Source organism: Scardinius erythrophthalmus (assembly GCF_964197995.2).
Source record: "Scardinius erythrophthalmus genome assembly, chromosome: 6".
NCBI classification, from domain to species: domain Eukaryota; kingdom Metazoa; phylum Chordata; class Actinopteri; order Cypriniformes; family Leuciscidae; genus Scardinius; species Scardinius erythrophthalmus.
Window position 1 is genome coordinate 41,479,153 of NC_138226.1, and position 72,089 is coordinate 41,551,241.

The 72,089-nt window shown below is 39.8% G+C and overlaps 1 protein-coding gene across 1 annotated transcript; it reads right to left on the reverse strand.

Annotated features, from left to right (window-relative positions):
- Nucleotides 1-7,601: 7,601 nt before the first annotated feature.
- LOC308692817 (NACHT, LRR and PYD domains-containing protein 1 homolog) lies at nt 7,602-34,559 on the reverse strand. Its single transcript, XM_081369222.1, has 12 exons — nt 34,488-34,559; nt 30,660-30,836; nt 26,042-26,113; nt 25,619-25,867; nt 14,869-14,913; nt 13,033-14,722; nt 12,829-12,912; nt 12,608-12,706; nt 10,816-11,076; nt 10,016-10,102; nt 9,528-9,656; nt 7,602-9,326 (listed from the first exon to the last, which is right to left on the reverse strand). Exons 3-12 carry the CDS (start codon nt 26,058-26,060, stop codon nt 9,278-9,280), a joined length of 2,712 nt encoding a protein of 903 aa, XP_081225348.1. The 5' UTR covers nt 26,061-26,113; nt 30,660-30,836; nt 34,488-34,559; the 3' UTR covers nt 7,602-9,277.
- Between the last annotated feature and the right edge of the window lie 37,530 nt (nt 34,560-72,089).

Below are 72,089 nucleotides of genomic sequence, written 5' to 3' on the forward strand. Positions count from 1 at the left end.
GAGTGTTGGCTTTCATTTTATACCATTTTTATGAATATGGTCCTTGTGGTTGTGGAGATATTCAACATTTACTGTTGGCATGTCGTGTTGAGCAGGAAACCAAAAAATTGGCCTGAAATTGACCTATGGCTAAGCCACGCCCCCTCCACTCACTCGGACAAAAAGTCAACATTAGGTAACAGCCGCTGTGGCAGCTGTCACAGTAGGAGACATTTCACAGGAGGCAATTGATGATTTTTGGAGACAGAAATATTAGATTTCATCTCAAAGTCACCAAAAGGGCCTTAACTATGCATTGGAGGGTTATATTAATCATTTTATTTTGAGAAGGTCGATGAAAAGCTTCAGCTCCAGGCAAAGATTTAACATTACAGGTCAGTGTGTAAACGTTATAGTTTGGTGCTATTTCGCTTCAAACGCTTGCTTTATACACGCGAATTTGACGCTCTATTCGCGTTTGGTGTGAACACAGCATAATGAACAGGCTGCGATGTCAAGATTGCGCAATGCTGGAATGTGTGTGTGTGTGTGTGTGTGTGTGTGTGTGTGTGTGTGTGTGTGTGTGTGTGTGTGTGTGTGTCAGAGAGAGAGGCGCGGGCGCGATCGCACAGTGGAACATAAAAACATACTCCATTTTGTTCATACAGGACATCATTAAAACTGCAAAGTGTTTAGCCTAAGTTAACTTATATTTGTGTAAAACACAATATTGTGCTTTTGTCAAACTGTACTCTTGTCAAACTGCAATGCAGCTAGAAGCTAGGCTAACGTTACATTAGAGATGTTAAAGATAACGTTCAAATATGTTGTTGACTTACTTTAGAACAGATGTAGACATCCTTGTTTAATTTATCCACGTTTAGTTGGCGTTGTGGTCTAAGTTACCGTATAAATTAATCCAGAGCAGACACTTATCTCAGTTGAGATGTGGCTTGGGAAAGGGTAAAAAATACACACCGTCGCCCAGCCTCTCAGGATACCTAGTGTTGGAGTTGAATGTACCCCATGCACAGAGTTTGACCATTTTAAACTTAAAATGACAAGAAAAAACAGATAAAAGCGAATGAAAACTGACTAAACTGCAATGCATTTCAATGGACGTGGAAGCAGAGAATGTCCGAGTGTATTGGGTAAGCTATGCGCACTGTGATTGGCTCATCGCTTTTGGGGGCGTGGATTAGCCATAGGTCAATTGCTTGTACAAGTCACACAAAAAAAATTCAGCTTGACAACCACCCTAATATCTTACCTATGGGTGTCTTCTAACTAAAAAAATAGGGTGACAGCTTGTACCAAAACATGTCCGCAAAAGTCTTAACGGAAGCCCTTTTCAGAATTGGCCCCCTGACTATTAGCTTCTTATTTCAAGTGTAGAAATGTTTTCTTTGATTCGTTCTTCACAGAGCACAGGGCAAGGAAATGTACAGGACAGCGTCATGCAAAGTCAGCAGCGCGGGAAGGGGGGCTGTGGACTAACATAATATTGTACTTTTAAATGGACAGCATTAACTAACTCTCTTATGCCTAATGTAGTGAGTGTTCAAGCTACGGAGAAAATGAAATAAAGTTTGAATTTGTCATGCTTTGTTCTGATAGTGGACAAATCGCCCCTTTATATTAATTTTATTACTTAAAATAGGCTATGAGCGTGTACATATAGCCGCACTCAAGCGCACGACCGCACGCATAAAGCTTGCCACAAAGAACCGGCAAAAGTATGAATGTGTCAAAAATAGCAAGGAGACATTTAATTGTTTATTAATAAACTGGTGTTTTCTGTGTCGCTGCAAAGATGAAGTTAGTTGACGATCGTGTAAGTGACTCATCTCGTGACTGCAAGGCTTCATGTCAGAAAGGTGATCAATAAGTTACGATCCAGTCTTGTTCTTACCTTCAGTGAAGTCCACATAGTATTCACGGTGAAGATATTTGTAACACATTAATTCACGAATATTTGTAACACATTATTTTCTACACTACAGATCGAAAGTAGTTTGTGGACACGCCTCTTCTGAACTTCCTTGTTTTGTTTTCGATATTCCTCCTCAAAGACAGACGGCAAGTATCATCTCTCCAAAATAGTACTGGTGTAAAACCTAAGGCTGATAATATTCCACAAGCTTTTTTCAGCAGACCAGGGTACTTTTAATATGAAACAAAGTCTCAACTTTCAAATTTGGTCATTTTTTAACGAAATTTAAAAAATAAATACCGTTTTGTGGCTCTTTAATGTGTCTGACAGATCAATGTAGACTCTAAATGATAAAACAAAGAAAAAGGTGGCATCAGAGGGCTTCACCTCAGACATATCTCTGGCCCAAGAATGAAATAAATTGTATTCAATATTCGATAAACATGATTTTAGCAACGAAATCTTTGGCCAAAAACAGTCTTTACTGTCCCTGTCCCAATCAGCTGTCTGTTTCTCTGTACAAAGTGTTGTGAACACCTTTAAATACTGCAAAGCCAAAACAAGTCCGGGTCCAGACAACATTGGCAGTTGTGTTCTTTCTTGTTGTGCAGAACAGCTATGCCCCATTTTTAATTATATTTTTAATCAATCATTGTCCCAACAGAAGGTCCCTGTCTTATGGAAACAGTCAACTATAGTCCCTGTTGCAAAAAATAGCCACCCAAAGAATTTAAATGATTACAGACCCATAGCCCTTACGTCACTTGTGATGAAGTCCTTTGAAAAGCTGATCAAAAGAGAACTGACATTTAGGACGAACTGCCTTCTCGACCCACTACAGTTTGCATATAGACTCAATAGAGGGGTCCAGGATGCAACTGTAACAGTACTCAACCTCCTCCTTAAACATCTTGAGGGAAGCAAAAACCATGCCAGACTACTGTTTGTGGACTTCTCGTCAGCCTTTAACACCATTCAGCCCCACCTGTTGGTTGAAAGCTCTTGCATCAGTTCCAACTGGAGGCCAACCTTGTGGGCTGCATATTAGACTTCCTCACAAATAGATCCCAGCGAGTGAGAGTAAATAGCCATCTCTCTGGCCCACACATTAACTGGCTCACCTCAGGGGTGTGTTCTTTCCCCCCTCCTCTACATTCTGTACACCAGTGACTGTTGCTCTGTGACTGAGAACCGACACTTCGTGAAATTTGCTGATGATACAGTTATTGTCAGCTTACTGAACAACAAGGAAACGTCACACGGTCCGATTATTGACCATTTTGTAACATGGTGTCAGGAAGCCTTTCTTGAACTGAATGCATTAAAGACTAAGGACATGTGTATTGATTTTAGGCATAATGTCACAAACACTGTAAAAACTAGTATAAATGATCAGGAAATAGAGGTTGTTAGAGATTATAAGTATTTAGGATATATTATTGATGATAAGTTGTGTTTCGAGCCAAATACTAGTTTGCTTTGCAAGAAAGGCCAGCAGCTGGCCAAGTTTAATGTGGGCAAGACTCTGATGACTCTTTTATATAGGTTCTTTGTTGAGTCAGTTGTCACCTTTTCCTTAATCTGTTGGTATGGTCCATTACTGTAAAACAAAAAAACTCCCTTTCCAGGTTAATTAAGGTGAGCAGCTGCATTACAGGTTCTAAGCAGAAAGGGTTGGAGGAACTTTATCAGCAGCAGATGCAAAGAAGGATTGAAACTATCCTGTCAGATAGTTCTCATCCCTTACAGGCTGAATTTCAGATGTTGCCTTCTGGATCACGCTTTAAACTCCCAAAATTCAGAACCAACATTCTTTTGTACCTGCAGCCATTCTGCTTCTTAACTCTACAAAGTACCATAGATAACTTATCGACATACTATTTATTGATTATTTACTGTTTTTTATTGTTTTTAACTATGCCTACAAGATAGGCAATCTCTGTATTGTGTGTGTGACTGTGTGTGATTTGTATTATGCTATCTGCTGCACAACAAATTTCCCCATTGGGGGACAATAAAGTAACTTAACTTAAATGTCACATCAATAATGCTGGAATTGTCCAATTTTAATCCTCAACTAGTTTTGTGGTGTAGGTCTACATATATACTAATGGTAATTTAAAGATGTGGTAGCATTGGATCTGGACAGGAAGGATAACAGGAGTTGGAAGGGGTGTGTTGCAATTCTGCCTTCTCTCACCCCGACAGAAGTTCGTGGATCTGGGTGTTGCGATTTTGGTTTCATATCACATATCGTTACAGCCCTAATATATATATATATACAGGGCCTGAAGTTAACTTTTTTGACCACCAGCCACTGTGGCAGGTGAATTTTTATATCCACCCGCCACAGTGACTTTTTACCAGCCAGTTTTTTTTGGCCTCATAAAAGGTGGGGAAAAAAAGGAATAGCACAAACATTTGTTATTTAACTTGTAAGAATACACATTTAAGTGCTGTCAAGTTATTAACGATCCATACAAGTAATAATAACTCTTAGAATACAGATATAGACCAGCTTGTAAACAAGTCACACGCGGCTGTGTTGATGGCTGGGCAGCTGTTAGTTACAGCGTTCAGGAACCGTTGCAGAACTAAATTAATATTGTTATTACTGGTAAAGTTACCGGGTAGGCTACCGGACATTTTCTCACCGGTTCCCAACTCCCAACATCTGTGCAACTGTCATTGTACTGTAGCCTATGTCAGCGTTGCATTATCTCATCTCATCAACAGTTTAATACTTAACTCACACATTCAAACGTAGTCAGAGAAGGGCCTCATCTTTCTCTCCGATCACGTTCCGAAACACTGAAATTGCGCTGCTTTCACAGATGCTTTCTTTACTCCAGTAATGTGCCGCCACATTTTTAGCTAAAATCCAACGAAATGGCTGGCTTCGTTTAAATGTCAAAGAACAAAAGTTGCAAAAAAAAAACAAAAAAAAAAAAAAACGCAAAGACCCGGCCCCTTAAGTTACTGTTGCTATGTCCGACAAGCTACACCGCGCTCACGCCAAACTCTGGCCAAACCATGATCTCACACAATGAAAAACACATCGCGCAGCAGAGACAGACAAGACAGTCCAGGTTACTTTTGATATTAAACAAAGTCTCAACGTTAAAATTTGGTCATTTTTAAAGAAATTTAGAAAATACCGTTTTGTGGCTCTGTATGTGTCTTGACAGATCGCTGTTGTGCCTCAGTTAAAACTGCTCGTGAACCGATCATCTCTTCCTTCTAGTTAATTTATAGCATCAAATAAACATGAATGAACATAAGAAGGAATGTAGTTTTAACTGCGGAAAGATGTCAGTAAGTTAGGCTTACTCAGTACACTCCGTTTTTTCAAGTTCAAATCCTCCAACGTTGAACTCTCCTGACTGCTTTGTCGGACAAAAAAAAGGCGGATTCGGCGGATTATGATTGGCCAGATCGCCTGTCAATCAAACTCCCCGCGAAGGGTTCTCATTGGCTGCCTGCCAATGTGGCAGGTAGATTGACAGTGTTACCCGCCAATTGCAGAATTCACCCGCATTTGGCGTGTGGTCGGGTGTTAATTTCAGGCCCTGTATATATATATATACAGTGCAATGCATAAGTGAATACACCCATGCTAAAGTTGACTAAAAAGAGGAATAAAAAATCATATTTTGGAAATTGAACTTTATGCCTTAATTTAAAAAATTAGGAAAAATCCAACCTTTAAAGGTGCATTAAGCCACTTTCTGAGTTTTTGCAGAACTATGCCACCTCTGGCGGCAAGCGAAACTGCAGCCAGAGATGTGCACGCGTTGCTCATAGACCACACGCACACGCACGCTTGCACGAGCACGAGCTATTCATAACCAAAGGAGCATCAGCCGCAAATCTTTTGTTTACTATCATAATGTCTTCAGAGGTAAGAAAGTTATAAATCTGCAAGTCATTTTAAATATGTGAAAGGAAAGGCAATTGAGTAAATTACACACTTATGCGTGAGGGAAAAACGGGGGTAGTAGAAAACTTCGTTTTTTTATTTCCATCTATCTCCATGTTGAACTGTGATATGTGTTTACTGTATCCACTTATGATTGTATTATTATGGAAACACGTTCATGAACAATATAAGTTGTTACTTTGTAAAAGCTCAAAGCTACACAGTCGGTCAAAAAAGTACACTCAATTGTCTCAAGGTAATAAACAATTAAATGGCACTATGAAGTTACCATAAAAGCCAAACAGGCTAATCCGCCGAAGATTTGCGGGGGTTTAGCCTGTTTTATTGATCTGCTAAGTAGCATATTCCAATAGCAATACATCCTAATTAAGCAGTAATTTGCTCAAATTTGTGTCTAATTATCTAACTTATATATCAGCCTTCCCTATGTTTACTCTCGTCTGATTCTCGTTCTCAATTTGGCCCTTTTGGTTGCACTAGACAAAAGTTTTCTTTTTTTTATCTTACATGGAGTTTGCGTTGGTGTTTGAAATGAACAATAAGCAGGTCTCTTACAATCCATCTTCTACGGAGAATGCCGGCGAATACACAAACCTGCCAGACATAGCTATGTGAGCATGCCGTGAACGCGCATGACGTCACGCCCAGTCTAAAATTCCGGCCCGAATCCCTCTTATTTATTTTACTTTACAGGATTATAGAGACAATCTCAGTGATCAGAGAAGGGCTCATTCAGCCCATCAGGCAATTGTTTAAGCATGTATGGGTTAGAAAACGGGTATTTTTTAACATGAAAAGTTGCTTAATGCACCTTTAAGGACACCAATTTTCTTTGTGAATGAATAATGTATTGTAAATAAATAAATGTTCTTCCTTAAAATACATGGTGCATAAGTGTGTACACCCCTATGTTAAATTCCCATAGAGGCAGGCAGATTTTTATTTTTAAGATTTTTTTTATTTATTTTTTAGGATACTATGCATCCTGATAAAGTTCCCTTGGCCTTTGGAATTAAAATAGCCCCACATCATCACATAGCCTTCACCATACCTAGAGATTGGCATGGGGTACTTTCCATAAGATCATCTCTCAATGCAAATCAAACTAGCTTTTAGGCTAACTGAAATAAAATCATGCCAATCTCTAGGTATGGTGAAGGCTATGTGATGATGTGGGGCTATTTTAATTCCAAAGGCCAAGGGAACTTTATCAGGATGCATAGTATCCTAAAAAAATAATAAAAAAAAAAATACTTAAAAATAAAAATCTGCCTGCCTCTATGGGAATTTAACATAGGGGTGTACTCACTTATGCACCATGTATTTTAAGGAAGAACATTTATTTATTTACGATACATTATTCATTCACAAAGAAAATTGGTGTCCTTAAAGGTTGGATTTTTCCTATTTTTTTAAATTAAGGCATTAAGTTCAATTTCCAAAATATGATTTTTTTTATTCCTCTTTTTAGTATTTTTTATTCCTCTTTTTAGTACTTTTTGTTAATGGATAACAGAGAAATTAGCTTCAATTAGCTTAAAGGAACACACCGACTTTTTGGGACTCTAGCTTATTCACCGTATCCCCCAGAGTTAGATAAGTCCATACATACTTTTTTCATGTCCGTGCGTGCTGTAACTCTGTCTGACGCAGGGTTGCCAACTTTGGGACTTTGGCTGGAGTGAAACTCTGTAAAACTTCAATGCGCGCGGAGAATTTTTTTGCCAAAAAAAACAAATAGAATGTAAACGTGTTTTCAAAATGTAAAATTAGTTTATTGATTGCACTATAAAAAAAAATTAAGATAGATGTGATTAAATAACAAACATGTAAAACAACAACATCATAATAAGAAATCTCAAAACAAAAGGGACACATAATATCCACCTTAATCCACCTCCCCAGAAAACCACAACACAAGCTTCACACATTAGGCCTGTTGTAGCCTACAGTGCCACAGTGGCAGTGTTGGCCTGCTTCACCACCTCTGCAGGAGCTCGTATCTGAAGCAGGGTTCAATCCGTTCATGAACCGTAACGCGTCTGTCACGTGACAAATGAACGAAAGACTCGGAAGGTAAAGTAATTATGTTCCCTGTAAATTATTTTTGACTGCATTATAACGATTTCTTAATTCAGAATATTATAAAGACTGCGTAGGTGGATGTGTTCGTGGAATTTGGCTGTTAAAAGTATAACATTTAAAGCCCCTTAAATGAACGAAATGACTCGAAAAAAGATTTGTTCATTTTAATGAACGAGGTAGAACAAGCGAGTCAGTAAAATGATCCGAACTTCCCATCACTCACAGGGTGCCATCAAGTGCCAGTCTGTTCCTGGTGTCAGTCTTGTTTAGGCCAATAACTGAAAAGGTTCGCTCAGCATCTGCATTTGACTGTGGCAGACTCAACACAATCTGGGCAACCTTTGATAATTTGGGGAATTTTAAAATGCCAATTGCCCGATTTGCCAAAACGTAATTTGTACCATGAGCCTATTTTTATTGAGCAAATAGCTAGCCCACATAACGCACGTCAGACAACGTTTGCAACTATAGTTGAAGTCTGCAGAGAATCGGATCTGTTGGATTGTTACAGCACGTGAATTCATCCACTTCTTCCAAAATACATGAAAGTAAGTGGCCGGTGAACTGGGAGAAGAATAGAGTTAACTTTAAAGTTACTAACACAATGTGTAATGAATAAAATCTGATATGAATAAAATGTGTCGTCTAATTATAATGGAAATTATTATTATTTCCGCTTCCGTAGACATCAGTGTGTATTTTACAAATTCTAAATGTATTTTTTTTAGTACTTGGGTGAATTTAAATGTCTGAAACCTAAAATAAACATTATGTGGTTAAAAACACTGAATAATTGTGATATTTGACAGCGCCAACTGCGAAAGCACATTTGAATTTAGCAGTTGATCGCGTGATGCACTGGCCGTTCTACACCGGTGTCAAAGAGTATAGAAGCCTCTTTGCCAGTGTAATCGTATTGTATGCTCCAGGGACCAGCCAAGACTGAGCACACAATAATAGACAGTAAAAGATCACACCGGTTTGATCTTACGTGCGAAATTCAGTGATTCCTCTGCATACCACTAGACGGAGCCTGCGTACCACACTTTGAGAACCACTGATCTATATGAAGCAAATGTCAAATGCTTGATAAGTTTATATTTTGTTCACACAAACCATACGCTCTAAAAAATCATTCTGCTCTAAAGTATTACATTTAGTCAAAGCATCAAAAAACTCTGTAAAGCTGCTTAGAAAAACACTGTACAAACAAACTGACACACAACTATTTTACAATGCATGTAAATGACTTCAGAGTTGTTTGGTGTCTTTATTCACTTCCACAGCTCCAGGTAAAGATGCTACTTTTGCAGTTTTCTCCGAGCTGTAATGCTGTACCATTAGTCCATACGTTTACTCGTTAGTTCCATTAGTTCCCTACACGAGAGCCTTAGAAATGGAGAAACAAGAGATAAATCATGACAGAGAAATATGAACAAGCTGACCTGTAGGATAGGATCAACATTTAGATGCAATGTTCAAATGAAATTGTATAAATCATAAGAAAACGTTTGTGTTACTGGCTCGTGTCATATTATAGTTCTCATTTTTATTGGTGCTTTCTTAGTGTTAATCTCAGTCTTAACTTACGGTCGAAAAGTCTCCATGGAAAAGCCCTGGTCATTCAGAAGAATCTTCACATATTGTTTGCAGTCTTCTGGATGCTGCCTTTTGTTTGTGCCTGCCTGGCATTTTTGAGACGGTTCATTCCGAATGGACCTTCATAATCAGAAAGCACAAAGCACAGCATCAGTACAGAGTCTTTAACAAACCTGATATTTGATTTTAATTATTGTTATAACAATAATTTGTGTGAGAAACAGACCACCATTTAAGTTATTAAATTGTTAATGAACTATGAGATCTAGGGTGGATGTAAAGAAAACTTAATTTATGAATAGCAATTCTCAAGCTTTTGATTTGTTCCTTACAAAAAGGTATTATGTGACTTCAGAAAACATGGAATATGCCTCAAAAGTCGTTCTTTTATGGTGTTTTTGTCTCCTTTTTAAAGCTTGTAAGCCGTACTCTCCATGAAAATGCATAGAAAATCTATATAATGATAAACCAATACAAACCCTTTAAATGTCATCACACAACTTGGTCTTGTGTTTGACCTCTGCAAGATCTCGATTCCTTCCTCCAGTATTAAGTAAGCATTTACCCTAAATGTGGAAACACATTATACAGATAAAATGATTAAGATTGATAATGGCATTCTTCACATCTGCTTATTACACATTCATTTAAACAATTCCATAACAGTTTAAATGGATGAAGGCCATGAACTACAGATGGGCGGTTTCAAGGTAATGTTATCTGATATAGCAAGAGCTAAACTGCCAAAATAAATAAACAAAATTAATAAAATAAATGAATAAAATAATAATAATAAATGAATATAATATAATAATAAAAAATACAATAGATCTTGTTTACTAAACAATTTTGTGTTTCTAAGGTTTCTAAGACAATTCCTCAAAGGTGAGTGACTGTGTGATCAGTGTCATTAATTCATAGCCTTTTAATGTTTTAGTTCACTGAAAAATTAAACTCTGCCATGTCATTCATAAACTGTCTTGTGTCTTTCTTTCTTCTGCTGAACACAGAAGTTATTTTGAATAATGCTGGTAATAAAACAGTTTTGGTTCATTGCATTTCTTGTCCAAACAATGGAAGTCCATGGGATCTGAAACTGTGTTACACAAGCATTCTTTAAAATAACTTCTGTTGTGTTCCTCAGAGGAAAACAGGTTTGGAACAACATGAGGGCGAGTAAATGATGACAGAATTTCCCTTTGAATATTAGATACTCAGTTCTCATCAACAGACAAATTCACATAGAAACAGGACAGAGGAGATTCCAGATGTTTCTCACTTGAGTTCGGTTAGACTGGGGCAGTTCTGGGTCATCTGGAGGGTCCAGTCAGACAACCTCTTAGTTAGACACTTCACACTCATTTCCATCTTTTCCAGTTTAAAGAAAGAACAGAGAAATGACAGTAATGCTTCTGAATCCCTTTGGTGAATTATCTGAAAAAGTCTGGTCCAGTCGATGTTGATTATCTCTGAGTGTGGAAAGGTGAGACTGAATGATCGCAAATCCGGATGGCGATACAGGCCAATCTCTATGCAGATACTATAAAAAAAAATAATTAAAAAAAGATTTAAGTTGTTGTTGTGTCTATGAGACAATAATTTCTTGCTTAGAATATCTTTTTGTTATACATTTTTAAAATGATGATTAATTGGTGGTTTGTTGGGCACCAGCCAATATTTGCATCATTAGCAATAGTCAAAAAAGATAAAAGTGTGTACCTTATTTTTTTAACCATTTTGGGTGACCAATTTAGTTGCATTATTACTATTAGAATTATAATCTATTAGATTGCGGAGACCAAGTATGCCAGATAAACAGAACAAGATGATGATATAATTGGTTAAACAAAACATATTATTCATATTAGGGCTGTCACGATGTTAGATTTTTCACACCACGGTTATTGTGGCCAAAAGAATTCACGATATCGATATATCGCGATATCTATAGAATCTATGGGGGGGGGGGGGGGGGGGTTATATAGTTTTTCTTTTTTACCCAACAAACATAAGGATACTGATAAACACAAGGCACATGCATTTTTACTTCTTGCGTACTCAATCTATGGCAAATTTTTGTGAAGGAAGACAAGCATGTGAAGTTTATCTGGTTTCAAACTGAAGCGAAACACTGTCTGAAGGTTTCCTGAAGAACTGAAAAGCTCTTAAACCTATTGTTGCACCAGCGCCAATAAAGTCATGCAGATAGCAGATTTGAATAAAAAAAATCAAGTGCAAATACAAATACAAAAATAAGATGAGTAAAGAAAACGGGGTTCTTAATTTTAATAATCACCCTTTATTAAATATATGAACACAGAAACCCCCTGTTAACAGTTAATGTCACGTTTCCCATTCCATGATGACTAGTAAAATAATAGCCGCGTCGCGTCTATGACAACTCGAGGTATTGCACACCGGACACGCACTTTCTGAGTTTATGGCCAGCAATATAATTATGTTTAAGGACATTATGGAATTGAGATAATGTCTGTACTATGTTATGATTATACTGTACAATTAAATACAATAGTTGCTGAGTCTGTGATCTGAACACTTTTTTCTGCGCTCTGTGTCGCGGCAGGATTTTGAACACGGTCCTGAGCCGTTGCTGGGCGCCGCGGACAGACGCCGAATAGAACCGCGCTGTGCTTTTCGTCCGGTGTGTGTACACTCGAATACAGAATGTGTTCGAATTTTAAAGACGTGGCGCTGCGCTTTTCGTCCGGTGTGCGACCACCTCTAAGGTGCTGTTTTCTTTGAAGCCGAAGAATTCTGTTGTTAATACTGGCGAGCTCAGCTTACTTTTTTCGGTTGTAGACAGAGTGTTTCACTCTAGCTGCGCGGGCGCGGACGAGCGCTGCGTCTAGAAAACGCCAATATCGCCAATACCGCCAATACCGGTATATTGTATTGCTCTAAATTAACACGATGTCGATATTTCATGCTTTGAATATCACGGTTATCGTCAATACCGGTATATTGCGACACCCCTAATTCATATAATTATTTATGGTTATCATGAGAAAAAAACTATTTGATGAAAAGAAAAAGAATCACTTGTTCTTCACCTGGACGGCTCTTTGATGATTGACAGATCAAGTGAGCGGTAGACAGGATAATTCCCATCTATTTCATCATACTTCATTTTGTAGATGCTTACACGAACACTGCAAACCAAAGCACAGAAAAAATATACATGAACCTTAAAGTTAAACAAAAGCACATTAAAGGATTATGCACGTGTGCATAAAACACATTAAATGTTATACAATATATTTTAAAACATTACCTCTGTGAGCTCAGGGTCTGTCCTCTCACGAGAGTGTAGATCAGTTCAACGAGATCAGAGTCTGATGGATCATCTATATCCAAGCTTCAAAATTAAATACAGAACATTACTGTACAGACTAATTAAGTTTAACTTGCAACAGCAAATTAGAGATTAGATATTAATTACATCCACCAAATATCTGTTTTAGACCAACGCATTTACCTTGCTTTTTTAAACTTGTGAAGTTCAGGCAAAATCATAGACAAATCTTCTGATGTTAAAAACAAACCAGAGATTTCTTCAAAGCTCTTGCAGAACTGAGAGCAGTACAGCAGGGCACAGCAGTCTGTTCTTCTGAGGGAATTACCATCTAGATGAATCATTTCCCAGGATTCCATTGCTTCTTTCACAAAGTCTTCTTCATGAAGTTCATAGAGACAGTGAAGAACAACACATGCTGCTTCCGAATATAAGAAACCACCTTTAACCTTTTTCAAAACCCATTTTTTCAGATGAGCCTGTGTTTTTGGACGAATGAACAGACGATGTTTTTTAAGTGTGAGTCTCACATCCTTATTCAACAAACCAAATGCAAATTGCACCACAGCTGCTAAATGTGGTTTTGAGAAACTGTCCATTAAAAGTGACCTTGTAAGTTTCCTCAGGGGCTCTTCTTCATCCAGAAGGACATAGTACAGAGCAGTGAAGAACTCCTGAAAGCTGAGATGCATGAAACTGAACATCATCTCCAGGTCGATTCGCTTCTTAAACAGGAACTTGCACAAGAATGGATTTCCAGCAGGGTCTGAAATGGTTTCATTCACACTTTTCTCATCCAGCAGGACTTGCTGTTCCTGCATCCCTCTCTCTGCCAGCTGACCCAGACTCCTCAGCAGTGTCGGGACGGACTGACTCAAACCCTGGCAGTGATGCTTCAGAAGAGTGCACACAAAGTCCACGTAGATGGAGGTGGTGGTTTCCAGTCCGCTTGTCGCACCTGCACCATATTTGAATCTCTCCTGGATAGTTGTGCAGATGATCCAGCAGACGACAGGGATTGAGCAGGCAGTTATGAGGGTTTCATTTGCCTTCACAGATGTATAAGCCTCCCTGAAATGGTCCTCATTTTGAAAAAACTTCTGGAAGTACTCCTCCACCCCCTTTTCTGAAAATCCCACAATCTCAGAGAAACGCTGAGGTCCTTTGAGCAGTTTACTGAGTGTGTCCGTAGCTGTAGATCTGGAGGATACCAGCAGGAGAGACTCTGGCAGGATTCGACCCCTCAGCAGGGCACAAAGAGTGTCCACAGGTGGGGCTTTCTGAAGCAGATCAGTGTGTGCTGGCGTGTCATTAATGTCCTGTGTGAGTTTCAGCTCATCAAATCCATCAATGACCACAAGCACCTTCTCTGGCGACTGCTGTAAAATCTGTGAGATCTCATGTGATGATAAACCACAACTGCGGTTCAAGATCTCCACCAAACTCTTCTCGCCAGGAATGTGATTTATTTCTTTACACTTTAAGTGGAACACAATATCAAATCGCCCTTTGTAGAGGTGACCAGATGCCCAGTCCATCATGATCTTCTGCACAGTGAAAGATTTCCCGTTTCCAGAATTTCCCTGCAGTATCACAGATCTAGGACTGATCCCGTGGTCATCTGGGTCGAACAGAGAGTTGAGATGGACAGAGTCTCCACTGCTCCTGGAGCTGAGGACCTGCTGGAAGCGCTTTCCACTGGAGCTGATCTCTTCTTCTCGCTCTTTTTCATCTCTATGTTTCCGAAGGATCAGAGGTTGTGTGAAGCGCTCAGACAGCAGCACATGTTCACCAGGCAGTGAGTTATACTCAGTCACATACTGATTCTTGCTGTAGATCAGCTTCATATATTTGTGAATAACTGGGCTGATTTCTGTAGAAGAGGTAAATGTTCAAAGAGTTCGTTTTTTTCCTAATTATAATACAGTAAGAAATTCCAGAGCAGAGAAATACCAACTAAATTACGAGGTCGATGAAGTGCAATATTTAAAACATATTACTATAAAATTCATTAGTCACCTGAGGAATGTGTTTTTTCAGAGTGTGTGTGATGTCCTGTGGAGCCTGTAGAACATAAGACACACTTGATACATTCACTGGTTTATTAATTGATATATTGATCAAGGCATTTCACATATATTTTCAAACATTTTACATCAATCTATCTCGCTGTCTGTCTATTGCTGAAGAAATGTATTAGACCACCACCCAATGTAAGGTTTGTGCCACAACTGCCCTAAACTAACAGTATTGGTGATTCACATTTTTTGAGAAGGGAACAAATATGTTCAGACTGCACATCATTGAAAAGAGTAAACATACTCTTAAAGTCTATCCATAAGTGGAAGTTACTTATTTTTGCATTTTTTAGAGCAATTTTCTACTTCTGTTTTGAAAAGCAAAGACTCTCAGCTGATCCACGTCTACCTATAGGAATACGACACCTATCACTGTATTCATATATCAGCTCCTCCAGTATTATCAACAGCTATCACGTTTATCAGGAGCAAATTACCCCCCTCCATCCCCAGCTCCACCTCTCGTCAGTCAGGATTTGGCCTTCTGATTCCCCTTTGAATCAGACTAATTTCTCGAATTATGTTGTACATTAAAATATTGACATTAATGATATCTGCAATACATTCATGTTGGTTCTGTTCTGTTTACCCTAAAGGGGGTTATTGCTGCTCTCCCTGCTCTTATCCATGCAGGGTTCTTGCAGGTTTCAGTAAGTCAAATTTAAGACCTTTTTTAAGACATTTTAAAACCATAAAGATTGAAATTTAAGTCCTACACAACACATTAACCAGCAAATAACAAATAAAATTACCATCAATGTGCACTTTTTGTTTCCATAAACATTAAAATGATGGCCAGATTTTAAAAGAGTGTTTTGCAACATGTTATCTACTAACATGTACAAGTTTTGACAAAAAAGGTTTCATAAAAAGATAAACCTCAAATATTTCAGCCTTTAAATAATTCTTTATAAAAAGAATGAGTCAAAAAAAGATAAATTACTGACATTTAAAATGCACATTAGCTTATCTTTTATTATTAATAGTAAAATTCGGAACAATGTTCCCATGGCGTCTGTCGTTGCTATGCAACCATGCATGCGCTCTCCACAACGACAAAGGCCCTGTCCCAAATGGCGCACTTCATGAGGACTTTCGGTCTAGTGGACTTAAATTGCGCGTTCGCTGAATCTACGAATCCGTAGGCCGTCCCATTCAGCATTTTAACTCTCTGAAGTGTGCTCAGCAGCGCCCCCTTTGTACCCTTGAAGTGGTCTTCCGCGAAGCCCACATGGATGCAGGCTCCACACACTTAAACTACCCAGGAATCCTTGCGAAAGTCCAATCAGACAACAGATGGGAGGAAATTTCGCTCATGGACAATTGTTGACATGGCTGAGAAGAAAGTATTACGTTTTTTATGACCTAGATGTACATTTGACCAGTGGTTGATGTCTCAAACATAATAGCGCGTTGAATAATACGATCATATTATGATTCATTAAATAAATAGAACCGAATGTCAGGGCTTTACTGAGTCATATGTAAACGTACAGTAGTATGAATAGTGAAACCTGTAAATTCATCTGAAACTCATGCACATTTTCATTGTGTTCAAATTGTAATCTTAGTTCAAATGGAACATTATGTATTTATTATGTACAACTGTATAAATCATTTAAATAAGCATGATGTATCTATTGTCTAATGCCCAGGTGGCATGCACAATATCAAAATACAGAACTGTAATATTAGACTGTGTAGTTGACATGGAGATAAGACGTCGGAGCGCAAAAATGTGATTTCTCCTGTCCAACAACAACAGACCGTTATTTCCGGCGTGCCGATCGAGTCTGTCCCAAAAATACCTCTCAATGCGCCCTCGTGGACTCGCACCAAGGGCCCTATAGGTCTGCACTACATGACGTCACCAAAGTGTGTACTCTGAGGAAGTCCACAAGTCCGGAGTGTGCCATTTGGGACAGGGCCAAAGATGTTGTTGTCATAGATATACATAATAAAGGCTAGATGTCTTAAAGGAACACTTCGACTTTTTGGGACTTTAGCCTATTCACCGTATCCCCCAGAGTTAGATAAGTCCATACATACCTTTTTCATCTCCGTGCGTGCTGTAAGTCTGTTTGACGCACCCACCGCTAGCCTAGCTTAGCACAAAGACTGGATGTAAATGGCTACAGCTAGCATACTAATCCCAATAAGTGACAAAATAACGCCAACATTTTCCTATTTACATGTTGTGATTTGTATAGTCACAGTGTGTAAAAATAACAAGGTCATATGAGACACAGACATTTTTTAAACGTTTAAATACTGGGAACTATTTTCTCAGAAGGCGAAGCACTGCTACTTGGGCGGAGTGATTAGCGCAGCACCCGAGAAGCGCCGTTCCGTCAACAAAACCAACGTGACTAACTAGCTAGTAGCGAACGTGATTCGTGATCATGGCTGACTTTGAGAAATTGTCATTGGATTTTTATTTGGTATCAAACCAAGATCCAGAACCATATCGTTTTGAGCCAGAATACACAGACGAGGAGTTACAAACTTTGGAAGCTGATAGACAAGATGCCGAACAGAGCGCGTTTGTGACAACACAATACTAACATTACAGGGGATACATGGAGCCCGGGAACAAATGTAATAGTAGTGAGCACCCTATTCATGTAATAGTGTCACTAAGGTTACATTACATCTAGCTAATGGCACTGTAACAGTCGGCTAGTCATCTAAAAACATAACGGAACACTTACCGCAGCCGCAGGTGATCCACTTTGTCCTGTCTTTACTATCGATCGGATGGCCGTATCCTTCAGCACACGTTTCATGGTCCGTGTGGCAAATTCCATTTTTTCAAAATAGTCGTCCTCAGTGAAATGTTCTGAGCAAACGCGATAGTCCTTGATGATGTCTACAGGTGTGTTTGGATCTATATCCAGAGCAAGTAGCCATTGATTCATCAGGTCAGCGTTTTTGGTTGGAATTCTATGAAACATCATGGTATTACCTGGTCTCCCCTGTTTATTGTCGCAGCTCTTTACAATTCAGCGAACACCCATGATTGTAAACTTTGCATTTACTATCTAGTAATTGCTGACTCTATTACTCCAACTCTGAGCGAACTCTCTGCTCCTCACCACGGCGCTTCTCGGGTGCTGCGCTAATCACTCCGCCCAAGTAGCAGTGCTTCGCCTAACTGAGAAAATAGTTCCTAGTATTTAAATGTTTAAAAAAATGTCTGTGTCTCATATGACCTTGTTATTTGTACACACTGTGACTATACAAATCACAACATGTAAATAGGAAAATGTTTGGGCGTTATTTTGTCACTTATTGGGATTAGTATGCTAGCTGTAGCCATTTACATCCAGTCTTTGTGCTAAGCTAGGCTAGCGGTGGGTGAGTCAAACAGACTTACAGCATGCACGGAGATGAAAAAGGTATGTATGGACTTATCTAACTCTGGGGGATACGGTGAATAAGCTAAAGTCCCAAAAAGTCGAAGTGTTCCTTTAAGGCGGAGTCTCTAACATCATCACCGGCGGCCATCTTGTCACAGGCAAGCTTTCTGGCGGGCTCTGTGGTACCTGATGTAAGGTGAGTGATCTGCACGAACACAAATACTCCATCTCACTGAAATCTTGACGGATTTACAAACGGTTTGGTTTCTTACTAACGTTATTAATGTGGCTATAATTCTGGATCCTTGAACATTTTCGAAATTTTTCTTTTCGAAAAACGACTTAATCGTGCACCATAGTTGTTTATACCATGGGCTGTTTAAATACTCTATTCTGATTGGCTGGAAGGTGTGCAGTAAAACCGTTTAATGCACAGGTAGTTCCAGTCAGTTTGATTACAGTTCGAAATTAATCCGCTACATTGGTAACCATAGTAACACAGATACACTTGCAAGCAGAGTGAGAGACGCATATGAAAACGTTTATTTAGGTAGGCTAAATGGATGATTTTTGCATATCGTTTAATTTGTATGGTGAATATGGCAACTCTGAGAAATGGGCCCAGGCACAAGACGAAATAGAAGACTTGGAGAAGACGTTGAATGACAAAAAGCGGCACAAAGAATTAACAATAAATAAATGACATGATTAGTTCAAATAAAGATTGCCTTGTCACTGTCAGTGTTGCCTGTCATTCATAAATAATTGTAATAAATCCATTAAAGAATCAAGTTAGCTATATGCTTAAGCAAAGAGGGGACGTTAGTTGCTAACGTTAGACTTTAAAGAAGAGACGCACACAGGTAACTCGCGCACGCATCTCTCTCTCTCTCTCTCTCTCTCTCTCTCTGTTCCTTCTCCTTCAGTTCTCTGTCTCTTCACTTCGTAGAGGCAACCACCCTCCGCTTCGCGTCGGGTGGTTCTTCGCCTCTACGTCGTGCATTAAATCCGTATCACGGCTACTTGGGCAAGTTATCAAGGCTGAGAGCACAATCAAGCTGTTCAGTTGTATAGGTTTTACTGACACCAATAACGATTTTATGACAACAAATCTTTTGTCTAAATTACAATCTTTGTGGATGTGGTTGTAGTTATTAGCCTAGCCGGCTACCCAGCAATTTTACATCAGTGGGAGAGGCAGAATTGCTCTTTCTTTTCAATATAACTTAAGTTGCACATGATTTCCATATACATATATATATATATATATATATACACTTTTATTAAACAAATACCTTGTGCATGTGCATATTCATTGCACCTATCTGTTCTGTTCAATGTTATTTTCATAAGTCATATTATAATTATTCATAAGTATGCAGTGCCATAACTACATCTCTGACGTTTATAACAAACCAAACCGTTTGAAAATCGGTAGAAAATTGGGCAAGTTATGGTTATTTAAAAAGTACATGCACCATTAAAACACAATGTTACGAGTGAGCCAGCTGACTGTGACAAGATGGCCGCCAGGTGCGGACGTCGACCTCCATCGGCCAGCAGCGCGGACGAGACATCTAGCCTTTATTATGTATATCCAGGGTGCGATTTGTGAAAAAAACAGAGGGGGGGTGTTTTGAAACATTTTTATTCATAAAAATAAATCATGAGAACATGAACTTCATCACTGCATTTGCAGGAATTGTAAAATCTTTTTTCTTATTAACTCATGAAGTAGCCTAACGCAATATTTTTACTCTAAAAGCTTTTCTTTCCCCACACCAGCGTTGGGAAAGTTCACTTTCTACATGAACTAGTTCAAAGTTCAGTTGACAAATTTTAAAATGAACTAGTTCAGTTCATATTTCATACTCAAAATTTTGAACTAAGTTCACAGTTCCAAAAATGAACTAGTTCATAGTTCTTTTTTTCCATGTTGCTGCGAGATATTATTTTTCAAAATGATTGCCACAGCCCATATAGAACCACAGACAATTATTTTATCAGTTTTAACACTGAAGCTATGCGTCAGATTTTTCCCATCCTCACCGACCTGGTCATAAAACTCGTTTAAATGATCATACGACGCCTCCTTGCTGCTTTTTGTTTTGATTTGTAACGGAAGTGATGAGTTGTTCATGAACAATCCATTCATTGCGTCTGTCACGTGACAAATGAACGAAGGAAGGTAAAATAATTATTTATGTTCCCTGTAAACGATTTTTGACTGCATTATAATGATTTCTTAATTCAGAATATGATAAAGACTGCGTAGGTGGATGTGTTCGGGGAATTTGCCAGTTAATATGTGTTCTGAGTTTGTCACACCACAGAAAAATGTGTTATTAGCCACCCAGCCAAATTTGAATGATAAAAAAAGCCGGCAAGTACATAAAATATAAAAATAAGCTATCAAAATCTTGAAAAAATGAGCAGTAGTCTCTGCTCTCAAACGCTGGGGGCGTGTCCGCTGGCTGCGGTGAAACCACGCCCACTCGTGGTGGGAAAGCTGCCGTCGCCACACTCAACTGTCACCGCTACAGCCGGAATGGATACTCCTAGCAGCTTAATAGTTTTTACAAAGCCATACATGTTCGAGCCTGGACTGCCTACTATAATTATAACATAAGCACACAAGGCAACTTACACTCATTGGTGGGCATGCACTGCCAACGATGGCACCAGCTCTCGGCGCGACGGGAGGATGAAGGCCGAGGCGGGAGATAACGTTAGTCGGTTCGGCCCCATTCACCAGTAACAGTAGCCTGGTTAAAACCAGACCCTTCTCAGTTGAAACTGAGTGTAGGGTCTGGCGAAGCTATGTAGACAAATCATTTCCAAAGAGGCGTCACCAACCGACGTAGCTCAAATTCCTCTGGGCGCAATTGGATAGTCATAAAACCAATCAGATCGATGAAGGAGATGAGGTATGCTTCGAGTGTTGTTCTTTGCTCCGGTTTTAATGAAAACGGTAAGTTTAAATCGCTCAAAACAGACGCGATAACTGATTCGTTTATATACTGTCCATGATTCGAACGAGTGATGTTCCACGGCGGCATCCATCTTTGTAATGAAATCTCCTTCAGCGTCGCTGCGCTGTCGTCATCATGTAAATCCCTCCCCAAACGTTTCTGATTGGTGCCGCGATTTCGGCGGCACAGAAATGAGTTTGAATGGGCTCTTCTCCAGACTATCCTGGAGAGAGAATTAAAATTCGCCGGAAGTAGTCTGGGTTTTCCCAGGCTACAGTAACAGCGGATTATCAGTGAATCCCAGTTGTCTCCAACGAAAGTTTATAAAACTATCCCGTGTAAAATGATCCCTACAGAGGCGGGTTTTGGCGGTGATCCTCAGCTCTCCATCAAGGTGGCTCTTCACAAAATTAATCCACCTCTTCTTGATGTGATCGTTTTTTGGAAATTTAAAGGTGAACTAAGTAACTTTTTTACCTTAACCAAACAGCTTTGGAGTCATTGTAATGGTTATATTACTGATTTCGGGTTGAATGGTGGTCGTCTCGCACCCCCCGGTGCCTGTGAGCCGCAAAACCACCCTTGCAACTTTGGGCCGGCGGGTAATTGTGCCGGCGGGTAATTTCTTGTAATTGTGACCTCAGGATGTTTGCTATTGTCTGTTTGGGTTTTATTATGGTTGCTATCTGTTACGGGCTTACTAGTACGCTAGATACTGTAACTTAGATGTTAGCATTTTCATTAGTAAACAAATGTGTTTGTTTTTTCTGTAGTGTTTTGTCCGTTCCTCTATCAGGTTTTATACAGTGAGGAAAATAAGTATTTGAACACCCTGCTATTTTGCAAGTTCTCCCACTTGGAAATCATGGAGGGGTCTGAAATTGTCACCGTAGGTGCATGTCCACTGTGAGAGACATAATCTAAAAAAAAAAATCCAGAAATCACAATGTATGATTTTTTAACTATTTATTTGTATGATACAGCTGCAAATAAGTATTTGAACACCTGTCTATCAGCTAGAATTCTGACCCTCAAAGACCTGTTAGTCTGCCTTTAAAATGTCCACCTCCACTCCATTTATTATCCTAAATTAGATGCACCTGTTTGAGGTCGTTAGCTGCATAAAGACACCTGTCCACCCCATACAATCAGTAAGAATCCAACTACTATCATGGCCAAGACCAAAGAGCTGTCCAAAGACACTAGAGACAAAATTGTACACCTCCACAAGGCTGGAAAGGGCTACGGGGAAATTGCCAAGCAGCTTGGTGAAAAAAGGTCCACTGTTGGAGCAATCATTAGAAAATGGAAGAAGCTAAACATGACTGCCAATCTCCCTCGGACTGGGGCTCCATGCAAGATCTCACCTCGTGGGGTCTCAATGATCCTAAGAAAGGTGAGAAATCAGCCCAGAACTACACGGGAGGAGCTGGTCAATGACCTGAAAAGAGCTGGGACCACCGTTTCCAAGGTTACTGTTGGTAATACATTAAGACGTCATGGTTTGAAATCATGCATGGCACGGAAGGTTCCCCTGCTTAAACCAGCACGTGTCAAGGCCCGTCTTAAGTTTGCCAATGACCATTTGGATGATCCAGAGGAGTCATGGGAGAAAGTCATGTGGTCAGATGAGACCAAAATAGAACTTTTTGGTCATAATTCCACTAAACTTGTTTGGAGGAAGAAGAATGATGAGTACCATCCCAAGAACACCATCCCTACACGGAAGCATGGGGGTGGTAGCATCATGCTTTGGGGGTGTTTTTCTGCACATGGGACAGGGCGACTGCACTGTATTAAGGAGAGGATGACCGGGGCCATGTATTGCGAGATTTTGGGGAACAACCTCCTTCCCTCAGTTAGAGCATTGAAGATGGGTCGAGGCTGGGTCTTCCAACATGAATGACCTGAAGCACACAGCCAGGATAACCAGGGAGTGGCTCTGTAAGAAGCATAACCGGTGAAACCTGGTGAAAAACTACAGGAAACGTTTGACCTCTGTAATTGCAAACAAAGGCTACTGTACCAAATATTAACATTGATTTTCTCAGGTGTTCAAATACTTATTTGCAGCTGTATCATACAAATAAATAGTGAAAAAATCAATTGTGATTTCTGGATTTTTTTTTTTTTTTGATTATGTCTCTCACAGTGGACATGCACCTACGATGACAATTTCAGACCCCTCCATGATTTCTAAGTGGGAGAACTTGCAAAATAGCAGGGTGTTCAAATACTTATTTTCCTCACTGTATGTGTGAGATTGCCTATAAATCTATATGAATCTTCAAATTATGCTTTAGTTTAGCTTGCCGTCTGCCTCAGAATTAGTAACGTTATGTTGCATGTTACCGCGCTGACTATAATACATAAACCGACACGAGAGGTGCTAGCTAGCAATGCAACTGTTTTCGTAAGGGGATGCAAAGAAATTACACATTGCTTGGTGTTAGATTTTTTAGAGTCACTTATTTGCTTTAAAAAGTCTTTCAAAATGTCAATGACGTCAGAATGCTGACGTCATTAGCAGAATGCTAGCGTGTTATGGGCAACAACAACTCAACCTGTAAGAAATCAAAACGACATAAGTACTCGTTCATTCAACTTTCGACCTAAACCCCATGTTGAACTTGCAAAATCTACAATCAGATCTGAGATTTCTCAACGGCAATCGGGTGAAAGAGACACATTTAGCCGTCTAGCCCCATTGACTCCCATTCATTTTGCACTCATGGCGAGCACCCCCAGTGGAACTCTGGTGGTACTACAACCAAAATTCGGTACAATAGGGCTTAATAGGGAGTGGGCAGGCTCTCTGTAGACGGGCTCTGGTCTTACTGAGCGCTGCTTTAAATAAGGACACCGATCTGTTTTGTACGTGATCGCATCCAGGACAGGTAGTACGCATTTCCGTGACGAGGCATAGCTAGCTAGCAAACTGTAGGCTGTAGTAACTAATAGTACTGACAGTAACTCGCGATCGGCAAACTGATGTGAATGTGCTATATTAGGGGAGGGGCAGCGTCAGGGGCTTCAGTGCGTCATCAAGTAGGGGCGTGTCTAGGAGCTCAGGGGCTTCAGTGCGTCATCAAGCCCCCGTTTTAGCCCCGCCCAGAAAATCCGGAACACAGCAATGGTGAAAAACTGTTTAACGGTCTAACTCCACAATTCAGTACTTCACAGTTCACAGTCTTTGTAATATGATTTAGCAATACATTTCTAACATTTAAAATGTGTTTAGAATTTTTTTTTAGAATTGACTTTACAGGGACGCTCAAGAGTGAGTGAGTAATCAAAAAACCTTTGCTTTAGCCTCAATTGAGTGAAACACCGTTATGTGTAACTTCGGCCATTCTCAGTGGTGTGACTGGGACACTAACTCTGCTTGTCATCATAGAAACAGATAATCAGATTGTTGTGTTTATTCAGTAATACTAAAATACTAAAACTCAGTGTATATGCTTCAGTAATATGCTGAATATGCTGCCTTCCGTTCGACACACAGCTCCACTGCCCAGCGGACCTGCAACTGTCTCGCAAGTGTTGATAGGCTATTACTCATGAGGTGTAACCAATCAGATTGATTGGTTTGGACATTGAGCAAGTCTGCAGAGTGGTGATTACAGAGAGGCTGCGGCAGCTATATCAGAGCCAGCCAAAGTAGCGCATTTTTAAATAAAATTGACTTTAATCAAACCACGGATCCGTGATAAGTTTTGTGATCCGTCTCACCACTACTGTAGTAGCACTGATCACTTTGAGGGGGGGATAAATTTATCCCCACCAAGGATACCTCAAATCATGCCACGAGCTACTGGTAGCTCACGAGCGACGTGTTGGAGACCCCTGCTCTAGAGCTCCGCTTTGTAGTCTACGACTCGATACTTTTTTGCTACTTTGTAATAACTTTCTGCGGCCAGCGTTTCTGGAAATGAATGAGGGTAAAACCTTTTTTATACCTGACTAAATTAAATTTAAGACCTCGGATGAAAATCTGGCCGTTTTTAAGACGTTTTAAGGTTTTAAATTTAAAGTTCAGAATTTTAGACTTTAAAACCCCACGGGAACCCTGCCATGCTAGGCTGCATCGCTGCACTGGGAGTTCTTGCCCAGAACAGAACCATACCTCCAATCAAAAACATATGCTAATTGTCAATCGTATTTGACGACAGTGGTCCTGACAGAAATAAGTTAACAAGATGGAAAATTAAGACAAAATATTTAAGGTTCCTACTTCCTGGAAGAGCTTCTGCAATTTGTTTAATGCCTGTAAAAGTACATATTTTAACATTTCATATCTCAGTATATACTGTAGGTCTAGACACATGTGGTATAATAGCCAAAATTAGTGTGCTCTTACCTAAGTCTGTGAGCAGAGATGGCTCATGCTTTTCCAGGCTAGAATAAAATGCAGATTTAACCTTGTCTCCTCCAGAGTTCAACACTTTATAAAACTCTCTCATTTTCTCCTGGTTAGTATCTGCTGCTCTGATCTTACAGTACGGCTCATATTCCAGCATGCCAAGCGACCGCAGCTCATCCGCTATCGGCATCACCATCTGTACTCTCTGGACAAGATTCGGCCAGTGGGCGTCCACAAACCGAGCACCTAGTAGAGAGATAATAACATGATAACTGCTCACAAGGAAGAACGTGATTTCATAAGATTCTAGAACGCCATATTCTATAGTGTAGCAAGTATTTGGGCCACTTCACTTTTAATCAGTGTAATGCAGACTTTTTTCATATGACTATCTCTGCTTTTACTGTGGCAACTACTTACACTCTGAGTCTTGGTCCATGGTGTCTCATAAGTGTCTATGACGTGTTGTAGAGAGCTGTCTTAAGTTGTCCTCTAGGAAATGAAACATAACGCACATAGTGTGAGATGGTGGAAGAGAGCTTTTGTGACCCATGGTTAAACATTACACTATTGGTATGCAGTAAATTAAGTGGCATGTAGAAAAATTAATAACGAAAGTATATCTTAAAGTACACCCCGAAATAACCATATATGGAGCATACAACGCCTAGTTTTACTATGCATATCCTCATCTGCATATAATTTGCATATGATTATTCATCCACGTGACAACGTGTTTAACGGTAGGGATGTCCCTATCAGGTTTTTTTGCCCTCGAGTCCGAGTCATTTGATTTTGAGTATCTACCGATACAGAGTCCCAATCCGATACTTCTATAATACATAAGAAAAAGAATAAAGAAGAGCAAAAAACAGATCCAGGATGTTCCTTATTTTTTTATTTAATTCACCTTATTTTAACATTCAACTACTATGTAATAAATAACATCAATTCTTCACTTTTGGACTTAGTGCAACAGTAAATATAAAAAAAAGTGTAATATATAAACAAATAACACCTCAACTTAAAATACCCGGCAGGCATGTAAACAAATAAAAAAATAAAAGTGCCACAGTGTTTGCAAAGCCAGTAATGTGCTTTTAAGGAACTGCACTCGCCGGTTTCACACTTCACTGTTAACAGAGCATGCAGCGCGTATATTTTTAATGTTAACAGATTAGAGCATTCACACCGCACGTAGAGGCGGCACGGCAGCGCGTAGCAGGAGCAGAGCAGGAGCAGCAGTGCCGCGATCGTTTCGGCGTCGAGTCTATTTTTGCTGCGCCGCTTTTGCTGAATTAAAGTGACAGTGCATTGATCATGGCCAAAATACACCGCAGTTTTATCCAAAAAGTGCATTGATGATATCTATTGTGTTTTAAACAGTCAATCAAATGACCAACATCAATTTAAAAAGAAAACAAATGTCCAAAACAAACTTGTTGCCAGAACAATAAAAACAAAGATGAACCAAAAATGAAATTATTAATTAAATAAGCTTCTTGACAAGTCTTTTCTCTTAAATGTATTTGAAAACGAAATAAAGCAATGCCAACTTATCCATTATGGAGTAGGCTACTCTTGTCTGTACTCAACCCACGGTTCAGCTGCGCGTGACAAACGCTGCCAGTGTGAAAGCAAAACGCGCGTGTCCTGCTCCTGCTCACCATACGCACTGCTCCTGCGCTGCTTACGCTCTGCTAACGCGTGCAATGTGAAACCGGCGTAACTCTGTGCCACCGCATAACTATAGATGTGTTAAAAAATAATGAGAATATATATACATATATATCCGAATCCTGATCGGGAGGTAACGTCCGATTCCGATCGAGTCTGAAACCACGTGATCGGGCCCGATTTCCGATCACGTCCGATTTCCCGGGACATCCCTTTTTAACGGTACCAGACATTAGGAAAGTATGAGATATGGATGTCACATTTCATTAATAAAAATAATTTTAGTAGCCTATCCTTGCCTTGTTTTTAAATAAATAAATCAAATAGTGTAAAATACATTTCAGAGAAAGTTTTTCTCAATCTTTTCCACTGGCCAAATAGTATTTTAATTGATTTATGGAAACAGATAGACCTTGTTGTGCATTATTTCCACAAAACTATTTTCTCAGACAACCTGCTATTATCATGATAAGCAATTATCTCTGTAGTTAAAACATTTAAACACAGCATGCCACAGCAAAAGTGTTCAAAAGAATTGCATCCACAACAAATATTTATATTTATTGAATAAAAAAATGTTGTAACTTCTCAGTAATGATTTCATGTAGTTTAAATGTTTAACAACATTAATGAGAATGGCATATTTAATCAAATTTTTTATATCAAAAGTAAAACGTAGTTTGAATCATTATTATATTTTTCAAACTGTTATTGTGAACATACATTGTATTTATGATTAGGACTCATAATGAAGTTTTATGGTTTTACTTAATCTGCCGTTAGATAAGCTATATGCGTATAATGTATGTGTATAATTTTCTTTAGATTTTCTGTCTAAAAGTGACCAAAAAAGACATTGGCCCTCATTTATCAATCTTGCGTAGAAACGGGCGTATATATTGGCGTAAGATTATGCTTACACTCCTCTCATCGCCTGATTTATGAAGCTGTGCGTACCTTTGAAATTCTGGTGTACGCAATACCTGCCCTTAATAAATGCCGCGGCTGAAAACGATCGTCATTAGAATAACACGCCCCTATATATTCAAGTCTCCGCTCCCCCCACGCCCTCATTTTACGCCATGGACACACGGAAGACGGCAAATTAAAGAGATACTTCTTTGAGAAAGAGAAAGCGAAACCAGGGAAGTGGAAAGAAACAACATTGATTTCTAGATTTTTATTATTAATGACGCTTATTGTTATTTAGAAGAAGAATGTCGTTATTATTATTTGTATTATTATTATTATTTAAAAGAAGAAGAATGGCATTTTTATTATTTTGTCAGTCTGAATTATTTTTTTGGTCATTGAAAGCCTTTCATTACTAAACCCAGTCCGTGCATACCTGCCGGGCCTAACCCTGGCCTAACCATCGTTTCAAAGAATAGTACAACGGCGAGCGCGTCGAGTATAAACGCCTCGTCCGTTTGGGGAGGTGCGCGCGCAGTCTGCGGAGCCAGGCGAAAGTATAAACAAGGCTTGAAACGTCAGGTAAAGCGCACAGGCTCGCAACTTGGAATACATATGCCTACAATTCAAATGCTTTGGTAAAGTCACACAAATTAAACATTTAAGTCCATGTTGCACAAAAATAAACACTGAAGTTTATAATTACTATGTTGTTGTTTTTTTACAGTGGGTCATATATTATATTATATCTTTTAGTTTGTCAGTGCGTTTTGTGGTGTTAGGAATTGTTTTTTTGCGCATTCCCGCACTCAAAACGTGCGTACACCACCTCCCGAGCTGGCGTAGGATTTGAGCGTGCCGTACGCCAACGTCCATATTGATAAATCTCAAAGTCAACGTGGTTTTGGGTGTACGCCAGGTGTACGCTGGAAATTTGGTGTACGCACTTTTGATAAATGAGGGCCATTAACTCCAGCTCACCATCGGTGTCGCCAAAGTGCTCCATCTCCAAAATGTTCGTACGCATGGGCCAGAGTTTGCTGCAGCCGGTATGAAGATTTTACCCCTACTGTAAGTATGTTTTTATAAATCACAACTTATGCGTCGGAAGTGTCGTACGCCTCTTTCAGGGGATGTTTTGTGCGTATGCAACGGTTATAAATGAGGGCCTGGGGTCTCATTTATAAAACTGGGCGTAGGATCCTTAATAAAAGTGTATGTGCGCCCGAAAGCCAAAAATGGCATACGCAAAAAAATATTCAGACTTATAAAACCGTTCGTACGCCAGAACCTGCGCAGAATTCACTTTATAAATCCCAGTGAGCGGAAGATTGTGCGCACATGCGTCTCCTCCCCAAAATAACCATATATGGAGCTTACAACGCCTAGTTTTACTATGCAGATGCTCATCTGCATATCATTTGCATATGATTATTCATCCACGTGATAACGTTTAACGGTACAATACACATTACATTAATAAAAATCAAGTAGTTGCCTATCCTTGCCTTGCTTTTGAATACATAAATCAAATAGTGTAAAATACATTTCAGATAAAGTTTTTCTCAATCTTTTCCACTGGCCGAATTGTATTTTTAATTGATTTATATTTTTAATGGAAACAGATAGGCCTTAGGCATTATTTGCATGAAACTATTTTCTCAGACAATCTGGTATTATCATGATAAGCAATTATCTCTGTGGTTAAAACATTAAAGCACAGCACGCCACAGGAAAGTGTTCAAAAGCATCGCATCCACAACAAATATTTATATTGATTTAATTTTAATATAAATATATAAAAAATGTTGTAACTTCTCAGTAATGATTTAATGTTTAAGTATTTAACTCCATAATTTGAATGGCATATTTAATCTAAATGTTTATATCAGAAGTAAAACAGTTTAAATCATTATTTTATTTATTTAAACTGTTATTTGCGTCAGTTTCACTAAACGGCCCAACGCGCTCGCTGGCGCGGACATTTAAGAACGGATGGATATTTGCTTCAAGTGACAGGCTTGGTGAGTGAAATTATATTTATATTATCTTGTATTTCTTTAGATTTTCTGTCTAAAAGTGAACAAAAAGACACTTCACTCCAGCTCACCATCGGTGTCGCCAAACTGCTCCGTCTCCAAAACGTCCGTAAGCATGGGTCAGAGTTTGCGTGCAGGTGCGCAAATTTTCCCGTCAAGTTTGTTTTTATGAATCACAACTTATGCGTCGGAAGTGGAGTACGCACATTTTCAGCCCCGTTTTGTGCGTACGCCACGTTTATAAATGAGACCCCTCCCCATGTAGAAAAACTCTGATATTGCACACTTAAGGATGTGTTGCAGTACTAATACACCTGCCGTATTAGCATTACAATGGCACATGAAACAATAATACAACTTGTTAGTCAAAAAACAAAAAAAACAAGAACCTTACGAAAGATTTCACTTACCGCACTCAAAAACTGCTTTCCAGCTTTAACTCCAAAACAGCATGACGTAAAGATTTTTTTTCTATTAGGTAGGCATTGCGTGCTGTACGTGCTGACGAATTTGACGTTGGTTTTCAGGGAAATCTCAATGGTTCATCCGTCCGGCGTTTCAATCGTCCCGACTCTCCTCTATTCAGTCTAAAAAATAGTAACAATATTAAAACACATTATGCTGCGCGTCTAATCGCGGTTTAGAAAAACAATAACAATATCGATCATGTAAGTGAGCAAAACTCATCTCGTCACTGCGAGGCTTCATGTCAGAAAAGTGATCAATAAGTTACAGTCTTGTTCTTACCTTCAGTGAAGTCGACAAAGTGTTCACGATGAAGATATCAAGGCTCTGTCACGAATATTAATGTGTAATATTCATTTCTACACTACAGATCGAAAGTAGTTTGTGGACACGCCTCGTGAACTACCTTTTTTTTGTTTTCGATATTTCTCCTCAAAGACAGACGGCAAAGTATCATCTCTCCAAAATAGTACAGGTGTAAAATATGGAAGGCTGATTTCACAAGATTTTTTCCCCCTGCATTTAACGGTATAGCTTAGACCTACAATGTGCAAAAGCCGTCGCAATGCGAGTTAAAAAAGACGTGCTCCAGATAATATGGGGCTCATCTCGTCGAAAAGTCAAGAAAGAGACGGTCGATAAAGTGCGTTTTTTTACCGCGCTATTTATTCCTAAGCTATCAGTAAGGCATCGTCTTGCAGCACTTTTGCAAATGCGATCTCATATGGTGGCATAATAATGTCAATAATCGCGAGAGGAAATGAGATCCGCGCTCACAAGCGAAAGCCGCACGCGCGCACATTACTTTTGCGCGCAGAATTTCTCTGCTCGCGCGAGCAGGATTGTAACCCGCGAGGAGAAAACTGTGCTTTGAGCGTGCGCAGAATCTCATGCACATCTCATCCCATCATCCATCTCTGCTGCTCGCGAAACTTTAACCTCGCTCGCGGTTAAAGGGTTAGTTCACCCAAAAATGAAAATTCTGTCAGTAATTACTCACCCTCATGTTGTTCCAACCGCGTAAGACCTTCGTTCATCTTCGGAACATAAATTAAGATATTTTTGATGAAATCTGAGCCCTGTCTCACTCCTCCGTAGGCTGCTAGGTGGCCCAAACTTGCTGGCCCAGAAAAGTTATTAAAGAGATCGTTAATACAGTCCAAGTGACTACAGTGGTTCAATCTTAAGTATATCAAGCGACGAGAATACTTTTTTGTGCGCAAAAACAAACAAAAATGACGACTTTATTCCACTATTCATTTCCTTCTCTCTGGGCCTCGTAGTGTTTTTGCGCTGCGCGTCTGTGTTATACGTCATCTCGCATCACACACGACCAGCGTCGGCCAATAGTGAGCCTACGTGGTGACGTGTAACACAGAAGCGCTAGCAAAGACTCAAGTCCGAACTAAACATGCTCATTCTAATCATATTGTACATCTGTTCTTGCTTTAGGTGTGGTGAATGTCAAAAAACTGCCCCCCTGAAATTCAGGGTCTGTATAAAACCCTCGCAGGTCTCCACGTCTTCCGTTGTACAATTTTAAAAGGGACACACGTCTCTTACAGCCTGGGGCAGTTTTTTGACATTCACCACACCTAAAGCAAGAACAGATGTACAATATGATTAGAATGAGCATGTTTATATTTAACTATATTAGAGTACAAGTGTTGATTATGGAATGATATTCCGGACATTTTTCAAAAGAAATTGCAAATTGTATTTGCAATTGCGTTTTCAAGTTGTGGACGCATAAAATGTGACATAATCCAAGCGCAAATGCAAATCGCGCATTACCGTTTGCATTTTCGTTTAAGCGAACGCACAGTGACTGCCAAATTTAAAATGGAAATGCAAAGGCAGTTTGCAACTGTGTTTCCCATATCTTACGAGTCTTGACCCTGTCATATTTAAATAGCAATTTCAATTACCACGTCTGCTTTTTCACTTTCTCAGCGTCGCGTATGTAGCCAGCCAAAACTCAAATGAAATCGCAATTCCCTTAGTATTTCCATTTCCGATGCCTTTCATGGAAACCTGTCAATCAGTGTCAAGGGTGGGGTTATGCTATGGGGCGTGTTCGTGTTGGGACGTGACGTCACTTACAGGCGACTGTCAAGAGGTGATGCCCTGAACAGACGCCGATTTATTTTAAACAATGGAGGTAGTTGGTGAAATTGTGGAGGACCTTATGATGCTCGCGCAGCAAGTTGATGACAGTAGCCTACTACAGATGTCCTCTACTCAGAAGCCATTTAGTTTTGGATAAGTTAAATGAGTTCGTGGCCTTGACCAACAGCAACATCAGTAATGTTGTATTCGCCAACCTCAGTGAAGTAGCTAGTAACAGGCTTTTTGTGAAGGACAGGACAACTAAAGGACCTGGACGTCCTTTACTGGACATACCACAAGACATGAGTGTCGGTGCTTGGTCTCACCCCTTCAAATAGCCTAAAGGGGGTCGCACACCGGACGCGCAGCTCAGCGCCGCGTCTTTTAAATTCGAACACATTATTCTTTATCAGTCTACACACACCGGCGGCGCCTTTCGGCGTCTGTCCGCGATGCCCAGCAACGGCAACGGCCATTTGCATAGTTTTATATTAATTTTACATGTATGTGTCTCAAATCGTAGTTAATGTATATACTGACTTCACCCTGTGCTGCAATATACATTTAAATTTATATTAATTTACAGAAATCAGAAAATTGCGGATATCATCGGATTTTCAGGTGAGAGTTGTCCTAGACGCTGCGCGTTCGGTGTGCGACCCCCTTTAAAGTGAAAAAGACACATAAAACACGCGTTCTCAATTTGCGAAATTCAATAAAAATGCTGTCTGTTGCAGTTAAACCTGCTGTGTGTGTGTGTGTGTGTGTGTGTGTGTGTGTGTGTGTGTGTGTGTGTGTGTGAAAGTGTTTGTTCCACTTTACATTTGTGGTGTAGTATCAGGCTTTCATTTGACAATTTGTTTAGATTTATGTGGGATTTAATTATTTTATTGAAAAATGAATCTCAACTGTGAAATGGACAAAAACAAAATTATACATAGGCTACTTTCAGAACAATTAAAATCAAACCCAGGTTTTTTTGTGTTTAGACAAATAATGTAACAAAAGTCACAAAATTCCATGACACAGATAAAGGGAGCAATGTTTTTTTTAATGGGGGGAAATATCAAATGAGGTCCAAACACAACCCAAAGAAAACATAAGGGTTTAAAACTAAACCAAAACCAACACTGTTGCTGGTCACAGCTGCATTTAGATCAGCGCTGAATTCTTCATAATGACTGTAATGCACTTAAAATCCCACTGCATTACAGTCATTGTCTTTGGGTTGTGTTTGGACCTCATTTTATATTTTCCCCCATTAAAGAAAATTGCTCCCTTTATCTCAGTGTCATGGAATTTGATGTCATCAACTTGCTGCGCGAGCATCATAAGGTCCTCCACAATTTCACCAACTACCTCCATTGTTTAAAATAAATCGGCGTCTGTTCAGGGCATCACCTCTTGACGGTCGACTGTGAGTGACGTCACGTTACACATAACTCAATGGAACATTTTGATCTGAGACACTGAATAAACATGTTAGACTCAAATATTGCATTACACAGAAGTATTTACAGTAGTTTTACCTCAGTATGAACACTTTTAGAAATCATAGATGTAAGTTATCAAACTCTCACAACCAGCCCTCACTGTACATTGCAATTAAATGCATGTTACCCTATTTGGTCAAGTTTTCCCCGAACATTTGTACTATTATATACCTGAAAATACAGGAAAGGAAGAAGAGAGTCGGGAATCGCGTCTGTTCTTCTTCTTCTTCTTCTTTCGTTTTTTGGCGCATTGCATTCTCAGTGCATAGCGCCACCTACCTTTGCTGTTATGCAGTCATGATTTCTTATGATCAGTTTTACCTTTTTTCCCTTTTTTTTTCTTTTTCTTTTTTCATTCTCACTTGCCTCTTCCTCACATATTAATCCTTATATATAATTATTTGATGCTCCATCTCATTCCATCTCCCATATCCGATCTGGCGCTGCGTGTTCAGCTCCTCCAGACCGGCCTATGAAATCTGGAATAGACCAAAGCATATTTATATTAAATCCTTTCACTTAAACCTGTAGAATATATGTATTCTATTAACATTCTGTATCCTACTCTATCTCTATTAAAATCATAACCTAACAAATATGCCAAATCCTTATTAACCTTCCCTCTTTCGTTTAAATATGATATCAACTCCTTCCTTTCCTCATCAAACCTTTTACAATCGTATATCACATGTTCTACTGTTTCTTTCTCCCCACAATTCTCACATAAACCAGTCTCATGAACTCCAATTATAAAGAGCGATGCGTTCAGTCTTGAGTGTCCAAGTCTCATCCTAGTCATTATAACCTCTTCTTTCCTATTTCTACCATTTATACATTTCTTACCTACCATTTTTTTAATATTATATAAATGCCACCCCTTATTATCTGTATTCCAGTTTTCCTGCCACTCTTTAATAATATTTTCCTTAATAATAGATTTGATTTCGCATTTACTTAATGAAACATTAAAATCTATTTCTTCCCTTTTTAAAGCATTTTTTGCTAATTCATCAGCAGATTCATTACCAGCTACTCCTGTATGCGCTGGCACCCAGCAGAATCCAACTTCTATTCCTATCCTTTGTATTCTCCATAATAATGAAAATATTTCACACATCAAATCTTCTCTAGCAGTAGCCTACAATAAGTAAACAGTGATGTTAGGACAGAAGCAGAGTCAGAGCATATGACTACTCTATCCGCTACTCTATGACCACTCTTTTACCTCCTCTACCCATGTTAATCCTATTATAATAGTGACCATTTCCACAGTATATATTGACAATTTAGATGTTAATCGTTTAGATATTGATATTTTAAACTCTGGAATATACACTCCTATTCCTGTAATCCTGTAATTCCTGTAATCTTTAGATCCATCAGTATAGATGTGCATACTTGCATAGAATCTTTCCTGTATGTATTTATTAACTTGGTACTTAATCATACCCATTTCCTCCCATTCCCGTTTCTTATCTAATATTCCTAAATCAATTTTAACCTCAGAAACAATCCATTTCGGATTCTCTCCCCATACAGGTGACACAATACATTCCATATTAGCAATCTGATATTTCTCTGCTAACTGCTTTATCTTCCATCCATATCCTCTCTCGTTACTTAAGTATTCCCAACAATTATTTAAAACATCTTTAGCTATACTTTCTCCAGTGTAACTCTTTAAAGATGTCCAAAATACCAAAGACAATTTAACTCTCCGTAATTTCAATGGCATTTCATTCGCTTCTACTAATAATGCATTGACTGGAGTTGTTTTAACTGCTCCTAAGCATATTCTAATAGCTCTATATTGAATTCTATCTAGCTTTTTTAACAATGATTCTGATGCTGACCCATAAATCATGCATCCATAATCAACTGTCGATCTTATCAAGGCTTGATAAATTATTATCATTGAGTCTCTTTCTGCTCCCCATTCTTTCCCAGCTATTGCCCTCATCACATTTAAAACCCTCCTGCATTTTTTATCTATTTCCTCAATATGTATTTTCCAGGTATATCTCCCATCTAACCACATTCCTAAATATTTAAAACTTTTAACTTGTTCTAAAGGCTTTCCATATAATAATAATTTAATATCCTTAAAATCTTCCCTTTTCCTACTAAATATCATATAACTTGATTTACTAGTTGACATTTTAAAACTCCATTCTATACTCCATTCTTCCACCTTTTTAATAGCTGTTTGCATACCTGAAATCACTTGCTTTGTATTTCGCCCTCTCTTCCAAATAGCCCCGTCATCAGCATATAATGCACATCCCACACCAAATCCTACATTGTCAAAGATATCATTAATCATAATATTAAAAAGAATTGGACTTATAACACTCCCTTGAGGAATACCATTTTCTGCCTTATAAATTAATGACTGACACATTCCCACTTGAACTACAAATGTTCTTTCAAACAAAAATTGAGATAACCAATTATACATATTTCCATCTATTCCTATCCTTAATGCTTTGATTAATAGCCCTTCTCTCCATACCGTGACATACGCTTTTTCTATATCAAAATACACTACTGCCATGATTTCTTTCATAGCTATTGACTTCTCTACTTCATTACTAACCTTGATTAATGCATCCATAGTTGACCTTTTACCTCTAAATCCACATTGATACTTACTAAATCTACCCTTTTTCTCTAGTTCATATGTTAACCTCTGAACTATAATCTTTTCCATTAATTTACATAAATTTGAAGTCAGAGCAATTGGTCGATAACTTCCTGGGTTTGTTGAATTTCTTCCTGGCTTTACAATAGGGATTACTACAGCTTTCTTCCATATTTTTGGCATAATTCCTTCCATCCATATTTTATTATATAACTCAAGTATCTTTAACAATATACTATCTGACAAATGTTTTATCATTTTATAACTTACCCTATCCACCCAGGAGCGGTATTGGCACATTTTTGTAATGCAACCTTCAGTTCTGTAAGTGTAAACTCTATATCTATACAGCTACTATTGCTATTTCTTTTCTTCATTATATCTGGATTTTTGTCTAAAATATCCTTTTTCCTTATCTCATATTCTTCTCCCAATTCTATTCTATGTGCTCTTTCCAAAACCTTACCTAACATGTTTGCTTTATCTCTATCCATTACTGCAACTTTATCTTCTTCAATTAAAACTGGTATTAGAGCCGACTTCTTTCCTTTCCCACTCATATTCCTTAACATATTCCATATTTTTTCCATAGGAGTATCTTTTCCTATGGTAGAACAAAATTCTCTCCATCCTTCTCTCTTCGCATTTGTTACGTCCCCAGAGTTCTGGGTTCGTTTTATAGTCATTTTGTTCTGGTATTGCTTGTGGTTTGTGTGTTTGTGTTTTTCTACCAGGTAAGATGGCTTCTGTGACTGTTCCGGCAGCTGATTGGTGGCTCATCGGCTGATTGGGACTTGGAACTCCGCCCACTCATCAGTGGCTGCAGCTGGCTGGGCTCTTTAAAAAGCTCAGTTTTGGATCAGTTCTCTCTCTCTGTTCCTGCTTTTGGTTTGGTTTGTACCCTGTGTGTGTTTGGTTTTCTGACATTTTTGCTTGAAATATTTGAGAATAGTTCAATTGTTTTTGTGTGTTAGTAAACCTAACTTGTGTTTCATCTTTTTTGGAACTTGTAGTAGCAGGACGGAGCACTTGTTTGTTTGTGAATTTTTATAATTTGTATTAATTATTTTTTTTTTCTCTGTTGTTTATAGGGAGTTGGGGAGTAGATTTAGAGCTACCCCGGGGTATACATACATCACCCATAGGTATACTTCTTTGTCTAGAAACACCAGCTAGACCTGGGCGGACCACCAGCTGTAATTTTGTTTAGGGCGCCTTGATCGTGTGCCAGATAGAAATTGTAATTTTATTTATTTTATTTTATTTTTGGGGATTAGTATAGGTTAGGGGTGGGGTCCTTTTTGTTTATTTCTTTGTTTTGGTTCGTCCAGCCCTCCCCTTTTCCCAGGAAATTCTTATTGTTTATCATTGTTAATTATTTACAATATTACCGTGGTTAAATAAAAGCTTTGTTTTTATACGGTATTTGGTGTTTGTGTCCTTTTCTCGCGCCGCGACTCCATACCTCCTTTGCTGGTATCGGTGGGCCTGAGCAGTGGGTTGTCAGGCTCCCCTCCTTTTGGGGGAGCTAGAATGTAACAATTGGGGGCTCGTCCGGGAGGCTTGGCGCCCTGCTGCTCAGACCACCCTTTGCTCGGTGATTGGGGTGTGGTGTTGGGGTGTGAGTAAGGACTAGTAGTGTTTGCATAGTAGTTGTTGTTCTGTCCTGTAGTTTGTTAGTATTTGTAGTTTGTGGTGTTCGTTGAGTACTGAATAGTGCAGGATTGTACTGGATGAGGTGTGAGCATGGCGGCTACTTCAGATGTGGCAGGCTTTATTGCGGAGCCCTCATTGGGTTCATTGGTTAACCTGCGTAAGGTTGATTTGTTAGCGTTAGCGGACTACTACAATATTACAGTTGATAGACAGGCTCGTAAAGCAAATTTAGTAATGGTGATCAAAAGCCATTTATTGAGTCTGTCAAGGGCAGGAGTTATGGCTGTGGAGGACGTGGAAACAGAGGATGAGGGGGAGGACGAGGGCGCCGTAGAGAATCTCTCGCCTGCACGGTCGAAGGGCGCTGTGGGAGGTGGGGAAGCTCCGGTGCCTCGAACTCTGCCAAAGTACGACCCGTTGTCTCCTGTGTCCCCCGAGTCTGTAGAGGTCGCTCGGTTGAAGCTGAAAACGGCCCGTCTGGAAGCAGACCTAAAAGATAGGGAAGACAAAAGGAGGTATGAGATAGAAATTAGAAAAATAGAGGCAGACAAGGAAGCTCGAATTCACATTCGGCGAATGGAGCTTGAGGCTGGGGGGTCTTCTCACCCAGTTGGCAAGTCAGGTCATTTTGATGTGGGGAGGAACATTGCGGTGGTTCCCCCATTCCGTGAGTCTGAGGTAGATTCATACTTTTCTGCTTTTGAGCGGGTAGCTACTGCCCTACAGTGGCCAAAAGAGGTCTGGCCTCTACTCCTCCAGTGTAAGCTAACTGGGAAGGCCCAGGAGGTTGTGGCCTCTCTCTCTATAGAGGACAGTTTACATTATGATGTGGTTAAAGCTACCGTGCTGCGTGCCTATGAGCTAGTGCCAGAGGCTTATAGACAACGATTTAGAAATTATAAGAAAAGCGGTAGTAGAACATTTGTTGAGTTTGCCAGGGACAAAGAGTCCTTGTTTGACCGCTGGTGTGCAGCCAATAAAACATCTACTTATGAGACTTTGAGAAATCAGATATTGTTGGAGGATTTTAAGAACAACCTACCCGAAAGAATCGTGTTGCATCTTAGTGAAAAGAAGGTGGCGACGTTGGGTCAGGCAGCGGTCCTAGCAGATGAATATGCCCTAACACATAAAACGGTGTTTACAGCATCCAGTCAGAGCAGGACTTCCGCTTCACCAGTGGCCGGTGTATCACGCTCTTCAGACCCTCCTACTGTTCCTAGGAAAGAGGAGAGGGAATGTTTTTATTGCCACCGGAAAGGCCATTTAATCTCAGATTGTTTCTTACTTAAGAACAAGCCTAAGTCACCTCCACCTGTCCGTAAGAGTGTTGGTTTAACTCAGTCTGTTTCTTACCAGGAAGCTAGAAGTGCTAGCGAGGTACTCACAAGGAAACCAGACCTGGTGTATGCTCCGTTTGTGTCTGTAGGGTGTGTTTCATGCACAGGGAAAACTGAAGACCAGAGGGCAATTAAAATCTTACGTGACACTGGTGCGGCTCAGTCAGTTATCCTTACAGATGTGTTGCCATGGTCTGATCAGACATACTGTGGTTCACATATACTTTTGTGTGGTATCGAAGCTAGCCCAATTTCTGTGCCTTTACACTGGGTTCACTTGCATTCTGATTTGGTTTCAGGTCGGTTCCGTGTTGGGGTGGTGCCTACGCTAGCAGTGGAAGGGGTAGCACTATTGCTAGGAAACGACATTGCTGGGGGTAAGGTGTCTCCAGTACTAGAAGTAACAGACAGACCACAATGTAATATCTCTGACATTGTCCTGGTTCAGAAGTATCCTCAAGTGTTCCCTGCATGTGTTTTAACAAGGGCACAGGCTCACATGCAGGGGGATACAGTGAATTTGTCTGATACTATTTTTGAACGGGTTGAAACTATAGATGTAGAGTCTAAACCAGAGGGGTTATCTTATGTGCAGGCTGAGAAAGGGGGATGCGGAGTCGCTCCCCAGTTAGGTGATGTGTTGTCATCCATCACATCAGAGAGGCTGATTGAGTGGCAAAAAGAGGATGTCAGCCTTAATAAATGCTTTGATTCTGTGGTCTCTCTTGAAAACGCAAAAGTAAAGGAGACTGCTTACCTTGTGGACGCTGGTGTTCTAATGCCCCAATGGACTGCGCATAAAACGGGTGAGGACTGGGATACAGTTTGGCAGGTAGTTGTTCCATCACCACTACGACAGCAAGTATTGTCACTGGCTCATAACCCTGCATGGTCTGGACATTTAGGGGTAACTAAAACATACAACAGAGTCCTCCGACATTTCTTCTGGCCAGGAATAAAATCGGACATTGTGCAATACTGTAAAACCTGTCATGTATGCCAACTTGCAGGAAAAGTGAACCAACCTGTTCCTCGTGTGCCTCTTCACCCGATTCCTGTGATTGGAGAACCGTTTGAGCGGGTGATTATTGACTGTGTGGGTCCATTACCAAAAACCCGAACAGGTAACCAGTTTCTGCTTACCATTATGTGCAGCGCCACTCGGTACCCGGAGGCTATTCCTCTCCGGACAATTACAGCTAAGACAATTATTAAGAGTCTGATTAAGTTCTTTTCCACCTTTGGTCTTCCCAGAGTGATCCAGACGGATCAAGGAACTAATTTCATGTCCAAACTGTTTTCTTCTGCATTAAAAACATTGTCCATATCGCACCAGGTCTCCAGCCCTTACCACCCAGAGAGTCAAGGGGCTCTTGAACGCTGGCACCAGACGCTCAAGGCCATGCTGAGGAAGTATTGTATGGAAACAGGTGCTGATTGGGATGAGGGGGTGCCCTTTGTTTTGTTTGCTGTTAGGGAAACAGTGCAGGAATCGTTGGGGTTCAGCCCGGCTGACCTTGTGTTCGGACACACACCTAGGGGTCCGTTAAAAGTGTTAAAGGAGCGTGTTCTATCTGATGCGCCTAGTAGTACCCCTAAGAATGTGTTACACTTTGTAAGTCAGATGCGGGAGAGGCTGCATGCTGCCTGCATGCTAGCTCAGGAGTCTCTCTCTTCCTCTCAGTCACGTATGAAAAAACAGTATGATAAACAAGCAAAAGACCGTGCGTTTTTGCCCGGGGATCAAGTACTGGTTTTGTTACCAATCCCAGGTTCATCACTGTCTGCCAGTTTTTCTGGACCGTATGTTGTGGAGCGCAAAGTCAGTGATACTAATTACATTATCAAAACACCAGATCGCAGGCGCTCTTCTCGTTTGTGTCATGTCAACATGCTTAAAGCCTATCATGTGCGTAACACTTCCGACAACCCCTCTAGTGTTCCGGTTCAGTTTGCGGGATCCAGCATGGCGTTGGTGGTTCCTGTGCCTATTGTGGACCTAGAGGAGAACAATAATGATGGTTTGGAATTGCGTCACTCATTACAACAGTGTAAACGTCTTAGTAATTCAGAGATGTTACAAAACTTACCTTCATTAATGGAACATTTGGATGACAGTCAAAAAGATGATCTTGTGTCTCTAATACATTCTTTTCTTACTGTGTTCCAAGATGTACCTAAGAGCACGTCTGTTTTGGCGCACGACGTGGATGTAGGCAGTACATCTCCTATTCGCCAACATCCCTATCGGGTAAACACAAAAAAACGTGAGTTAATGAAAGGTGAGGTTGACTACCTGTTAAAACATGACATGGCAAAACGTAGTCACAGTGCTTGGAGCTCCCCGTGTATTTTGGTTCCGAAACCAGACGGCACGTCCCGTTTATGCACGGACTACCGTCGAGTAAATGCAGTAACTGTGCCAGATTCCTATCCGCTGCCTAGGATAGAAGACTGTATTGACCGGATTGGTTCGGCTGTTTTTGTAAGTAAACTCGATTTGCTTAAAGGTTATTGGCAGGTGCCCCTAACCCCACGGGCTTCTGACATTTCGGCTTTTGTGACCCCCGATAACTTTGTACAGTATACAGTTATGCCATTTGGAATGTGCAATGCTCCTGCTACATTTCAGCGTTTAGTTAACATTGTGTTTGATGACGTTCCCAACTGTACAGCTTACCTTGATGATGTAGTAATGTACTCACCCACATGGGCTGAACATCTCTCCACGTTGAGGTTGGTGTTCCAGCGTTTGGAAAACGCTTCGTTAACACTTAACTTGGCTAAATGTGAATTTGGTAAAGCTACTGTAACATATCTGGGGAAACAGGTGGGTCGTGGGCAAGTGCGTCCCATTGCTAGCAAAGTGGACGCTATTGTTAGCTATCCTGCTCCTAAAACACGCCGTCAGTTACGTCGATTTCTTGGAATGGTGGGTTACTATCGGACTTTTTGTAAAAACTTTTCAACTGTAGTAGCACCCCTAACTACCTTGCTCAGTCCTAAAGTACCTTTTAAATGGTCCGCAGAGTGCAGCTCTGCTTTCGAGTCAGCAAAAGCACTGCTTTGTAGCGCTCCTGTGCTAACAGCTCCTAACTTTGATAAACCTTTCAAGCTGGAGGTAGACGCCAGTATGGTGGGGGCTGGGGCGGTCCTTTTACAGGAAGATGAGGAAGGAGTAGATCGGCCAATTAGTTTTTTTTCCAGGAAGTTCAATCCGTGCCAGTCACGGTACTCTACCATTGAACAAGAAACGCTTGCTTTATTGTTGGCCTTACAGTTCTTTGAGGTATATGTCGGTTCTAGTGTTGTGCCTGTAAGAGTATTCACAGATCATAATCCTCTTACATTCCTCAAAAGAATGTACAATCAGAACCGCCGCCTTATGCGGTGGGCTCTGATCCTACAGGGATACAATGTTTGTATCACTCATGTTAAAGGAACTTCCAACGTAGTTGCAGACGCGTTGTCCCGTGTTTACCAGGACTAATTGTGTGCAAAAGGTGGTTTGCACACCTTTTTGGGGGGGCGTGTTACGTCCCCAGAGTTCTGGGTTCGTTTTATAGTCATTTTGTTCTGGTATTGCTTGTGGTTTGTGTGTTTGTGTTTTTCTACCAGGTAAGATGGCTTCTGTGACTGTTCCGGCAGCTGATTGGTGGCTCATCGGCTGATTGGGACTTGGAACTCCGCCCACTCATCAGTGGCTGCAGCTGGCTGGGCTCTTTAAAAAGCTCAGTTTTGGATCAGTTCTCTCTCTCTGTTCCTGCTTTTGGTTTGGTTTGTACCCTGTGTGTGTTTGGTTTTCTGACATTTTTGCTTGAAATATTTGAGAATAGTTCAATTGTTTTTGTGTGTTAGTAAACCTAACTTGTGTTTCATCTTTTTTGGAACTTGTAGTAGCAGGACGGAGCACTTGTTTGTTTGTGAATTTTTATAATTTGTATTAATTATTTTTTTTTTCTCTGTTGTTTATAGGGAGTTGGGGAGTAGATTTAGAGCTACCCCGGGGTATACATACATCACCCATAGGTATACTTCTTTGTCTAGAAACACCAGCTAGACCTGGGCGGACCACCAGCTGTAATTTTGTTTAGGGCGCCTTGATCGTGTGGCAGATAGAAATTGTAATTTTATTTATTTTATTTTATTTTTGGGGATTAGTATAGGTTAGGGGTGGGGTCCTTTTTGTTTATTTCTTTGTTTTGGTTCGTCCAGCCCTCCCCTTTTCCCAGGAAATTCTTATTGTTTATCATTGTTAATTATTTACAATATTACCGTGGTTAAATAAAAGCTTTGTTTTTATACGGTATTTGGTGTTTGTGTCCTTTTCTCGCGCCGCGACTCCATACCTCCTTTGCTGGTATCGGTGGGCCTGAGCAGTGGGTTGTCAGGCTCCCCTCCTTTTGGGGGAGCTAGAATGTAACAGCATTCTTAATTATTCTTCTTGTTTTAGCTCTTGCTTTCTTATACTCTACCAAATTTCTCATATTCATATTTTCCCTGAGTTGTTTAAATGCTTTATTTCTTTCTTTAATTGCATTACTGCATTCTTCCTTCCACCATGGAATATTTCTGTTTTTCTGACCTGCTATTCTTTGTGGTATAAATAATGTTGCAGCTTCCATTATTAGATTTGTAACTGAATCACAAAAAGTTTCTACTGTATCTTCAGCCACTGAGTCTTTATTATCTTCACAATGCTTACTAAAGGAATTCCAATCTGCCTTCTCATACAACCATTTCTTTTGTAGTACACATTCTGGATTATTATTTACATTTATTTTACAAATAATTGGAAAATGATCACTCCCAACAGTGTTCTCGCTAATTACTTTCCATTCACATAAATCAGCCATACCATTTGAAATTAATGTTAAATCTATACTTGATACCGTATTCTCTGTTAAATTATACCTAGTTCCTTCTCCTGTGTTTAAACATACTAATGATCTATCATCCATGAGCTGTTCAATTAGTTCCCCATTATAATCTATATTTTTACTTCCCCATAGCCAATTATGTGCATTAAAATCACCACACCATAATTCCTTTGTCTCTTTCCTAATCTTTTCAAACAACTTTATTGAAATCTTTTTACACGGGTTATAAAAACTATATATTACAATTGATTCTTTTCTAAAATATATTTCAACTACAACACATTCCATTATATATCTTTAACCTCACTTAATTCCCTATAAATAGTTCCTTCTTTTATAAAAGTTACCACCCCTCCCCCTTGTTTCCCAACCCTATCCTTTCGAACAGATTTATATCCTGGTAACGCAAATTGCAGATTTGGCTTGAGCCAAGACTCTTGAACACAAATTACACTTGGTTTATGTTCTAAATCGAGTACATATTTTTTAAATTCTTGACCATTTGCCACAAGGCTCCTTGCGTTCCATTGCATTACATTTATCACCATTGATCTACTCCGATCCCTGTGAACCTTCTACTATTGTTGCTCTAGATAGAATTTCATGTATTGCGCTTACTGAAATCCCAGATATCCCTAGGAATTCTGATGCAGCTTCAAGAATTGTTTTAATCTTTGCCGATCTGCTTGGCAGCATAGCAGTGACATTAATTACCTTAACAATAAAGGCTAGAAAGTTCTCTTTAGTCATTATTAAAGTATTTTCTTTTATATCACACTGTTGTTCTGATTCTTTAGTTTGAACCTTTCTCTTGTCCCTCGCTTCTTGGTTGAGATTATCCCTCATCTCATCCCTCCTATCATCCTTACCTTTACAGACCTTCACTGCTTCCGCATAAGTGACTTTATGCTCAGTCTTGTATTTTTGGACTTCTCTTGCTTTTATTTGTACCTCACATCCTCCATATGCTGCACTGTGAGCACCTCCACAGTTGCAGCATTTTAATCCATTCACCTCTGTGCATTTATCATAACCATGCTCACCTCCGCATTTTGCACATCTTACCTTCCCCCGACACACTGCAGCCACATGTCCTATTCGTTGACATTTAACCCTCTGATGGTCCGCGGGGTCTTTTTGACCCGCAAATGACTTTTGCTCAAATAAAAAAAAATGTTCCCTTTGTCCAAATGGTATGAAACCTTCTACGGCTCTTAACACTTTCTAGATCTACAAAAAAAATAAATAAAGTGGAATGATATCTGTTTTTATGTTAGCGTGACAAAATTTGTGACACTCGAGGTCCTCGGGGTCTCTGGAGACCCCGCAATCAAAATAGACAAAATTCATCATCAAAATCAGAAACAACGCAGAACACATCGACAGAAATGACAGAAATAAAGTGGCACACTTCCAACAATTCAAAAAGCATCCACAATGCTGAATTATTTTGCTCACAACAAGCGCGCACACACACACACACACACACACACACACACATATAGAGGAATACATTTTTGAGACTATAAAAACTGTTCTCTTATCATTTGTAAAATAAAATCATCCAAAATGCAGTACCACCACAAAAATAAATTGGTGACACTGACACATTGAAAAATGTGCACACACACACACACACACACACACACACACACACACACGAACATTTGTAATGCTATAATTTGTCAAATAAAATCATCCAAAATGCAGTACCACCGCAAAACTAAATTGGTGACACTGACACATTGAAAAATGTGCACACACACACTCAGACACACACACACGCACACACACACACACACACACACACACACACACACACACACAGGAACATTTGTAAGTGTCTGAACGCGTTGTTGTCTTTGGAGCTCTATCGATTTGATTTATAATTCTTGATTTTACTCTTTAAACTTACTTACAACAAACATTTTCTACTTTTCCTCACTGAGAAGCACTACTGCTCAAACCTCATAGTTACAACGCGGACTGTTGAGCAGACGTGTCTCAAGCCTGTTAGTGATCCAACGCTGGATACTCTTATAGGTTACTCCCGGGGATCACGGCTGAACGCGTCTTCTCAACACTCACTTACAAACATTTTTCACCTATCGTGCGTCTACTCTACACCCGTACCACTTAAAAGACGGATTATATCTAAGACGCTTGTCAGAAATTAGTATTAATTGATAGCATCACTGGTAGTGTCGTTGCTAACTTACTGTCCATCTGTTAAAATGGCGAATATATCAGATGCAAGTAGTCTACCTTTTGGTGCAGGTGAGGACACATTTGAGCTGCACGCGGTACAGTCTGAGCTGGAAGCTGTTGAGAAACAGATCCACGACCTTTTAGTGAGACAGGCCGAGCTGAGAGACCGGCGTTTGGCTCTTGAAACATCACGCGCTGATGCTCACAAATCAGAGATTAATGTTACTAACCCGCTGACTCCGACCTCGTCTACTCCGTGCGTTACTCGGCATCGGTCCAGAGCGCCAAGGTCGCGATCAGCCATGGTCTCGTTCACTCCGGCTCCAACACGCCACCACGAAGCCTGGATATTTCCGCAGCGGAAGACGCGAGTCAGGTCTAGACCAAGACCCTCTCCGACCCTCCCGGTTTTCGAGTTATCCACACAAAACCGCTTCTCCCCTCTTCGCGAAACAGAACGCGATGCTGTGATCATCGTTGATTCCATTGTTCGGCACGTCCATGCTACATCAGGTAAAAATAAGGTGCACAGTCACTGCTTTCCTGGTGCTCGTGTTTCTGAAATCGCTGCTCGCGTTCCCGAGATTCTGAACGATAACGAGCGCGTCGGAACTTTGGTATTGCACGCGGGAGTGAACGACATCAGGCTGCGCCAGACGGAAGTTCTGAAGAAAGACTTCAGGAATCTGATCGATAGGGTACGCAGCACATCGCCTGATATAACGATCATTGTGTCAGGACCGCTTCCCACGTACCGTCTAGAACATGACAAGTTTAGTAGATTATTCGCGCTAAATGAATGGTTAACGTCATGGTGCAATGAGCAGAAACTGCTCTTTGTAAATAATTGGAATCTGTTTTGGGAGCGTCCTAGGCTATACCGTGCTGATGGCTTACACCCAAACAGATTCGGATCGGATCTTCTGTCAGATAACATCTCCAAAATGTTAAATACCTTTTGACTAGTAACCAAAAGTCCAAATCATAGTCTCTGCTGCACCAAATTAACTGATATAAATACTAGTGTAGAACATTGCATAGAAACTGTGTCTATTCCTCGTTTAGTGCGATCAAATAATAAATCTACTGCAGGATCTAGGAAAAATCTAATTGTTATTAAAACAGAAAATGTTGCTATTAGTAAACAAAAACAATTTCTAAAGCTAGGTCTTTTAAACATTAGATCACTCACACCTAAGGCAGTTATTGTAAATGAAATAGTCACAGATAATAGCATAGATGTACTTTGCCTTACTGAAACCTGGCTTAAACCAAATGATTATTTCGGTCTAAATGAGTCTACTCCATCAGGATACTCCTATAAGCACGAGCCCCGTCTGATTGGTCGTGGCGGCGGTATTGCAACTATCTATAGAGATATTCTCAATGTTACTCAGAAAACGGGTTATAAGTTTATTTCATTTGAAGTACTTGTACTAAATGTTACGCTCTTAGATGATAGAAAAACATCCCTATTATCTTTAGCCTTGGCTACCGTATATAGACCACCAGGGCCTTACGCTGATTTCCTAAAAGAATTTGCAAATTTTCTCTCAGATCTATTGGTCAATGTCGATAAAATATTAATTGTTGGAGATTTTAACATACACGTAGATAATCAAAATGATACGTTAGGGGCTGCGTTTATAGACTTATTAAACTCCTTTGGGGTTAAGCAAAACGTTACCGGACCAACTCATCGTTTTAATCATACACTCGATTTAATTATATCACATGGAACCGATCCAACCGATATAGATATCATTCCGCAAAGTGATGATGTAACTGACCATTACATGGTAACTTGCATATTACGTACCCCGGTAATATATCATGCTGCGCCGCGTTATCGATTAGGCAGAACAATCCTTCCATCCACCATAGATAATTTTTCAAATTGCTTATCGGATCTGTCTCAGCTGCTGCCTGAACCTAAACAAACAGATGAACTAGACGAACTAACCAGCACTATGAGCACCATTCTCTCTGGAAAATGGGATATTGTTGCACCTACACTGCAAAAACTCAAAATCTTGCCAAGTATATTTTTCTAATTACTAGTCAAAATATCTCATCACACTTAATATAAGACAAAATTGCCTAAAGACCAAGATTTAAGTGAGATAAAGGAGCTTGTTTTTAGACAGTGCATCTTGAATATCTTGTTAAGTGAATCTGTCTTGAAAATATCTTGTTTTGAGCCATATCTCAGATGAAACAAGCTTTTTTGACATGTCATAAGGTTTTTAAGCTGCTGTGTTAATTGTAAAAGATGAATCGTCTTATTTCAAGAAATAGACTTGACTTGAATTGAGACAACAAATCTGCTTTATTGAAAACTGTAGGTCAACATGCCAAACTCACAACTCACAATGCAGTACAGTGAGTATGTATAATATTTACATATAGACAGCAAAAAAACTTAATTTATTTACGTATAAACAGCTTTACCGACGTACAAATTTGTACATATTCCTATTTAACTTAAAATCGTGGCATTAATGTTTTTACTCTATTACATTCAATTGTCTTATTAATTAAATTTTCAGTAACATTTATTAATAGTTTAACGTAACTCATAAATAATAACAGCTCTGTTCGTGCTTCTGCTGCAATCTCGTTTAGGAGGATTATTAGCCTACATGGTGTTAAACAAGAATACACTTTAAAACCTTAAAAATACCTTTTTTATCGTTTAACCATTTTGTAATATTTGGTTTATTTACCGCGTGAGACACAAAAAAACACAACATAAATTCACAAAAGACATCCATTTTATTAGATTGGTGTAATCCAAATCTTTAGAATCCATGTGTTGTTTGCAAGAAACAGATCCAAATGCAGCCCTTTATCCAGCGATCTTCATCATTTCTCTCAGCAGAGACCGTTAACGTCAAATCCCAGCATCCCGCGCTCGATTGAATTCAAATTCAAAAATTGCGCCTGAAGCGTTACGACATGTTTTACGGCAGCGATATCAAACGCTCATTGGCTCTCGCATGCTTCGTCACAGATTGCAACATGCCGTGTTTAAGTTTGTGTTCTACATTTGAAACAGAGAAGCGCGCGCGCCTTTACAGAGCGAACAGCGAACCGAAACCGGATTAACATTTTCATGGATTAAGAATTTAAATTCTGCTCTATAACGTTACAAAACTATTATACTGCACTGCCAGAGAGGACTGCGACACATCGTCATGTGAACGACTTTTGGTACCGGTTTTGACATTTTCTCACTAAATAAATTATTGTGATTAAACTTGTAACGTTATGTCTGTTGTCTTTCTTTATAATTGTAGCCTAACCTTACGTACAGTAGTTTTAAGAAATGGTTAGGTTTAGGGGTAGGATTAGTGGCTCAAACTATCATTTAATGCTATATTGTTAATAAAACTGCCATTTCCCTAACGTTACACAAGTCCATTACTTTTTATCCTTTTAATATTGTCTATAAAAATGGCTATGTTTAGGTGGAGTAGGGTTAAGGGATCTTACATTTATAATCTATAAAATGTTCTACTATGTTTTCATATTGCAGTTCCATACTGTGAGCCAAAATGTTGAGAAAAATGAATCTGTTTCCCTTTTATGCAGTCCTCTGGGACTTTTTGCTGTTTAAATAAAAACAATGGTTAAATGCAAGTCTATTTTTCACTTTTTCTAGTAAACAGTAGTTAATGTCTTGAATCTAGTAGGTAAAATGTCTTGAATCTAGAACAGTATTATTTTTGTTGAGCTTACAATAAGGTAAATACACTTGAGATAATGACAGGATGGTAAATTATGGCTTATTATGGCAAAAGAGCACTGCCTAATACGAGTCAGGAATGCTAACTTCAAGACATTTTGTCTCAAAATGCCAGTTTCCAATCTTATTTCAAGTTGGTGGTGACTTAAATCTAGAACAGTGTAACAATTATAGAACTAAAAATTAGTTAAATACACTTGAAACAAACAGGATGACCGAAAAAAAAAAATGCTACTTTTGAGGGGAAAATACTATTTTTGAGCATGACAAGCTTATTATGAGACACAAAACATGACAATACTAGTAAAATATAGCTAAAAATGAGTTTTCCCAGCTAATTTCAAGATCACTCATATCTTGTAAGGCTTAAATATAATGTCTTATTTCAAGAAATCTTACCAAGAGAATTTTCACTTGTTCCATTGGCAGATTTTTTTGCTTATTACAAGCAAAAATATCTTGTATTAATTTTTTTTTGCTTATTTTTGGAGAGGCCTTTTTTCCAGTGTATGAGACTAAAAAAGGTCAGAGAGAAAATTAAAGCACCATGGTACAACAATACTACTCGTGTTCTAAAGAGAGAAACCCGTAATTTAGAGCGTAAATGGAAACAAACTAACTTAGAGGTCTTTAGAATCGCATGGAAAGACAGTATGTCACGTTATAAAAAGGCCCTAAAAGCGGCCAGGGCTGAGCATCTCCGCAAACTAATAGAAAATAACCAAAACAATCCTAGATTCTTATTTAACACCGTGGCTAGACTAACAAATAAACAAGCGTTCACTGAACAAAATATTCCGTTACAGTTTAGTAGTAATGATTTCATGAATTTTTTCACTGAGAAAATAGAAAACATCAGATCCACAATTGTAAACGTTCAATCTTCAATCGCGCCTTATAATTCAGCCTCGATTATCACCCCGCAAGAACAATTACAGTGCTTTACAACTATAGAACAAAAAGTTAAATAAATTTATCATTTCCTCTAAAACAACAACATGTTTATTAGATCCCATACCAACTAAACTATTGAAAGAAGTGTTACCTATAGTGGAAGAGCCTCTCCTCAATATTATTAACTCGTCTTTATCTTTAGGTCATGTTCCAAGAACATTTAAATTGGCAGTTATAAAACCTCTCATTAAGAAACCACAATTAGACCCAAATAACCTAGCAAATTATAGACCCATTTCAAATCTTCCTTTTATGTCCAAAATATTAGAAAAAGTTGTGTCTGCCCAACTGGGCTCTTTCTTGCAAGAAAATGACACCTATGAAAAGTTTCAGTCTGGGTTCAGGCTGCATCATAGCACTGAAACTGCGCTCGTTAAAATCACAAATGATTTACTCTTAGCTTCTGACCAAGGCTGTATCTCAATACTAGTTTTACTTGATCTTAGTGCTGCGTTCGATACTATAGATCACACAATACTCTTAGATCGGCTACAAAACTATACCGGTGTTCAAGGACAAGCATTAAGCTGGTTCAGATCATACCTATCTGACCGCTACCATTTTGTCTATTTAAACGGAGAAAAATCGATCATAACTCCAGTAAACTATGGAGTGCCGCAAGGATCTGTGTTAGGCCCTCTATTATTCTCAATATATATGCTGCCACTTGGAAATATTATAAGGAAACATGGAATTAGTTTCCATTGTTATGCTGATGACACTCAACTATACACTCTCAGAAAAAAAGGTACACGGTGGTACAAATAATGTTCCTCAAAGAACAGTTTTGTACCTTTTCAATAATAGTACCTTTAATGGTACAGGAAAGACCACTGATGATACTGTTTGGTACCTGTTAAGGTACAATTGAAATGAAGGTACATAATTGTTCTCACATCAAGGGTACAGTTATGGACCAAATTACTATTTCATTCATGATTGGTTGCTGTGTTGAGTATTTTGCATAGCAACAAGACACTGATTGGTCGAAATCGCTTCAGCCACGGAAATTTCCGAACTGACAGCGGGAAGCAGCAGGCTAACATTACACGGCTGCAGTGCGGTCGAGATTATTTTATCAAACTTGAAGAAGATGAAATTTAAAGGTGAGTTCTGATAATTTATGTATATATTTAGTTCACAAGTCTAAAATATAAATGTTTCAGCCACTTAACGTTATTTTAGCGAGTTGCTTTGCTCCAAATGCTTTTTAGCCATTTGACTTGTAAATTATAACGTTGCACTTTTTAATTTTTTTAATGCAATTATTGACTATTATTAAGTCATCACGTGTACAATATATGGCGTTTGTTCTCCATTATCCACAATAACGTTAACTGTTAAATGTTAACTTTGCTATTAGGCGACATGAAACTGATTGTCCAAGGTTGCTGCAGCCGTTACTGCATTTTCAAATAGACCGGAGAGCGGGAACTTCGGGAAGCAGATTACGAGCACGGAGCACCACCACAAGCCATGGCCTCCGCCCTCGTCAGAAGTACTTTAGTGGCTGGACTCGAATTATAAGTCGAAGAGAAGAGGAAATTCAAAGGTGGGTTTTATGTTTATGTTTAACCAAATAAAATGTATAAAACGTTACAGCTACTCAACATGATAATAGCGAGTGTAACGTTAAATAGCTTATTTGTACGAATCCAGTCAGTGATAGCCGTCTGCATTAAAGCAATTGAGTTTCTGTGTCGTAAGTTCACATTTAAAACATTATTGTTGTAAATGAATGCTCAACCAGAGGTGCCATGCTGGTGTAGCCTACTTTACATTAGTCTACAATACTGTATGCGGTTTTGGAACAACGTGATTGAGCGCCAACGAACAGTGCGCAGATAAAATAGTTGATCACTCGTTCTGTTTTTGAATGCGATTAACGTTACCTGATTCTGTCCTAAGTAATATAAAGTTACATGTCATATACTCAGCTAATGTGTCTTTGATTTTTAGATCATGATGGGGTAAACTGCATGGTAAACTATCAGTGCTGGTCATCTGAAAGTCTTCCTGCGTCCTCAGCTGTGAGGCAAGTATCAGTATAATGTGTTATTTGAGTTTCTTAATCTTATGATATTCGTTTTTCTGATGAGGTTGAATATTTCTAAGACAAAATGTTTGCCATAATGACAGAGTGATGTCAATCTTGATAAAGCACAGTAACTGCACTTCAAATGAACTCTGAAAGATTTCGGTCACTTAACTGAAAGTATATTCACCTAAAACTCTGACACTCACAAAGTATGGTAACGTTAGCATACCGGTACCAAATGTCAATATGAAATGTAATGTGTAAAATGGCAATGTATTTCTATATTTACATTTTCTATATATGTGCAACATCTGGAGCAAAAAAATATTCAAAATCAATAATATAATAATTTGCATTACTACACTAGCTTTAACATAAAATTAAAACATACATTGAATTTTTTTTAAGTTCAAAAATAAAAAATGAAATGTATTACAGAAATTAGATGTTTAAAATGTTCAAGCAAATATTATAGCAAAACTATAATTTAGGTTATTTTTCCTAGTTGCTTTTACACTCAAAGTTAAGGCACTTGATGCAAAGATCATCTTGGAATCCTTTTTTTAAATCCAGATTGAATTTTGCCACGTTCATCGCGGGTATTTTATAAAAATGCAATCATAAGTGTCTTAACTGTGAGTGTAAATGCAATTAAGGAAAATAGCATTTAAATTATAATTTTGCTACAATTTTACGTTGAACATGTTAAAGGGTTAATTAGTTCACCCAAAAATGAAAATTCTTTCATCAATTGCGAGCTTTCTGACCCCCCATAGACAGCTAAGCAACTACCACTTTGATGCTTTAAAAAGTTCCTAAAGTGATTGTAAAACTAATCCATATGAATTGAGTGTTTTAGTCTAAAATTTGTGCTGTATGATGAACAGGTTGAATTTAGGCTTTTATTCATCAATTCACATCAGATAATACGGTAAAAGGAAGCTCTAGCATGTTCCCTTGACATGCGAAAACAAATGAGGTTCATTCTCGTGTGTTGCGCAGCACGTTTGAGAAAGAGGTTTGTTCTCACGTGTCAAGCATGTTCAGTTGAGCTTCTGAAATCTGTTCATCATATAAAGCGATCATGTCTTATGAAAATTTGAACTACGGTAAACTGCTCGATTCAAAAGGATTGGTCTTACGATCTCTTTATGAACTTTTTGAAGCATCAAAGTTTTAGTTGCATGGACTGTCAATGGGGGGACAGAAAGCTCTCAGATTTCATTTAAAAGATCTTCATTTGTGTTTCAAAGATGAACGAAAGTCTTACAGGTTTGGAACAACATGAGAGTGAATAATTAATGACAGAGTTTTTTTAATTTTTGGTGAATTGTGCCTTTAAACATCTCTAATCATTTTTGTAATATGTTTAAATTACCGGTATATGTTAAAACAAGTGTAGGAGATGGCTAATTTAATTATATTATTGAATTTGAATTGTCACTTTGCCCCAAACATTGCACATATGGTATGGAAAATGTAAATTTAAATAATAACATTGCCATTTTATATATTACATTGCCATTTTGCATATTAAATTTCAAAATGTCTTTTGATACCTGTATGCTACCATAATAAAGAGATCGTAAAATAATTTGAATTGAGCAGTTTAGTCCAAGTTTTTCTGTAGAGATACAATCATTTTATATGATGAACAGATTTAATTTAGGCTTTTATTCACATAAAAATATACATCAATTCACATATCAGTTGCAGTAAACGGAAACTCAATCATGTTTGCTAGACGTGCGAAAACCGATGATGTTCATTCTCATGTGTTTTGCAGCACGCTTGAGCTTCCGCAAGAACCATTGAGGTTTGTTCTCGCTTGTCAAAGCAAGTGCGGTTGAGCTTCTGTTTGTTCAATGTTTAAATGTGAATAAAATCCTAAATTTAATCTGTTTATTATACTAAGCGGTAGTCTCTTCAGACATTTTTTTACCAAACTTCTCAATTCAAATGGATTAGTTTAACATTTTACTTTTCTGGGTATTTTATATGAAGCTTTAAGTGAATCATTTAAAACTTTGTGGGAAATGTAAAAATGCAGAAAGTTTTTTTGTGTGTGAAAATTGTTTTCTTATCTGCATTTCAGTTATTCCAGAAAATGGACCGAATGCATGCTGTGGTTGATTTAAGGTGTTTCCAGGATTCCTTAAAGGTATAGTTCAGCAATTTTTTTTAATTCTGTCATTAATTATACACCCTCATGTCATTCCGAACCTGTAAGACCATCGTTTATCTTCGGAACACAAATGAAGATATCTTTGATGAAATCCAAGAGCTTTCTGTTCCTCTATTGGTAGCCTACACAACTAAAACATTCAAGCCCCAGAAAGGTAGTAAAGACACCATTAAACTAATCCAAGTGACTCCAGTGGTTTAACCTCAATTTTATGAAGCGATGTAAGCTTTGTTTTGCCAAAAAAAAAAAAGAAGCATAATTTACCTCTATATTTACAAAATAATATTATCTAAAGCACATTCATGGAACAACACCCGGTCTTGAGTCAACACAATTCGCATGCGTCGTAGTGCTCCCCCTACTAAATAAAGTGTTAAATTGTGTTTTTTGCTAAAACAAAGCACCTGCATCGCTTCATAAAATTGGTTAAACCACTGGAGTCACATGGATTACTTCAATGATGTCTTTCCTATCGTTCTGGGCCTTGAATGTGTTAGTTGCATTGCTCCCAATGGAAGGACAGAAAGCTCTCAGAATTTCATTAAAAATATCTTCATTTGTGTTCCGAAGATGAACAAAGGTCTTATAGGTGTGAAATGACATGAGGGTGAGTAATTAACAAAATAATTTTCAGGTTGAGGTTTTTGAGGTTGTTAATTTGAGGTTGGCTAAGCTGAAATCCGTTATAGAAGCACATTACATGGATGCCAAACGAGATGTTGAAGGATGTGTAGTTCACCCAAAAAATGAAACAGTCAATGGGGCCCCATTGACTTCCATAGTATGAAAAATATTCTATGGAAGTTAATGGGGCCCCATCAACTGTTTAATTTTCGATTCTCAAAATATCTTTTTTGTTCAAGTTAACAGATTTGGAACAACTTCAGTGCGAGTAAATGACAGAATTTTCAGTTCTAAGTGAACTATCCCTTTAAGTCTAGAAGTGAAATTTGAGCTTGTCATTGGAAGTATAAATTTAATAAATTTACATCTGTCTTTACTAATATTGATTCTTCATTATGTTCAGGAAGAACCGGCTACATCTCAACCCACTGTGCAGATCTTGGGAATGTCTTGACTGGACGTGTCTTCAGTGAGAGGAGAATCTTCAGCAGTGTAAAAATGGAGGGATCTGAAATTGCCGAGCAGTTCGGTTGGATGATGGTGTTTTAAAAAGTTATATAAATGCAAGGGTATTGTGTGAAAAGTGGGGGAAAAAAACAAGTCTAGCTTTGTTGTAGATAAGAAAATATATTTTATGTACTGTAACATTTTTGCATTTTAAATTCTTTCAAATCTTTTTAAAGAAGTGATATTCTGTTAATTTTGCTAAGTCTTTATTGTATTGTGAAATCTTTGATGTATTTACACAAAGATATACTTTACTGTAAGTTGGAATGAAAGTATTCAAATGTTCATATGAATTTGATATGTATTTACAGAAATTATTAAATTGATGCCTTTTTGATTCAGTTGTTGAATGTGCTTGTTATTCAATAGAAAAATAGCCTTTCTCGTAGGAACAAATTTGACACAGTTAAGGTACAAAGGGGCTTGTCACTGGGGCGGTACCTTAAGAGATCAAATTTGTACCTTTGATAAAAGGTACAATATTGTACCAACAAGTTTTTAAAAACAAAAGGTACATTTTGGTTTGCCCATGGTACAAATCATGTCCTTTAAGGTACAAACTGGAATGGAACAAATTTGTTCCTCTATATTAAGGTACAATTTTGTACCAGTAAAAGGTACCGCCCCAGTGACAAGGGTTTGTACCTTCTTTGGTACAAAATTGTACCTGTTTTTCTGAGAGTGTATATTTCATCACGGCCGGATGAAAACGCTAAATTATCCAAATTGACAGAGTGTGTTAAAGATATAAAAGATTGGATGACGCACAATTTTCTTTTATTAAATCCAGATAAGACAGAGGTAATACTTATCGGTTCAAAAAACCGCCCACAAAACCTCTTACAATACAACTTTAACATAGTAGGGTGTCCTGTTACTTTATCCTCTACAGTAAAAGACCTGGGTGTTATATTAGATTGTAACTTGTCTTTTGAAAATCATATTTCATATGTTACAAAAACAGCCTTTTTTCACCTTAGAAATATTGCTAAATTACGTAACATGCTATCTGTTTCTGATGCAGAAAAGCTAGTTCATGCATTCATGACCTCGAGACTAGATTACTGTAATGCTTTATTAGCCGGTTGTCCTGCATCCTCAATAAACAAGCTACAGTTAGTCCAAAATGCCGCCGCTAGAGTTCTTACTAGATCAAGAAAGTTTGACCATATAACACCAATTTTATCATCACTACATTGGTTACCTATAAAGTTCCGTATTAATTACAAGGTATTGCTACTGACTTATAAAGCCCTAAACGGCTTAGCTCCAGTTTATTTAACGGATCTTCTATCGCCCTATAATCCATCGCGCTCTTTAAGATCACTAAATTCGAGGCTTCTGGTCATACCTAGGATATCCAGATCCACCAAAGGAGGGAGAGCATTTTCACATTTAGCACCAAAACTCTGGAATAGCCTTCCTGATACTGTTCGTTGCTCAGATTCGCTCTCCCAGTTTAAAACTAGATTAAAGACGCATCTCTTCAGCCAGGCATTCATATAATATTTTAATCTTACAGTTAAATCCGGTCTCTACTTCATAAACGCCAGAGGAGAACTGGCCCCCGACTGAGCCTGGGTTCTCCCAAGGTTTTTTTTTCTCCATTAGGTCACCTGATGGAGTTTTTCGGTTCCTTGCCACTGTTGCCTTTGGCTTGCTCAGTTGGGGATGCTTAAATTGATTAATCGATTCACCAGTGCTATTGATCTGCATTACCAAACGTGGATGTTTTACACCAGAAACAAACACTGATGTACTATTTTATTTAATACTGTGAAGCTGCTTTGATACAATCTGTATTGTGAAAAGCGCTATATAAATAAAGTTGACTTGACTTGACTTGACTTGACTTGACACGTGTCTGATTCTTTGTCTTAGGCATTAACATAAACCTATAATTCAGGTACTACTGATCCTACTGAGGTGTGTATGGTATTCCTGAATGTCTTGACTCAAATATTTTGACTCAATTAACATATAGGCTACCCTATTGATCAAACAGCAAAGATTTTGACACTCAGGGTGTCAACATTGCATAATACTTGATTGGGTGAATTACATGGTGAATTTTGGAAAATACAATCAGCAACAGTTTACCCCCCAACAGACTGGAAGGGGCCTGATACCCTTCAACAAATGACCAGTCAGTTTGGCACTGTAAATCAGAGACACTGTTTTCTTGACACATAGATTACCTGTCAATCATGAGTCATAAATCAAACAAAAAGTGTCACAAAGTATATGTTAATTGGAGGGAAATTATGATCAGCCAATCAGCCGCACTGTTCTTTTTTAAATATTCATAATAGATACTTAATTACTAACAGGATAAGAAAAGTTTCCTTTCAGATTATCCATCATGCTTATCCTGTTAATACTTCCTTAAAGGAGACATATCATGCTTTTAAATCGTTCCTTTTTACATATAAATCATACATTTGTAGTCTATATAAAGCGGAACTGCAATGCTTGGGTCTGAATTCCTCATTATTATAGCTCCACAGGCCCCTTTTCTACCCCTTTTCTGATGTGCGTCTGAGAGCAACTCGTTTTGGTGCGGTCTCTTTAAATACAATTGAGACACTTCATACCCCGCCCCCTCTCCAGGATGCAGAGGTGACACTCGGTTCAACTCCACCCCGTTCGGCCATTTTTGTAGTTTGATAGCAGATATACGATTATCTAGCGGCACAGAAACTTTTTATTCACATGTTATTAACAAAATGTCAAGAACGGAAGACTTGTCCAGCCAGACTTACATGTTCTAGCCAGAGTCGGAGTCGGAGCGAGATGAAAATGAAGACGACGAACCTGCAGAACAACGTCTTCATATGGATGTATCGCAATGGTGTGTTACTGTATTTACACATGAAACTTTGGTCTTCCGACCTTTTACCACTGTGTCGATTTATTTTGATTAATATGTGCGAGGGAGAGAGAGCAGGACAGCGTCTAGTTTGGAGACGGTGAAGTCTTGTTTACACTTTCGCCTGGCTCCGAAGAGAGAGAGAGTGCGTGCACGCGACCGGGTCTCTCTCTCTGCTTGTTCTTTCAGTTAAACATGCGTCCTGTCCACAGTCTATGGCCCTGTTACCAGCGCGGCAGTTCAACTACATTAGACGGTGTAATGAAGCGTGTGGGTTACTACATCCAACAACCGAACATTTTAACTTACCCTCTCGTAACTTCTGCATCTTTTAGCTTGGACTACAAAATTGCAGTGAGAAATAAAAATGGCGGATTGCTCGAAGTGTTGGGCTGGAAGTCAATGTCCTTATTTGGTAGTTCCGCTGCAAATACTGTGACGTAATAGTTCACAAAACGTCATAGATAACAGAAAAATCGGAACAGGTTGAAAAATATGACCAAAACAGAATATAAAGATATCAACGAAGCACCTGAAGAGAATAATTTCAACTTTTCTGTATTTCTAAACACTCCAAATATACAACAAAATGCTTTTAAGGGCTAAAAAAGTGGATTTAGCATGATATGTCCCCTTTAAAGAAATGAAAAAAATATATTAATATTGTTCTTCTTTTAAACAGCATCCAGAGACTACAGTACATTTATTTGCCATTATGTGGTTATTATGGAAAGATTTCTCACAATACATATAATCTGATTTTGTTAACAATGTTTTATACAAAAATAACAGAAACCACTTTTTTATGTTTTGCTTGCTGAAGTTACTTTGGGATTCTTTCTAACTTGTAGAAGCCTTTAAAACAGTTGAAATAAATCACTGTCTTGAACTTTTTTGTCTTGTTTTTCTTGTTTGTTTCTTCTGTGTTTTGACTGCTTCTTTCTTTGTTCATTTAATGTTCTCAATTTAATTAAAACAAATCTTGGAGAGACTGACAGCTGAAGCGACAGCTGCTGGTCAATGCCCAAACATCTGTAATGTTTATATACTGTTTAGTGACAGATCGAGTGCAGTTTATTACCAAGAATATTACAATATTCATTAATCAATAAAACGTACTCGGTTACTAATGTAACCTCGGTTCTCTCTAGAAGAGGGAACGAGTATTGCGTTAAGTTGCTTACGCTACGGGTAAAATCTTTTCATCAATAAAGCCAAAAATGATCCTTAATTTTGTATATATTGTCAACGCACTGCAGCAGCTAGCAGACCTAGAGCGGGCTATCTAGCGCGCTCATTGGCTGCTCGACGGCAACCGCAGCAGCATACCAATGAGTTTGTTTCAGTTGTTTGTATTGTTAAAAGGCGTGAACATTAAAGGTTGATTTTAATTCCCATCTGCTGGTAATGATAATACGTGTATGAGGAAAAAAAATCTGACGCGGCGTCGGGCCGCGGGCCGGGTTCGGGCAGTTAATTCATGTTGATGTGTCGGGTTATATCGGGTCCGGGCTTTAAAAGCCACTGGCCGGGTCGGGTCGGGTTGTAATTTTCAGGCCCGTTGAGAACTCTACCCTGACGCCGAAAGGGCACTGCAGGTCTTTAGACTCGTACGCTGCCGCGATAGCGTCTACCTATCCATCTGGACAGACTTTGTTGTTTGTTCGAGGTAGCAAGACCTTTTCCTATCGAATGAAACAAAAAGCTGCTCCGAGCGCCTGAAGGCGGCGGAGGGCGTGACGTAAATTCTTAACGCTCTGACCGGGCAGAGGAGGTTAACATCAGGCTCACTCCCAGAAACTGGTAGAGCCGATAACGTAACAACCTGCGCTCTGAATGGAGTGCCCAGCACCTTGGGGACATAACCATGTCTTGGTTTGAGAATGACTATAGAGTCATTAAGTCCAAACTCGAGACACGCAGCGTTAATAGATAACGCATGCAAGTCACCCACCCGCTTGACTGATGACAGTGCAATCAGAAACGTGGTTTTGAGCGAAAGGTGTTTCAAGTCCACCGTTTGCAAAGGTTCGAAGAGATGTGGTTTCAGAGCCTCTAGGACTATACAAAGATCCCAATAGGAACTGACGGGGGCCGCGGGGGGTTCATCCTCCTGGTTCCTCTGAGGAAGCGGATGACGAGCTCATTCCTTTCTATTGACTGGCCGCGCGTCGACTCAGAGAACGCTGCGATGGCCGCAACATAAACTTTGAGTGTGGAAGGGGTCCTGCCCTTATCCAGCAGCTCTTGAAGGAAAGAGAGACCCAACATCTGTGGGTCTAGGCTTTTGTCGGCGCACCATTTAGTAAACACAGACCATTTGGACACATAGAGCCTTCTAGTAGAAGGGGCTCTAGACTGCACAATCGTGTTCACAACCCCTTCCGGCAGATCAACAGGTACCCGTTGATTATCCATGCATGCAGAGACCAGCGCTCTGAATGAGGATGCCAAATTGAACTGCCGGCTTGAGAGAGGAGATCCCTCCTCACTGGGATTGGCCATGGGGCTCGATCGGTCAGCTGCATCAGCTCTGGGAACCAGACTTGGTTCTCCCAACGCGGGGGCCACGAGGAGCAATGAATGGCCCGCCTCCCTGATTCTCCTGAATACCTGTGGTAACAGCGAGATCGGGGGAAAAGCGTACAGCGGGCAGCTGGGCCACGCTTGGGCCAGCGCGTCCTCGTTCTTTGAAAAGAACCGTGGGCAATGAGTGTTCTCTTTCGACGCGAACAGGTCGATTTCCGCTTTGCCGAAACGGCACCACAGCAGCTGGACTGTCTGAGGATGCAGGGACCATTCCCCCAGGGGAACTTTGTCCCTGGACAGTCTGTCTTGACCGTCGTTTAGGCGTCCAGGCACATGCGCGGCTCTCAGTGAGAGCAAGGAGTGCTGAGCCCAAACGAGGAGGCGTTCCGCCAGAGCGTTGAGATTTCTGGACCTGACGCCACCCTGACGGTTCACGTAGGCTACCACTGACATAATGTCTGTGCGGACCAGCACATGGTAGCCCCGTAGGTGTGGGAGGAAGTGCCTCAGCGCGTTCTCGACCGCCATCATCTCCAGACAGTTTATGTGAAGGCATTTCTCCTGGTCTGACCACTGGCCAAAGACCGGTCTGCCCTCGAACAGGGCACCCCAAACTAGGTTTCGAGGCGTCTGTCGAGATAACTTTTCGGAACGAGATAGCACCCATCGTCACCCCCAACTGATACCACTTGGCCGCTGTCCAGGGCTCCAGAGCTGAGACGCAGCTCTGAGTCACTCTGATACGCAGGCTGCCGAAAGCCAAAGCTCGGTGTGGTACTCGTGCACTCAGCCAGCGCTGTAGTGGGCGCATTCGTAGTAAACCCAGCTGAAGCACTACTGCGGCTAAAGCCATGCAGCCTAGCATTCTCTGAAAAGTTTTCAGGGGAACAAGGCTGCCCGTCTGAAATGAAGCGGCTAGGTGTCGAACGCGGCGCGCGCTGCGTCGACAGGCGGGCCATCATAGACATAGGCCATCATAGGCCGTCCAGATCTATCCCCAGAAAAAAGGTTGTCTGGCTGGGCAGTAATGAGCTCTTGGTCCAGTTGACCGTGAGACCCAAACTTTCCAGGTGGCTGAGAAGCCGCGTTCTGTGAGATATCAATTCCATCTCTGACTGCGCTATAATCAGCCAATCGTCCAAATAATTCAATATTTGCATGCCCGGACTTTGCATGCATGCCCTGACAATTTACGGAGGGGAGCCGTAAATGCACTTCGTAAATGTACGGGGTGCTAGGGACAGGCCAAACGGGAGGACGGTGTACTGATATACCTGACTGTCGAAGGCGAATCTCAAGAATGGCCTGTGAGGGGGTATTATCTGTATCTGAAAATATGCGTCTTTCAGATCGAGAGATATAAACCAGTCCCTCTGGCGAATTTGCGCGAGGATTTGTCTGGTCGTTATCATTTTGAACGGTCGCCTCATAAGGGCTATGTTCAGGTGTCTCAGATCTAAAATCGGTCTGAGAGCCCCATCCTTCTTTGGAACGAGGAAATAGTGGCTGTAGAAGCCTGACTCGCTCTGAGAAGGTGGTACTGGTTCTACAGCCCCTTTGCATAGAAGTTTCGCTATTTCTGTGCGAAGTAGGTGTGCTACTTCCAGATTCACTTTCGTTTCGGTCCGGGCTCAGAAGCGCGGGGGGCGACGAGCGAATTGCAGCGAATAGCCTTGCTTTACTGTATTTAGCACCCATTCTGACACTCCCGGAATAGCCTCCTATGCCTCCGCGTGCATGGCTAGGGGTAGAATGGTCTCTTGGTCCCGATCGCCGCACAGTGTGGGCTCGTGAACCTGAGTCTGAGGCATTGGCGCTGTGAGCGCGCTCTCGGTGCTTGTATACAGCGGTGTGCTGAGAACGGCGGTTGGCCAGTTTGCATGAAACGTCCTGGTCAGCTTGGATGGGGAACGCTTCATGTGAAAAAGCCTGTGGCGCGTATGTAGCGCTGGGCGTGATGTGTTTGTCAGTAAGCGTGAGTGCCCGCAAGCAGCCACAGGTCTTATGACATAGCCGGTGTGTGTCGGCTTTATATTCTCTGTTCCCTGGGACAAGTTTGGTGTAACAGAGTGAGTAGGTGTGGGCACTGTTCTGTGGACACATTTCCTATATTTAACACTCGAGCGGCATACGCCAGCTTCATGACAGTGGGCTCTGTATGATTGAATGACACCGGGGGAACCGTGCTTATGTGTAGGGGTGAACACTGGGAAGAGGGCACATTTTCCACACTTAAAACACCATCGGCGTAAGCCGGATAACCAGAAATTGTACTCTTTATGAGATTTCTCTGGGTCGCCGTAAAAACGGCGTTTGTCTGCAGGTGAGCGGGTGACGCGACGTGCTCGTTGGCTGCATAATACACATCTGCAGTCACCTTTGCTAAGGGAACTGACAGAGCGAAATGTTTTGATGGCGGTCCGGCCGCAGCGGGACTCAACCACCGTTTCCTCCTTGATGCTAGGAGGACTTCGCTGGCTCAGGTGTGTTACGACCTTTGTGTGGGTCATATTGTGTGGGTTTGGTTGTCTTTTGTCATTTGTTTTGTAGGTTGGAGTTGGAGTGAGTGACGTCATGATGACTGATGGTTTACACCTGTGTTAGAGCTGATGCCGGCAAACAAAAGCAGCTCCCTTCAGTCGTGAATAGTGCTCTCCCCTTGTGCCATTTTGTTGTTGTCTTAGTTGTTGTTTTGTTCCCGTTTTGGTCTATTCTATTACTTTATTACTTTAACTTTAATAAATGTTGTTCCTTTTTGCATATCATTTTAACGTGTCATCTCCTTCTTTGTCGCGGCTTGCGAGCCGGCCGTGACAAATGGGGGCTCGTCCGCTTGTTTGCTAACTTTTGAAAAATTCCTGTTATTTGTCGACATGATTTGGAAGCGTTTTTTTTCGTTCGGTTATTTTGTAATGAACTTGGCACGTCCGTTAACTGAACGTAAAACCGGAAGAATGTTGTTTGGGTAAACGCTATTGTTTGGGAGCTTATTCTTCGTTTGGAAGGAAATGCGCGTTGAATTTATTTGTTTTGTGGACATATGTTGCTGTATCATCAGTTAGCTGTTCTATGCTGTTTCTAAGAGGTAAGTGATTTTGCAAATCATATTGTGGTGAGAATATTGTTGATGTTCCCTTGTTAGGTGTAGCTACTTGGTCCCTTTTGGAACAAGTAGGTAATGTAATTTTTGTTATTTTTGTGTGGCGACCGTGAGTAGAGCAGTTGTCTCGGGAGCATGGCCATGGTATGAGTAGTCGCCAGCGTGCTGGTTGCTTTTCTTGTACCAGCGGGAGTTGGTGCTTAAATACCCCTCGCCAGTAACCACACGAAGATTAGGGGTGAGTTAGTTAGTTTTTTACTATAGATAGGGAAAGGGAACTTTTTATTCCTACCACGTGAGGTTTGAGAATCACACTATATTAATTGTAACGTATATTCTAGAGGAAGGATGTCTAATCTCGTTGAAGATTTTATTATTTCTCCCTCTGAAGCGTTACTTGAGTTGTTTACAAAAGATCAGTTATTTAAGATTGCGGATCATTATGAAATCGAACTTGAAGATAAGAGATTAAAAGAGAGTACAATTAGAGAAACAATTAAAACAAAATTGATAGAACAAGCTATATTGATTGAAATGTCTGATACAGCTACTGCTAGTCAAATTAAACCACCAGTTGGCCTTTTTACTTTTGAACAGCAAGAAAGGTTATTGCTCTTACAGCTTGAACAGGAGCGTGTAAAGTTAGAAATGGAGCGTGAGAGAAATAGAACTAAACAGACAGATATAGAGCTGCAAAAATATCGCTTGGATATGATTAGAGAAGGCAGAATCGATGATGGTTCAGATGATGCTTTTCAGGGTGTTTCTAAAATGTTTGACACTGCGGGAAACTTGCGTTTGATGCCTAAATTTAGTGAACGAGATCCGGATACATTTTTTACCTTGTTTGAACGGATTGCGGAAGCGAGAGGTTGGCCTAGTAGGGAACGTACACTACTTTTACAGTGCGTGTTTACTGGCAGGACTCAGGAAGTCTATTCTTCTCTTTCAGTCTCAGACTGTAACGATTATGACATCGTAAAAGCAGCCGTTTTGAAATCGTACGAGTTAGTACCAGAAGCGTAAAGACAAAAATTTAGAACTTTGTCTAGAGGTGTTAATGTTGCTCATGTTGAGTTTGCTAGAGAGCTCAGTACTGCATTTAATCGCTGGTGTATGGCATCTGAGGTACCCACGTTTGAGGAGTTGACTGACTTAATCGTGCTGGAACAGTTTAAGAATTCTGTACCCGCTCGTATTGCCACATATATAAATGAGCAGAAAGCAGACACAGCTGCTAAAGCTGCTGAATTAGCTGATGATTATGTGTTAACACACAAGAGTTTTGAGTTTCGGAGAAGGGACGAATTTTTCGAAGATAAGGGAGATCGTATGTCCAAAAATTCGTCTCTTATCTGTAACTACTGCCATGGTAAAGGCCACTGGAAAAATGAGTGCCCTGTGCTTAAAGCCAAGAGTAAAGGGGGAAAGGCTCCTCGTGTTAAACCAGCTGCTCTTGTGGCACCCGTGTTAAGTCCTGTTAGTACATTGTGTGAAGGATTTCCTAAATTGGGTAATCTTTTGGAAAATGGTGATTATGCGCCTTTTATCACCTATGGACATGTGTCGATGATTGGTACAGAGATAAAGATTCCAGTAACTATATTAAGAGATACAGGAGCCTCTGAATCTTTTATATTGGAGGATGTGTTGCCATTTTCAGTTTTGAGTGACACTGGTACTAGTGTTCTTGTTAGAGGAATTGGGTTGGATGTTATGTCTGTTCCTTTACATAGAGTAATGTTGTCATCTGTAGCGTTTACGACTCTGGGTAAATATGAATTAGCTCAAGAATATGGGGATTCTTGGGAATATTAATATTTATGACTCATGGTCATAATTCATAAGTCGCATGTACATTTATTTTATCAATTATCGAGATTACCTTGATCTGACCAACATTTGATTCGTCCAGCGAAACAAATGTAAAATCATTACAGTCAAAAAGAGGTATTCACAAACTTCAGGAGAGTTTCATGTCCTGGCCACGGACATCCAACTTCCTGAGTTTATTAATTAAAACTACTGGATGTAGTCTAATATCGAGCTTGTAGCTTAGATCTTTTTAGATTCATTGACTTATAAGGTGGATTTTTCAAACACAGAGGCAGTGAAAAGTATTTATGAATTTTAATTCATGCAATACTAGAGATTATATGAGCTACGAATATAAACGTACGTAAAAATGCAAACCATAAACAAACAACATATAACCAAACAATAACATAAGTGATCAGAATGAAATGAAAGAAAGAAAAAGGAAAAAAAGAAAGAGGAAGAAGGGTAACTTAATTCACAGTCCTAAGAGATAGACACCAGGAAAACAGCTTTTATCAACTCAATATACTTGCAGTATTCTGTGCTCTTTCAGTGCGATGCTGTAAAAGAGGCGCGCGTGTCCGGCTGGTTTGCGTCTGGCTTCGTCTTCTGGGTCGTTTCGCAAGACGATGTAAAGGCTTACTTGAATTTAAGTTACCGAGAAAGTTAGATCATTTCCCTTTTTGAGGGGAAAGGCACGGATGAGCTTAGTTGCAAAGAACGGCAGCTACGACTCGAACATGTGTCCGAGGAGAAGACTAAGGCCTTCTTCAGATGATCCTTGGAGAAGCGTTGCCAGGGAGGAGAGGAGGAGGTCAGAGCGATCGAAGAGAGAAGAGCGAGTAAAAAAGAAGAGCGGGATAAGAGAGAGAGAGAAGGGAAGCATGATATTTTGAAGGGGCCAAAACTCACGCCCTCTCACGGACGTGGGCCAACCGTCTTTAACAACGGATCGGGCACACCTCCTGACGTTTCGAGATCTATACCCCCCTTCCTCTTAGAAATTGGAACGATAGATTCGTTCGTAACATTAACATCACTGGTATTAATAAAACAATGCATCCTCTGATATGTTGCGTTAAACATTCGAGACCGTTGGGATATCTGGAACAAGACAATACCATGAATGGCACTGATATGACATAATTACACACAGATACACGATTATAGTCACATCACATTGATTACAAACCAATAAAGTTATATAGGCATAATATTTGGGACAAGGGATCATGCACACATCAAGAAAATACATTTTAAACATTGTACCAAATGATTTTGATCACGCGTGGTAGGATCCATGTGTGTTTCTGTGTGTGTGTGCGTGTGTGTGTGACCAGGACTGAGAGTTCATGCTGCCGCTGAACTTTTGCTCTCTTGCCTATGTGTGTGTGTGTTTGGTTTGATGAGATCATTAGCCAGCACATCTGGCCGGACAAAGTCTTGTTGTTTTCTGACGTATAAATCAGTGTCTAAGAATACCCCTAGGGGATCTGCGTAATCTCAGACATCGGGGCGCCTTGCGCTCGTGGCTTCCCGTGTAAACTCATAAAAGAGGTGTCTATAGACAGCCATCAATGAGTTACTTTAGCTGATAGATGCCATCTGTTGTTTGTAGACAGTTCAAGAAGGACAGAGTCCGTTTGTTGGTAATTTCAGTAATTTAAATATATATATATAGAGAGAGCTGGTAATCTGACCATCTTCTTTGCGTTACACATCTGAGCTTGTGAATGGTGAAGTGGTAATTGGAGTGCATCCATCATTGCCCGTGGATGGTGTGGATATAATCATGGGGAATAATTTGGCAGGGGGTAGGGTGTGGCCTGATACCTTTTCACCTCCTGTGGTTTTATCTGTTCCTCTTCCAGGTTCTGACGAGAGTTACAAGAATTATCCGGAAGTGTTCACTGCATGTGCGGTAACTCGTTCCATGACCTCTGCTCAGCCAAGGGTAACCCCTGATTCTGCTGTAGTCAAACCATTCTCCTTGCCTGATGACTTTTCTGTTTCACTTTCTGAGTTGCTCCAGGAGCAGCGACTTGATTCTTCTCTCCATCAATTGTTTGAGAGTGTGATGTCTTCTGATGAAATTAGAAATGTTGCTAATGGTTATTTTTTGCAGGATGGAATGTTGGTGAGAAAGTGGATTCCTCATGGTAGTGATTTTGCTGGGGATCCTATCATGCAGGTGGTAGTTCCGGAAAAGTATCGCTCACTGGTATTACAGATTTCCCATGATAAACTTGCAGGTCATTTAGGGGTAAAAAAGACCTATCACCGGATCCTCTGTAATTTTTTTTGGCCAAAATTGAAGAAGGATGTGTCACAGTACATCAAGACATGTCATTGTCAACTAACAGGCAAACCAAATCAGAAGATCAAACCAGCTCCATTGTTTCCTATTCCTGCTGTCAGCCCGCCATTTGAGCACCTGATTGTTGATTGTGTAGGCCCGCTGCCTAGATCAAAGTCGGGTTGCATTTATTTGCTCACGGTGATGTGTGCCTCTACTCGATATCCTGCAGCATATCCTCTTCGTACGATCACTTCCAAATCAGTGGTGAAAGCCTTGACTCAGTTCATTTCCATTTTTGCCATTCCAAAGATTGGGCAAAGTGATCAAGGTTCCAATTTCACTTCTCATTTATTTTCTCAGGTTTTGAAACTGCTGCACATTAAACACAATAAAGCTAGTGCTTATCACGCCCAAAGCCAAGGGGATTTGGAGCGTTTCCATCAGACGCTGAAGTCTTTACTGCGTTCTTATTGTACAGAGATGGAAGGAGATTGGGAACAAGGATTGCCGTGGTTGATGCTATCAGCACGTGAGGCATGTCAGGAAAGTACTGGGTTCAGTCCCAATGATTTGGTGTTTGGGCACACAGTTCGGGGACCGCTGGCTGTACTCAGAGACCAGTGGGTTGAAAGTGCACCACCAAAAAACTTGATAAGTTATGTGAATGACTTTAAGCGTAGATTATATGAAGCAGGTAAAGTGGCAAAAGAACAATTGCATTCTTCGCAAAAGCGTATGAAGACGATTTTCGATCGACGAACTGAGGAACGGAAGTTCATGCCTGGCGATCAGGTGTTGGCTCTGTTACCTGTGGTAGGCTCACCATTTAAAGCTCAGTTTACAGGTCCGTATGTGGTAGAAAAACAAGTTACGGACTTAAACTATCTGATTGCCACTCCAGAGAGGAGAAAGTCCACCCAGTTGTGTCATGTTAATTTATTGAAGCCCTATTATTGCCGTTCTCACAAGATGTCAGACGATGAGGTGAAACATGCGTTAGTAGTTGAGAGAATTTCGCTTGTGGGGGAGGGAATAGATGAGGGAGTTTCTTTTCCAGAGGATACAGTACTACTGGGACGTCTAAAAAATTCAGAGACTCTTAAAAATCTGTATAACATGTTGGCTCATTTGCCTGATGATAAATGTGGTGATTTGATTGATATTATTAATCATCTTGTTTCTTTATTTGGTGATGTACCTTTGCGTACACATTGGTTGGAGCATGATATAGATGTTGGGGATTCGGAGCCTATTCGCCAGAATTTTTATCGGGTGTCCCCAAATAAACTCCTGCATCTTAACGCTGAAGTCCAGTATATGCTGGATCATGATATTGCACGACCTTCATTTTCCAGTTGGGCATCTCCCTGTTTGCTTGTAAATAAATCCGATGGTACTTATCGGTTTTGTACCGACTATCGTAAAATAAATAGAGTAACTAAACCAGACTAATTTCCACTGCCTCGTATTGAGGATTGTGTTGATCGGGTTGGGGCGGCAAAATTTGTAAGCAAGTTCGATCTGCTTAAAGGCTATTGGCAAGTTCCGTTGACCAAAAGAGCTCAAGAGATTTCCACTTTTATTACATCGGAGGGGTTATTCTCTTATAACGTTATGAGTTTTGACCTTAGAAATGCGCCTGCAACCTTTCAGCGACTTATGAATAGGGTTGTTTCTGGGTTAGAGGGAGTGGCCGTCTATCTGGACGATGTAGTAGTGTTCAGTGATTCATGGGAGCAGCACTTGAAGCATATCGCAGACCTGTTCTCTCATTTTGAAGAGGCTGGCCTGACCGTCAATCTGGCTAAATGCGAGTTTGCCAAGGCCACTGTGACTTACTTAGGTAAGGTAGTTGGACAAGGATGTGTGCGACCAGTTCGGGCCAAGGTTGAGGCCATTGATCAATTTCCTTCTCCTACTACTAAGAAGGAGTTGATGCGGTTTTTGGGGTTAGTAGGGTACTATCGGGGATTTTGCAGGAATTTTTCTACGGTGGTAGTCAAGTCAAGTCAAGTCATCTTCATTTATATAGCGCTTTTAACAATGTAGATTGTCTCAAAGCAGCTTTACAGAGATAAGCGTATAATTTAAGGTAACAGAGATTGTTTCGGCTTTACAGCAGAGTTAAGTTATTTCCATCTAAAGTTAGTTTTAATTGATTTGGTTCCGTCGCAATGATCATTTGTTATTAAATTAGGGGCCGCTAAGACGACACCATTCTCTCTACACAGACTTTAAACGCGAACCTGTGAGAAAGCGCATTTAGAATGGGTTCTATAGTTATGTGCGTTAGAATATACGCAGGTTTGGAATTCCCTACAAGCCAAGCCTAAACAAAATACTTGTCTTTCCCTATAAATTTTGATAATGAATTTTA

What these genes read in the sequence shown, in the direction of transcription:
- LOC308692817 (XM_081369222.1), bottom strand. An exon ending in TGAAAAAACACATTCCTCAG is followed by an intron (nt 14,723 to 14,868) that starts GTGACTAATGAA and finishes CCTCTTCTACAG; the next exon opens with AAATCAGCCCAGTTATTCAC. An exon ending in CAGACCCTGAGCTCACAGAG is followed by an intron (nt 12,707 to 12,828) that starts GTAATGTTTTAA and finishes TTTGGTTTGCAG; the next exon opens with TGTTCGTGTAAGCATCTACA.